Source organism: Bombina bombina, chromosome 2 (assembly GCF_027579735.1).
Source record: "Bombina bombina isolate aBomBom1 chromosome 2, aBomBom1.pri, whole genome shotgun sequence".
In the NCBI taxonomy this organism is placed as follows: Eukaryota; Metazoa; Chordata; class Amphibia; order Anura; family Bombinatoridae; genus Bombina; species Bombina bombina.
In genome coordinates, this window is record NC_069500.1 from 1,261,869,273 (window position 1) to 1,261,941,361 (window position 72,089).

The following is a 72,089-nucleotide window of genomic DNA, read 5'->3' on the forward strand; positions in this document are numbered from 1 at the left end:
AGAGATGGAACTATCATGTTTCACGAATTAACAATTTTTATTTATAGATTTTAAATAATTATATTGATTATACTTTAAATACAATTTAAGAAAATGAAATATTATGAATTTTTATGGATTATTTAATTTAGTTTTTAAAGGGATATGAAACCCCCCAAAAAATTATTTTGTAATTCAGACAATTCTAAAAAAAAGTTTATAATTGAATTCTATTATCAAATTTGCTTAATTCCCATGATATTCTGTGTTGAAGAGATACCTAGGTAGGCATCTGGAGCACTACCTAGAAGGAAATATTGCTGCCATCTAGTGCTCTTTCAAATGTGTAACATTCTTGCAAAACTGCTGCCATATAGAACTTCATAAATGAGCAGGCTCACAGACGTCCCTGCTTTTTAACAAAATATACCAAGAGAATGAAGAAAAATTGATAATAAAAGTAAATTAGATAGTTGTTTAAAATCACATTTAGGCTACATATCCCTTTAAATTCTATTTATGTTTGCTAATAATTGATTTTGAAATGAATTGACAAATGAAATAACTTCCATAGCAGAAAAATACAGTTGGCCCTAGGTTTACAATGGTTCAACTTGCACCGTTTCAGAATAACAACCTTTTTCTCAGTCATGTGACTGCTATTGAAAATCATTGATAAGCAGTGCATAAATTAAAATAGCCAGTAGTTGGAGCTGTCCGCTTTTGTTACAGCAAAGATATGCAAGCCAAGCAAGCTGAAATTAATCAATTTAACCAGACCTGAGCTATCGAGCAGCTTGCAAAGGAACAAGATCTTCCTGTCTATAAATCAGTCCAGATTGGAATGCACAGAAATAACTGCAGAAAAATGCAAGTAAAGTCTGTGTTGTGTGATTATTTTATTAGGTTTATAATGCTGTTTAGCAAATGTTTTTGTTCATTTAACTTAGTTTAATTATATATTCTGTGTTGTGTGATTATTTTATTAGGTTTATAATACTGTTTAGCATTTAAAGTCTTCATTCCAAAACTTTAAAAATAATGTATTAGGTGTTACTTATGCCAATTTTGAGAGGGGCCTGGAACCTAACTCCCTCACTTCCCATTGACTTACGGTTTTGATTTACAACTATTCCTTCTGGAACCTAACCCCAGCGTAAACTGAGAGCTACCTGTATTAATATTTGGAGGGTGAAAGGGTTAACAAACAGAGAGTTCTAACTATATTAGAATCCATGAAAACGGGACTAAATACAGCTTAGCAAAGGCTCATGAACTGAGCTTAAATAAGTAGCACAATTTCTAGTATTTTACAGGAAACTTTATACCCAGCTGAAGATTGTGTGAAATCTGAGGAATGTGCGCCTTAGGCAATGAGCTGGTCGGATGAAATGGATGAAGCTTCAATGGGACCTGTTTTGACTCAACATAAACTATGTGTAAGGGCATATATGGATTTAACACATGTGTGTAAGTAATTTATCTCTGTTTAACAGATCACGTACATGACTATGATATTTAATATGAAACATATTAATATAAGGAATTATAAGATTTAAAATGGAACATATCCATAAAAAAAACTATTGGATTTTTCACAAGAGACATAAATACAATTGTTAACCTTACTCAACCTTACTCAAAAGACAGATACAACATTTTTAATCTTATTGACTCTTTTGGGTACAATGAGTAAAAATTGTGTTCCTAATTAATCTATTTATAAGATTATTTTATGGATTTATAAGACATTTTAATATCAGCTAGTTCTGTTTTTTAATGTTTTTTTTAATGCTTTTCATAAGGAGGCTCCATTTTTATTTAAAGGGACAGTCTACACCAGAAATTTTATTGTTTTAAAAGATAGATAATCCCTTTATTACCCATTTCCCAGTTTTGCATAACCAACACAGTTATAATAATATACTTTTAACCTCTGTGATTATCTTGTATCTAAGCCTCTGCAAACTGCCCCTTTTTTTCAGTTCTTTTGACAGACTTGTAGTCTAGCCAATCAGTGCCTGCTCCCAGATTACTTCACGTGCACGAGCACAGTGTTATCTATATGAAATATGTGAACTAACAACCTCTAGTGGTGAAAAACTGTTAAAATGCAATCTGAAAGAGGTGGGCTTTAAGGTCTAAGAAATTAGCATATGAACCTCCTAGGTTAAGCTTTCAACTAAGAATACCAAGAGAACAAAGCAAAATTGGTGATAAAAGTAAATTTGAAAATTGTTTAAAATTACATGCTCTATCTGAATCATGAAAGTTTATTTTGGCCTAGACTGTCCCTTTAAATAATATTAAAAGACCTCATCTTTTTTTTAGAATTTGACCTTCAGTGTAAATGCATCGCAGAGTTTTATTAATCAATTATATTGTAGGAAAATTTTGGAGATTATCGTCCTTTTAGTTCTGTGGTCTTAATTTTTTTTTTTTTTTGCTCAAGCCCTAATCCACTTTCATAATACATTTGAAATAAATACATTAGTAGTTATCTGGGCAATCTTAGTAAAATTTTAGAGCACTGAAATAAATTCTATTCATGTTTAAAAAGGTTGTAAACACTTTTTTTTCTATAAAATTATAGTTCCTCCCAAACTTTATCAGAAGCTTCTTTTGTGGAGCTGTTGTGCTGTTAATTTTCCAGATCACAGGTAAATCTCATTGAGGACACCTACCAGAGTTAAGTGGCATCTCCAGAAAATAAATATTTGAGTACATTCCATTACATAAATCACTCTTTCTCTTTCCCTGTAGATAAAACAATTTCCACTACATTATAAATGAGTCCAGTTTTGAGGCAAAACAAATTAGACCTGTACAATGCGTTAAGAATTCATTTTGTAGGAATCTTTCATCATTGTCTTTAACAATCTCCATTGTTGCCGGTGGTTGGCGTGGGAGGGAAAGAGGTGGGTGGCCCAATGGTAGAGGTGGGAGGAAGAGAGAAGGAGTGGAATGGGCCCTATGCTACAGAAAATAAATGGAGGGCAGAGGGAGGGATGGGATGTTGTACTATGGAAAAGAGTTGAGGGAGGGGGTCTCAGTGACAATCAGTTGGCGGGGTAGGGGGGACCTCCACACTACAGAAAATGGCAAAAATAGAAAATATTAAAAAACAAAACAAAAGCAAACATACAAACTAGGTACTGGCAGAAAGCTGCCTGGAAGAGGGAATGTTTTGAGAGCTGTTTGGTGGATCAGGAAGGTAGGTGGGTGAGGAGGGTTACCTACAATCCAGACATTTAATATATATGTGTGTATATATATATATATATATATATATATATATATATATATACATACATATATATACTAAATGTCTGGATTGTATATATATATATATATATATATAATCCCTACACTGCATACTGGAAGACTCTCTAAGATGGTGGTAACCAGTAGGGGGTGAGGGAGGGTAAAGCGTTGTTTGGAAAGGAATCAGCTAGGGATCGGGGGTGGGAGGTGTCAGATGGGAGGTAATCTCTACATTACTGCTAAAATTAACCTTACAAGCTATCTTAATATTTATATATAGTTTTGATAGATAAATAAAATAAAACAAGGCTCTATTTCTTTTTAAATTACGTGATAGCAAAAATGCTAAAACATTTCTTTTGGGCAAGTTTTTCTCTGAAATTTCTGGTCCATAAGTGATTAGGTCATTCTGAATTAATTTGTTTAATATCTTTTCACTCACTATATCATATTATATAATTATTCTTGATGACTCTTTTGACCCTGCAAAGAGACTTAGTCATAGTTTCCAATGGAACATATCCATAAAAAAAAAATATTGGATTTTAATGTTTTTTTTTAATGCTTTTCATAAGGAGGCTCCATTTTTATTTAAAGGGACAGTCTACACCAGAAATGTTATTGTTTTAAAAGATAGATACTCCCTTTATTACCCATTTCCCAGTTTTGCATAACAAACACAGTTATAATAATATACTTTTAACCTCTGTGATTATCTTGTATCTAAGCCTCTGTAAACTGCCCCTTTTTTCTGTTCTTTTGACAGACTTGCAGTCTAGCCAATCAGTGCCTGCTCCCAGATTACTTCACGTGCACAAGCACAGTGTTATCTATATGAAATATGTGAACTAACACCCTCTAGTGGTGAAAAACTGTTAAAATGCAATCTGAAAGAGGTTAGCTTCAAGGTCTAAGAAATTAGCATATGAACCTCCTAGGTTAAGCTTTCAACTAAGAATACCAAGAGAACAAAGCAAAATTGGTGATAAAAGTAAATTTGAAAATTGTTTAAAATTACATGCTCTATCTGAATCATGAAAGTTTATTTTGGCCTAGACTGTCCCTTTAAATAATATTAAAAGACCTTATCTTTTTTTTAGAATTTGACTTCCTTCAGTCTAGGTGCATTGCAGAGTTTTATTAATCAATTATATTGTAGGAATATTTTGGAGATTATCGTCCTTTTAGTTCTGTGGTCTTAAAATTTTTTTTTTTTTTGCTCAAGCCCTAATCCACTTTCATAATACATTTGAAATAAATACATTAGTAGTTGTCTGGACAATCTTAGTTAAATTTTAGAGTACTGAAATAAATTCTATTCATGTTTAAAAAGGTTGCAAACACTTTTTTTTTCTATAAAATTATAGTTCCTCCCAAACTTTATCAGAAGCTTCTTTTGTGGAGCTGTTGTGCTGTTAATCTTTCCAGAGCACAGGTAAATCTCATTGAGGACACCTACCAGAGTTAAGTGGCATCTCCAGAAAATAAATATTTGAGTACATTCCATTACATAAATCACTCTTTCTCTTTCCCTGTAGATAAAACAATTTCCACTACATTATAAATGAGTCCAGTTTTGAGGCAAAACAAATTAGACCTGTACAATGCGTTAAGAATTCATTTTGTAGGAATCTTTCATCATTGTCTTTACCAATCTCCATTGTTGCCGGTGGTTGGCGTGGGAGGGAAAGAGGTGGGTGGCCCAATGGTAGAGGTGGGAGGAAGAGAGAAGGAGGGGAATGGGCCCTATGCTACAGAAAATAAATGGAGGGCAGAGGGAGGGATGGGATGTTGTACTATGGAAAAGAGTTGAGGGAGGGGGTCTCAGTGACAATCAGTTGGGGGGGGGGGGTAGGGGGGACCTCCACACTACAGAAAATGGCAAAAATAGAAAATATTAAAAAACAAAACAAAAGCAAACATACAAACTAGGTACTGTCAGAAAGCTGCCTGGAAGAGGGAATGTTTTGAGAGCTGTTTAGTGGATCAGGAAGGTAGGTGGATGAGGAGGGTTACCTACAATCCAGACATTTAATATATATGTGTATATTAAATGTCTGGATTGTATATATATATATATATATATATATATATATATATATATATATATATATATATATAATCCCTACACTGCATACTGGAAGACTCCCTGCCAATACCGAAGATGGTGGTGACTAGTAGGGGGTGAGGGAGGGTAAAGCTTTGTTTGGAAAGGAATCAGCTAGGGATCAGGGGGTAGGAGGTGTCAGATGGGAGGTAATCTCTACATTACTGCTAAAATTAACCTTACAAGTTATCTTAATATTTATATATAGTTTTGATAGATAAATAAAATAAAACAAGGCTCTATTTCTTTTTAAATGACGTGATAGCAAAAATGCTAAAACATTTCTTTTGGGCAAGTTTTTCTCTGAAATTTCTGGTTCATAAGTGATTAGGTCATTCTGAATTAATTTGTTAAATATCTTTTCACTCACTATATCATATTATATAATTATTCTTGATGACTCTTTTGACCCTGCAAAGAGACTTAGTCATAGTTTCCATTGCTGTTGGAGACTATGTAAAGTGGACATAGCATAAAAGATCTTAACAGAGTTTAATGGAGATACTCTTTGTTACAACCAGTTTACACAGTTTACAATAAATTTAAACAAGGCCTTAGTGTGTTTAAATTTGTATTGTTTTTATCAGCTAGTAAAGGCATATGTAGAGGTTAAAATTGTCCAGACACATATATCTATGCATCTTCAAGGAAAACGTGCAAGCTGAAATTACTTATTTTTTTACTATAATCCATCCATATTTTACCTATAAACTGTAGCAACCTTCTCTATATACTAATCAACAAATCTTTTCACCAACTCCTAATTCTCTACCCTGCATATAATATCCCATCCAACATCTTTCAATCAATGGCCACTCCCCCAACTCCCACCTCGTGAAACGAGCACTCTATCCCCTCTGCACCTTAACCCCTTAATGACAGCTGACGTACCATAGTGCAAGATCACACTATGGGGCCCATTTATCAAGCTCCATATGAAGCTTGAGGGCCCGTGTTTCTGGCGAGCCTTCAGATTCGCCAGAAACACAAGTTATGGAGCAGCGGTCTGTTGGACATGATCTGCAATGTCACAAATAGGCCCCAATTGCTGAATGCCAGTGAGGCAAGCAGTAATAGTGCTATTATTGGGACAAACCCTCTCTTAATGATATGCAATGTACAGGATATGTTGTGTCATTAAGGAGTTAAGCAACTGCCTCATGGCACGTCCACAGCACTCAGTAGTCCACTCTGTAACAGCTCTATGTTTTCATGTCCTTTTTAAGATTTCCATAATAAGCTTCATTGCCTTCATATATTCCCTGGTCTCACATTTACTCTGATTGGCTATTATAACATAATATTTCATGTTATGTCCTCAAGCTCCATTTTTAAACAATTAACAGCCCAATAACCAGTTTATAAACAAAGCTTACTGGTTCATTTATAATATCATGCCTAGTTTGCAATACAATTTATTTCTGCATATTTTGGTCATTCCACCAAGGAAATGGAAGTACTTGCAAGTATTCTTTAATAATCTCACCAGCCCTGAGACCTTTAGATCATCGGACCCATAGTCACATAACCAGGTACAATAAATTTCTGCTTCTGAGATATACTTGCCTTGTGAGCCAGTCTGAAACTTATTATGTACATATTAACCAACATAGGCCTAGATTAAAAGTGGCGTGTGCAGGGTGCACTATCAATATTGCGGGACTGCACTAAAATTATCTCTCAATCTGGTATTACAAGTCCATGGTAAAACAGAATTATTAGAAAACGTATGGCACTGTGGACATCCCTTTAGCATACACTATATTTGTAATGGATAGCATGACCACACTAAACATCACTCAAATTATAAGTTGCAAGTTATGTGTTGCGTTTGAGCTTAAAGGGACAGTCTACACCAAAATTTTTCTTATTTAAAAAGATAGATAATCCCTTTATTACCCATTCCCCGTTTTTGCATTACCAACACAGTTATATTTATATACTTTTTACTTCTGTGATTACCTTGTATCTAAGCCTCTCCAGACAGCCTCCTTATCTAAGTGCCTTTGACAGGCATACAGTGTAGTCAATCAGTGAAGACTCCTAAATAACTTCACGGGAGTGAGCACAATGTTATCTATATGACACATGTGAACTAGCACAGTCTAACTGTGAAAAACTTTCAAAATGCTCTGAGCTAGGAGGCGGTTTTCAACTGTTTAGAAATCAGTTTGAGCCTAGCTAGGTTTAGCTTTTCAAAAATACCACCAAGGGAACAAAGCAAATTTGATGATAAAAGTAAATTGGAAAGTTGTTTAAAATTGCATGCCCTATCTGAATCATGAAAGTTTAGTTTTGACTTTACTGTCCCTTTAACACATAACAGCACTAAAAAAAATAGCATGACTTAAGACCGGAAGTAAAGTGTTAGGGCTAGAATAAAAGTATAACATAACACATTAAAATAAAGTGTTACACTCATATAAATGCATATTCAATATAAAATATATGTTTATTATTGAAATAAATGTATAGAAAGTGTTTTTAAGGAATATGGTATATGACAAGGTGTTTGACAGGGAAGGGTTCAAGGGTGTGTATATATTTGTATGTGTCTATGTATATATATGTGTATGTATGTATGTTTACATAGGTATGTGCACACATATGTACAGACATAGAGGCCAATTTAAAAAAGGTCTTGCGGACCTGATCCGACAGTGCGGATCAGGTCAGCAAGACCTCGCTGAATGCGGAGAGCAATACGCTCTCCGTATTCAGTATTGCACCAGCATCTCACAAGAGCTGCTGGTGCAACGCCGCCCCCTGCAGACTTGCGGCCAATGGGCCGCCAGCAAGGAGGTCTCAATCAACCCGATCGTACTCGATCGGGTTGAATTACAGCGATGTCTGTCCACCTGCTCAGAGCAGGTGGACAGGGTTATGGAGCAGCGGTCTTAAGACCACTGCTTCATAACTGCTGTTTCTGGTGAGTCTGAAGACTCGCCAGAAAAATAGCCCTGCAAGCTCCATTCGGAGCTTGATAGATAGGCCTCTATAGGTTGAGATAGTTAGCATGGCCCTGCCTGAGGCTTTTGCTTGAGCAATAACTTTTTACTTTCAACTTGTAATATGAGAGTTAAAAATAGAAGCGCTATAACCACTAAACCTAATCAAGGTTTCTTTTAGAGGGTATGTTCCTGTACTACAAAACAAAAGAAATGTTGCTAAAAAACAAACAAACAAAGTGTTATAAAACATTTATGTTGTATGCATATCTCTCTGCAATCCTGCTTAAATGCTGAAATAAACAATCCAGATATAAAAGAATCTGTACCCATAATTAATTGCAGTTCGAAATTGTTACAATATGACTTAAATTGTCCTTTGAATGCTGTACATTAAATTCCACCTCAATCCTATTAGTATTAATCTAGAGTGGGTGGTTTTTTTTAATGCTGTCTATCTTGGTCAGAATGGTGGTTGCTATGGCAATGGCAAACACACTTTGGTGCCTAGTAGACTCTTTTAGTATCAAAACACAGCAACATGTTTTTTTCTTTCTCAAAATATATTTGTTTATATACTGTATATGTATATATATCTATTTATGTATATCTATATCTATCTATCTATCTATCTATCTATATCTATCTATCTATCTATCTATCTATCTCTCTCTCTCTCTCTCTCTCTATATATATATATATATACATACATATATATATATATATATATATATATATGCAACAAACCTCGGAAAATCTCAAGAGGTTTTTGTTACAGCGATCTTAGTTCTTCTGAGTGCATTGGAAAGAGCAATGTTCTGCACAGTTCACAGTAAGAAAATTGCTCAGAAAAATCATGATATATTGCTATAATTATATAAAGCTTTTAACCCAGTGATATTAACATTTGTTATATGATTTCTTTTAGAGAAAAAAGAACTAAAGCAGCCACAATTAGAAAAAAACAACATATTTTTGTATGCTGTCTATTATAATTACTCAAGCTTAAAAAATATATTTTTGTACAAATAGAAATGACACTGTTAGGTCATCACGACCTTGCATTGGTTTATGACATCATATCTTTATCTGCTGTCCTATTGTAACTTTTATTGAACATAATCAGATGGTCATGGTCAAAATAAATGGAATGGCAAACGACAATAAAATATATGTAACTGCGTGTAGTCTATACCCAGTTCACTTGACATGTATTTAAAAACATTGTAAATGCATTGTCATATTTTGAAATGAGTACTGTGCTTGTATTTATTTTTGCAAAATAAATACAGATAAAGACATTAGGAAAATTAGCACATTTTCCTATTTCAAATTTCAAAAGAGTGATACAAAAATTATGATAATATATATTGATATATATATATATATATATATATATATATATATATATATATACTGTATATACATATATATATATATATATATATATTTATTTATTTTTTCATTTAAAGAATGATCCTTATTATGATTTAGAGTTCTCTCTAGAATCCCATTAGGAATTTATTACAGTATATATGAAAGGTCTATAAACTATTCCTTGGGAATTTACTCATGCTGTTAGGAATTATTCAGATCTATTTTTATATGTACAAAATAAAGCATTCATGTTCCATAGCCATTTATTTTTTAAATAAATATAAATATGGATTAAATTATGAATTTAATAAATTTGCTTTTCTGTGCAACTTTTTTTTATTAAAATATTGACTTGAGACTTATATGATGAAGTAAAATCACCAAATAGTAAATGCCAATTACCTGTTAATTCTATGGCCCCAAGTTATCAAGGTCTGGCGGACCTGATCTGACAGTGCGGATCAGGTCCGCCAGACCTCGCTGAATACGGCGAGCAATACATTCGCCGTATTCATCATTGCACCGGCAGCTCACAAGAGCTGCTGGTGCAACGCTGCCCCCTGCAGACTCATGGCCGATAGGCCGCCAGCAGGGAGGTGTCAATCAACCCGATCGTACTCGTTCGGGTTGATTTCCGGCGATGTCTGTCTGCCTGCTCAGAGCAGGCGGACAGGTTATGGAGCAGCAGTCTTTGTGACCGCTGCTTCATAACTGCTGTTTCTGGTGAGCCTGCAGGCTCGCCAGAAACACGGGGCATCAAGCTCCTTTCGGAGCTTGATAAATATGCCCCTATCAGTTAACAAACCCTTATCAGTCTTATTTCCTTTTATATTTAAGGGGCATTAAACACTAAGGGCTAGATTTCAAGTAAACTGATACTGCTGAGCGCAATCTTAAATTGCAGTCGTCGGGTTAGCGTGACTGAAGGCCTTGTGTAAAGGGTTAGGGCTAAAATAAAAGTTGCACAAAACAGACCATAAATACAATGAAGTAATACAGTAACGTGCTACACTCAAAAATACACTATCTAATAAAATGTATTCATAGAAATATTATTACATTTTTTTTATAATGGTTAAAAAGTATATGGTATATTATAAGGTGTTTGAATAGAAAGGCCTATATGGACAAAAGTATTTGGTACCCTTGCATTTTAAAGTTTAGGTGCTGACAAGCCACAGTCCTTCTGGGAGAATTTGCTTTGGACAGACAAAACAAAAGTAGTGCTTTTCACAATAACTCCATGTTTACAGTAGGAAAAATACAGGTTTTAAAGAAAAGAACACCATCCCTACTGGGAAACATGGAGGAGGCTCAGTTATGTTTTAGGGTTGCTTTTTCTGCCTCTTGCACTGGGTGTCTAGAATCTGTGCAGGGTACAATGAAATCAGAAGACTATCAAGGCATTATGGAATAAAATATACTGCCCAGTGTCAGAAAGCTGTGTCTCAGTTGCAGGTTATGGGTCCTCCAGCAGGATAATGACCAGAAACATACGTCAAAAAGCACCCAAGAATGGATGAGAAGAAAACATTAGACCACTCCAAAATAGCCTTCTGTGAGTCCATATATGAATCCCATCGAAAATCTGCAGAAAGTGCTGAAACTCACAGTTGGGAAACAGTTGGGAAAAGGCACCCATCAAACCTGAGAGAACTGGGGCATTTTGCTCAAGAAGAGTGGGCCAAAATCCCAGTTGAAAAGTATAGAAATCTTATTCAGAGCTATAGAAAGTACTTAAAGGGACATGAAACCCAAAAAATGTATTTTATGATTCAGAGAGCGAATACAATTTTAAAAAACTTTCCAATCTACTTCTATTATTTAATTTTTCTTGTTATCATTTGCTGAAAGGTTTATCTAGGCAAGTTGATGAGCAGCAGAGAAACTAGGTTCTAGCTGTTGATTGGTGGCTGCATATATATATTGAATTTGATTGGCTCACCCATGTGTTAAGTTAGAAACTAGTAGTGCATTGCTGCTCCTTCAACCAATTATACCAAGAGAATGAAACAGAATAGATAATAGAAGTAAATTAGAAAGTTGTTTAAAATTGTATTCTCTACCTGAACCATGAAAGAAAAAAATTTGGGTTTCATGTACCTTGTTGTCTGCAATGGCTGTGATATGAAATATTAAGTTGAGTACCAATATTTTTGTCAATGCATGCCATTTTAATTTATTTTACTGTTTAAAGTAATATGTGAAGTCATAAATTAAAGTAAAATTTCTGCTCTATTACATTTGTAACATTTTACCAAAATACGTTTTTGTAAATTTTAATTTAGTTAAGAGAAAATTGTGCATTATCTTAAAAAAAGTGAAAGGGTACCAATAATTTCGGCCATTTCTGTATATGTCTAACTTTGTGCCATTTCCAACTTCTCTAACTTCCCCTTTCCTCTCTCAGACCAACATCTACTAACTTTCTCTCTTACTCTACAGGTTGCATCCTTGCAAGCCCCCCAAAACTGCGATGTTTCAGGAATTTTAATGACTTGGATCTCTCAGATGTTTCTGCTCTTCTAAATCCTCTACACTCCAACATTTCTTCCCTCTCTTGCTCAGACCTTGTGGCGTTACATTATAATTCAACCCTAAAATCAATTCTTGACAAAGCTGCACCCTCCACTGTTTGCCATACATCATGCACTCAACAACAACAACCATGACACACCATACAGGCCCAATATCTTCAGCAATGTTCATGGACTGCTGAGCGGCGGTAAAAGAAATCACCCACCCTTGCTGATTCTCTGCATTGTAAATTCATCCTTAAGTTGTACAACTCTGCTCTGGTCAAACAAGTCTATTTATCCTCCCTTGTGTTGACTTACTCATCCAACTTAACTTTAAACTCCCTTCTACCCCCCACCTGCACCTCTCCCCACTACCAAACTCACTGCTCAGAATTTTGCTGATCACTTCAAAAAATAAAATCCACACAATTAGAAAAGACATCTACCCCTCACACCCTTTAAACCCAGCCCTGGTACCCACCCCTTCTATTAATAGAACTCTCTGCTACTTTCCTCCTGTAACAGATGAAGAAGTCTCTGTATTCCTATCTTTTGGCTCATCTCACAACCTGCCCATTTGATCCTATTCCTTCACTACTTCTTCCTTCTCTTTCTGCTTCACTAACCCCTGCCCTAGCTCATCTCTTTAACCAGTCTATTACCACTGGCACAGCATGTGTCAATTACACAAATCCTAAAAAAGCCCCCTCTTGACCCCTCCACCACTTCTAACTATCGACCGGTCTCCTTACTTACCTTCCTTCCAAATTATTGAAATGATTTGTCTATAAATGCCCAATTAAATTTCTCTCAACTAACTCCTTACTTGATCAACTGCAATTTGGTTTCCACCCTAAAAACTCAACAGAAACCGCTCTCACTAAAGTAACAAACGATCAGTTATCAGCTAAAGCAAAGGGACACTCCTTGCCAATTCCTCTAGACCTATCTGCTGCTTTCAACACAGTTGACTATCCTCTCTTCCAAAAAATCCTACATTCATTTGGCACACAGCCCTTTATATCACCCAAACCACTCATTTTCAGTTTTCTTTAACAGCATGTCTTCTAATCCTTTGCCTCTCTCAGTTGGAGTCCCGCAATGCTCTGTCTTGGGTTTCTTGCTTTTCTCTCTATATATGCTGTTTGGGTTCTGATGATACCCAAATCAATCTTTCCTCTCCTTAACTGTCTCTCTTCAATTTCCTCTTGGATGTCCTCGCACTACCTACAATGTACCAAAACTGAACTACTTCTTATCCCCCCTCTTCAATACATCTGAAAACTGACATTTCTCTGACAGTTGTAGACTCTCAACACCTCAACCCAGGTCTGCTGTCTTGTAGTGCAGTCCTGATTCACAAAACTGTCAGAATTAACTCTCCCAAGTGAAAAACTGCTGCTGCCAATTTGTAGCTGTGTCTCCAAGCACAAAAGAAAAACACAATAGGTAGATACTGTGATTAACCAATGTTGCAAAACTAAATGGAATTGTGCTCACACTTTTCAGGAGTTATAAGTCAGCTCCTGATATATTTGCAGACCTGATATAGGCTATCAGGGAAGCCAACAGTGGAATGCGATCCGGAACCTCTTTCTTACAAAATGTTTATTAACATTTTTAAAAGTATTAAAAACAATTAATGAATATCAGGACATATAATAACTTAGGGCAACAAAAGATTTGTCCATTAGCCGGAATCGTATCTTAAGTCTCCAAGGAGAATGGTAACGGATTGTAGCAGCAAACAAAGTTATTATTTGTTATTTTTTTTATGTGTGATTATAAGTTATTTATTATTGCGATCACACTTGACTCAGGACTCACATTTACCCCACATATACAAGCGCATAACAAATCCTGCTGTGCACACCTACACTACACTTCCAGAATTCATCCTTTCCTTATTCATAAAACTACAAAAATACTAATTAATTCCCATATTTTGTCATGCATTGACTATTGCAATCTACTTCTAAATGGCCTTCCCAAACCTTCCCAAACACCATACACCTGATGAAACGGTCATCTAAGACCGAGAAACGTTGTGTTATACAAAATAAAGTAGTTTTATAAGACGTTGGATCCACGAACTTTATTTTATTTAGTTGTAGCAGTTTTGCACATACTTTTTGGAGTTTGCTGTTTACGGCACTATTTGGTCCTAACTGCATACAAGAGCCGACCGGGTTTGGCTATCTCTACAGAAAGATTGTATCCTGAGTAAGCAGATTGTTATCGGGAGAGCAAGTTATCCGGCATCCATCTGAACACTCTATAGAACGGGTCAACAAGGACGGTGGTGGGAGTTAGCTGGACGACTCATAAAGTTCCAGAAGTCGTTTGTGACACTTCTCAAGTGTCAAGGAGCTTGTAAGTACCAGTTTTTCATGCGCATCTGTAGCTTGGTTGTATCCATTGATCGTACACTATGGTGGCGCCTTCTTTTCCATTCTATATTTCTACAGATTTTTTTCTTTTGGGACACCAGCAAAAGTATTGAAGAAGCCGCGAGCCATCATCTGACAGAGCCTGAGGGAGTATTCTGACCACCCAGGTCCCACTTAGTAATATTCACTTAGTGTTACTAAGCTAAGACATTTGAACATTCACTTTTATATCATTACCATTGACTTTTATTTGCACCTTTGTACATGTCAGGCTTTTGGGTGTACTGTTTCCTTAATTAGAATTCAACCAATCATATCTTACTTACTCTCATAAAACACCTGTTCACTGAACACACCTTGCTTAGTATTTTGTTATTTTCCTCAGAGTAACACTGAGCCTCTGATACCTCTGGAAGGTTAATATTGTATCTAAACTTATCTGCAACTCAAGTTACCTCATTCAAGATCTACCTACTACGGATTTAATATTTATTTCCAGCCTGTTGCAACATCTTTTGGAAATCTACTTTGGCAAGTACTTTTCATTTATTCAAGACTGTCTTTATTTTTTGGAAGTTACGTTACCTGTTTCAACTTATCAGCTCATATTATTTATCAACCAAGTCTTTGGCTGCCATAAAGAATAACCGGTTATTGAAGCTCTCATCTGTTAATCTTATTTGTTCTGTTATATTATCCTTATGTTGATTTCTGTTGCACCGGAGAATCGTGACGTCACACGCTGACTGTTAGCTGGCTTCAGCGTGTCCCTGCTGCTGCTGCAGCCGCAGCCCACAGAACCCGGAAGTGTTTGTCCTTACTTACCGCACTCACAGTTTTCAAGGTACATTACTACGTTTGCAACTATAATCATATCTGCAGAAGTTCTCCATTATAACAATCTATCTATACTACATTGGATAAGACTTACTTGCTGTGTGTTCAATATCTCATGTTACGCAATATATTATAATTATTCCTTACTTATTCTTAAGAAAGTTTCACCTGTTCCTATATCCTTTTGTATTATTACAAGCCTGCTTATTTCTAAGATTGCATTTGATTTTGATTCCTATAATACAGATAATACTTTAGTGTGTACTTTTTGTAGGGAAACATTAATCTATATTAACTGCACATATATCCATATGGGTTTACTAAGTAATAGTACTCTCAATTGATATTGTGCTACATACCTATACTAGTAATCAAACTAAGCAGGATTGATTATTACATAATACTAAGCCTTAAAAGAAAATGGAACCTGCTGAAATTCCCCAAGTAGTCTATAACCTGAGTCAAAAGGTAGACAAAATGGGACAGGCTATCTTGGACTTACAACTAGAAAATCAGGTTCTCAGAGAGCTTATAAAGGAGGTAAAAGAACAACAAACCCCCAGTTCTGAACCACAGATAAGCTTGCCAGAATTATATAATGGTAATAGGAAAACCTATAGGCAGTTTAAAAATGCTTGCTACCTGCTCTTCAATTTAAAACCAAAAACTTACCCCACTGACAGGGTAAGGGTTTTGTCTACAATATCTTTTCTAAGATCTGAACCCAGAATTTGGGCAGATCATTTGTGTGAAACAAATGACCCTCTACTAGATTCACTAACAAATTTTTTCCAAGCCATGGATGAGCTATATAGAGATACTGATATTCAACTAACGGCTGAACAAAAGATGAGGAGCTTAAAACAAGGAAAAAAGACAGTGGAGGAATATACCACTGAATTTAAGCTGTACGCATCAGACTCAGCATGGAGTTTGGTTTCGCTCAGAAACCAATTTAGATTGGGACTGTCTGATCCTGTCAAGGATGAGCTAGCACGTATAGAGCTTCCAAGTACCCTGGATGCATTAATAAAAGTCTCAACCCAAATTGACCGGAGGCTCAGGGAACGCAAAGCTGAACGTGGTTATTCAGATCCAACATTTAAAGCCACTATGTCCACCTCTGCACACATAAAATCACCTTCAATGGAGCATGTCACCCCCATGGAAATAGGAGTTATTCGTGGACCATTAACCCCTGAAGAAAGGATAAGAAGAAGAACTAATCACCTCTGTATGTATTGTGCAAATCCCAGTCATACAGTTATGAATTGTCCAACATTACAAAAAAATAAAAAGAGTAAGTTTGTTCATATTAACAACACTCAAAGTCTAGATAAACAAATTTCTTATTGCAAACTATCTCTCCTTCTGCAGTGGGACCTTAATAGATTGGCTACTTCTGCCATCGTTGACTCTGGAGCCTTTGGAAACTTTATAGACAAATCTACTGTATTGAAAAATAAAATACCTATTGTATTAAAGAAAACACCAGTTTCAATCAAAGTTATTGATGGCTCTGTAATTGCAAATAGTCCTATAACTCACAACACAGTACCTATATTAGTTATTACAGAAGATGGCCACACCGAATATATAACATTCGATGTAATTCCATCACCTCATTTCCCTATTGTATTAGGGTTATACTGGCTCCAGACACACAATCCCTATATTGATTGGTCTACTTTAACTGTTGCCTTCCAATCAAAATTCTGTGAAAATACATGCTTCCCACATCATAAAATACTACACACAGAATTAGAACAGATTCAAATACCGGAACCATACCAGGACTTCATAGAGGTCTTTAGTAAAGTTGAGGCAGAAACTCTTCCACCTCATCGGGTTTATGATTGCCCAATTGAATTAATTCCAGGTGCAACATTACCGGTTGGTCATTTGTATCCATTGAGTCACCCTGAGTTATTACATCTTAAACAATACTTACAAGATAATCTTAGAAAGGGTTTCATCAGACCCTCTTCTTCACCCACAGCAGCTGGAATGTTCTTTGTAACCAACAAAGACACTTCCCTCAGGCCGATAATAGATTACCGAGAGCTTAATAAACGGACGGTAAAAAACCGATATCCGTTACCTCTCATACCAGAATTAATTGAAAGATTAAGTAATGCTACCATCTTTACTAAGTTGGACTTGCGTGGGGCATACAATCTCATACGTATAAGAGAAGGAGACGAATGGCTCACAGCATTCAGAACTCGCTATGGACTCTATCAGTACCTAGTGATGCCATTCGGTCTCTGTAATGCCCCCGCAACGTTCCAACACTTTATTAATGATATCTTCCGGGATTTATTAGACATATGTCTAGTAGTATACTTAGACGACATCCTAATTTACTCTAACAATTTGCCAGAACATATAAAACATGTACGTTGGGTATTAGCTCGGTTACAAACACATAAACTATATGCCAAATTAGAAAAGTGTTCATTCCACAATACCACTATCTCATTCTTAGGTTACACTATATCTCCTGCTGGTATCCAAATGCAAACCGAGAAGGTTGATTCAGTAAAAAATTGGCCAACTCCTAAAGATAAGAAGTCTCTCCAAAGGTTTTTGGGGTTTGCCAATTATTACAGAAAATTTATAAAGAATTTTTCATCAATAGTGAGACCACTCACACAACTTACTGGTTCAACCCAACAATTTCATTGGAATCAAAGTCATTCCAAAGTATTTGACTTCTTGAAACAAACTTTCACAGAAGCACCCATACTCAAATTTCCTAATGTTGATTTACAATACGTATTGGAAGTTGATTCCTCAGACTATGCGATTGGGGCAGTACTTTCACAACAGAAAACACCTAAAGATCCTCTACATCCAATCTCCTACTTTTCAAAAAGTATGACATCAGCAGAGAGGAATTACGCAATAGGAGACAAAGAATTACTCGCCATCCGTAAATCTTTAGAATTTTGGAGACACCTACTAGAAGGTGCAAAAATGCCCTTCATAATTTACACTGACCACAAAAACCTCCAATACCTGCAAAATAACAAGACTCTATCAGCTAGACAGGTACGGTGGAGTCTCTACTTTGCAAGATTCGACTTTCAAATCCAATACCGCCCAGCAAACAAAAATGGAAAAGCGGATGCACTCTCTCGACAACTATCTGAACCTATTCCTAACGAAAATCCTACTGCTATAATTCCTCCTGAACGCTTCATCGGATTAACTTCAGACTTTCTAACTGATATAAAGAACTCTTCAAAAAATTCACCTACTGACACTAAGGTTCCTTTGGAATTGAAGGACGGATTATACTACTACAAGAATATGATTTATATTCCTAAAGAATTGAGACAACAAATTTTACAACATCACCATGATTCACCCTTAGCGGGACATCCAGGGGAATCACGCACCATCGAACTTATAACAAGGACATATTGGTGGCCTCATTTGAAGGAAACTGTTTCAGATTATATTAAGACTTGTGTTACTTGTCAAGTATGCAAAACTGAGCGGAAATTACCTTATGGACTTTTAATATCAATTCCAACATCTGACAGACCTTGGAAACAAGTAGGAGTTGACTTCATTGTGGATTTACCTCCATCAAAGAATTATACCACCATCATGGTAGTTGTTGATAGTTTCACAAAAATGTCGCATTTTATTCCATTTCATAAGCTTCCCATTTCAGCAGAAACAGCTAACTTATTTATACAACATGTGATTCGGCTTCATGGGGTACCAACAGTTTTGATATCTGACAGGGGTTCCCAGTTCACATCTAAATTCTGGAAAAGTCTCTGTCAATCTCTTAACATAACCCATCAATACACCACTGCATTTCATCCACAAGCAAACGGACAGGTTGAGAGAATCAATCAATGGTTAGACGAGTACCTACGATGTTTTTGTTCCTACCAGCAAGACAATTGGATAACATACTTACCTTTCGCTGAATTTTCCTACAATAATCTAACCAATTCATCCACAAAATTATCTCCATTCTTCGCAAATTATGGGTACCATCCAACCATCACTTCAGTTAGTACTTCTCCTTCCAATTCTCCTCTTGTAGATGAATGGAATAATGCACTTCTAGACAATTTTCGGGTTATCAAGGAAAACATTTCAAAAGCTCAGACTTCCCAAAAGCACTATTATGATTTGAGACACAGACAACCACCTTCATATCAAATTGGAGACCAGGTATGGTTGTCAACTAAAAACCTAAAGCTACATCTTCCTAGTAGGAAAATGACACAAAAATTCTGTGGACCATTCCCTATCACTAGGGTAATAAATCAGAATGCAGTCACTCTGGATTTACCTTCATCTATGAGAATACATCCGACTTTCCATGTTTCCCTCCTCAAACCATACGTTCCTACTAGAAATAACACACCCCAATTACTACCAACCACTTCCATCCAAGACTCAGAAATCTATGAAGTTAAAGAAGTACTTGACTCAAGGTTTTCCAAGGGTATTCTGGAATATTTAATTAGGTGGAAGGGGTACTCGGAGGAAGATGACTCTTGGGAACCGGCATCTAATCTTAATGCTCCTCGACTGGTTTCCCAATTCCACAGGAGATATCCAGATCGCCCCAGACTTCAAGCTGAGGATCAGCTTGTTTGAGGGGGGAGTCATGTCAGGCTTTTGGGTGTACTGTTTCCTTAATTAGAATTCAACCAATCATATCTTACTTACTCTCATAAAACACCTGTTCACTGAACACACCTTGCTTAGTATTTTGTTATTTTCCTCAGAGTAACACTGAGCCTCTGATACCTCTGGAAGGTTAATATTGTATCTAAACTTATCTGCAACTCAAGTTACCTCATTCAAGATCTACCTACTACGGATTTAATATTTATTTCCAGCCTGTTGCAACATCTTTTGGAAATCTACTTTGGCAAGTACTTTTCATTTATTCAAGACTGTCTTTATTTTTTGGAAGTTATGTTACCTGTTTCAACTTATCAGCTCATATTATTTATCAACCAAGTCTTTGGCTGCCATAAAGAATAACCGGTTATTGAAGCTCTCATCTGTTAATCTTATTTGTTCTGTTATATTATCCTTATGTTGATTTCTGTTGCACCGGAGAATCGTGACGTCACACGCTGACTGTTAGCTGGCTTCAGCGTGTCCCTGCTGCTGCTGCAGCCGCAGCCCACAGAACCCGGAAGTGTTTGTCCTTACTTACCGCACTCACAGTTTTCAAGGTACATTACTACGTTTGCAACTATAATCATATCTGCAGAAGTTCTCCATTATAACAATCTATCTATACTACATTGGATAAGACTTACTTGCTGTGTGTTCAATATCTCATGTTACGCAATATATTATAATTATTCCTTACTTATTCTTAAGAAAGTTTCACCTGTTCCTATATCCTTTTGTATTATTACAAGCCTGCTTATTTCTAAGATTGCATTTGATTTTGATTCCTATAATACAGATAATACTTTAGTGTGTACTTTTTGTAGGGAAACATTAATCTATATTAACTGCACATATATCCATATGGGTTTACTAAGTAATAGTACTCTCAATTGATATTGTGCTACATACCTATACTAGTAATCAAACTAAGCAGGATTGATTATTACAGTACAAGAGTACATTCTATATGTACCTCTATGGTTAATAATTCTTAATAATTTTTAGCACTGTATTTTTTGGCGCACTGTTCATTTATAATTATTTTGTTGGCCTTCCCAAACACCGCCTCTCCTCCCTCCAACCTATTATGAATACTTTAGATAGTTGTCAATCTACATCAGCTATCTCTACACTGGCTCCCTATACACTCCAGAACACAATTTAAAGTACTAACAAAGCACTCAACAGCCTCACTGCTAACAAACACCTAGATTACAAGTTTTACGTTAGTGTTTTAACGCTGAAAAAATTGCCATTTCAGCGTTCAAACAGCACCACAGCCATTACAAGTCTTGTCGGTATAGCTGTACTGCAAGCCTTTTAGCCTGTAACGCAACGTCAGTCCCACACACGTAAAAATTTTTCATGGGACTTCCATAGTGCTGCCATTACGAATTTTGCGGTGAGGCTAAAAAACCTGCGTTCCAGCCTATACCGACATGTTTCATTCCGCAATCTAAAAGCAGTAGTTATGAGTTTCACGCTACAAAACTGTAACATAAAACTCATAACTCAACTGCTACAAAGTACACTAACACCCATAAACTACCTATTAACTCCTAAACTGTGGCCCTCCTGCATCGCAAAAACTATATTAAACTTATTAACCCCTAATCTGCCGCTCCCGACATCGCCGCCACTAAAAATAATTATTTACCCATATTCCACCCCTCCCCGACATCACTGCTACTATCCTAAAGTTATTAACCCCTAAACTGCCGCCCTCCCGCATCGCAAACACTATTTAAATATTATTAACCCCTAATCTACCGTCCGCCCACATCGCCCCCACTGTACTAAAGTTATTAAGCCCTACTCCGCCGCCACTATAATAAACCTATTAACCCCTAAACCACAAGCCCCCCACAACGAAATATACTAAAGTAAACTATTAACCCCTAAACTGAAAGCCCCCACATCACAATAAGCTAAATTAAACTAGTAATCCCTTACTCGCAGAACATCATGCTGCCTTTGAATATATGCTTCAGATTGCTCATGAGCCCAGAAACACCAATAATTCCCAAATACCTGCTGCATTCAATCCTGATGTGGTGGAGGACAGACATGGTGTCGCTTTAGGGCCCCAGCGCTCACCGGCTGGCCCAGTTAGCAGCAGAAGAGATCGGCAACTCCCTGAAAAGGAACACCAAGTGCGGGGCAGGAAAGCCGTCGCTCCATACACAATCAATGCTACTGGCAACATTGCTGTGACCAGACCAGCTATCACATCAGTACACAAAGTCAAGCAAAGTCCCCCAAGAAGAAGCCAAGCAGAAATTTCTCCTAAAGATCAAGGCGGGTCAAGATCACGAAAGAATCACTCCTTACCTACCTTGAAGATCTCAAATGCTCCTCGTGGCGAGGAAACCCAGCTCTTGTCCGGGAAAGTCCTAGCAGCACGGTGGCTTAAAAATAAAAGAGAAACACAGCTGCAAACAAAACACCCCTCATTTGCCTCAAACCGTTCAAGTGTTGTCTGCCACGCACAGCATTTACTACAGCTGAATATTCCACATTTGCTGTCTAGCAGACTTATGATGGTGACTGACTGTGTGGACTTGCTTTGGGGATGCAGCGTGTGTGACCAGGTATCAGGGCTTCAAGCCATGCCATACAATTGTGATCTGGAGAGACTTGCCATGCCTGAGGGGATATTTCATAAACTAGGGGTAGGCTAAATGCTTAGTATGTGTAAGTCTGCTAAGGAGACTGTGATCATGACATAACCTAAGCAGAAGGCTGTTCAGAGAACTGTGATTATAAACCCTTTGACAGTCTCTACAGACATGTTGTCTCTATTCATACTCAATGTACATATGCAAATCGTATGCCAATCTTACTTTGTTAGCACTCACTGAGGTTAATATATTTATTTGCATTCTCTAATTGTATAGCACTACATTGTCTTTTATGCCATATCTCCTGTGATAACATAAAAGTTCGATTTTACTGATGTAGTGGAGTTAGAAGACGGGTAGTCCATCTAATTAGAGAGATATCCTATAACATTTACTCTGAGAAGTATATCTATCTGTGTCTTAAGTTGATAAGAAATTGCAGGTCTCTTATGTTCTTTAATACATATTATCTAGATGCTTAGAATCAGTGCCCTCTGTATAGTTTATAGACTATTGGCTGCCTACAAATGTGCCCAGTAGACTCACACATTCTGTTATAATGAGGGTATATTCCTAGTTTATATCATACTAACATGCTACCTATAATCATTGTTCTGTGTTGCTTGGCCATTTTTGTGCTGTCTCCCCATTTTGTCTTGCTGATTGTGGCAATTGCGTTGTTTATCTGAGTTTTATGACAAACACAAAAATCTGGTATCAGGTTTGACGCTTATCCCCATTAGCGTGATTACCTGTGAAAGTTAAATTCAATGCTGTGCTGCCTGCGGCCGGGGCTGGGGGTGGTGTTTCCAGTAACTTCTTGTTAAAAGTCTCCCTCTAATATAACTGGGGCAGGCTAACTCCCAGATGTTCAATTCCCCTTAATTGTTATTGCCAAGTGCATTCACTTCATGTTACATAACTTGGCACTCAATATTAGACCTTATATCTCTAATATTCCTTACTATTCTCCAACAGATATGTTTGGCTTACTATTTCCCACTTAGAGGATAGCAGTATAATCAACAGTAAACCTTGGGGTTTCATAGCCCCCCTCACTAGAGCCTCCTGATAGTTTATATAGCTTTATGCAACTGCTCATTACATCATATAAGAATTATATATTACTTACCCTAGCATATACTGGCACTACTTACGTAACTGCTCTAGATCACAGTTACTCCATGCTTGGCCAGTTTCATTTAAATGCTGATACTTTTGAGTGTGGTACCTATTATGTTAATACTATACAAAACTAAAAAACTGAGGTCCACTATTGGGATCCATGAGTGGTCCCCTATTGATCATGGCAGTCTTCTGTAACTTTGTCTTTTATCTATACTAAGAGGCCCAAAAGCGGCCCCATGTTTCATTTAGAAGACTTAAAGTACTCATAGCAAGCACTATGTTCACTGTTTAACCCTATTCAATGCTCTTCTCTATTTATACTTCCTCACTGGGTAAACTTATTAGTAGCTATGGCTTCAACTATCACCTCTATGCTGATGATACTCAGATCTACCTATCCACCCCTGCACTCTCTCCGTCTGTCCTTTCCCACATCAGCGGTTGCTTATCTGGCATTTCTTCCTGGATGGCCTCTCACCATCTAAAAATCAACATGTCCAAGACTGAGCTTCTTCTAATCCCCCCAACTAATTCTACTCCAGTTTCTAACTTTAATATCACTGTCGGTGACACCACTATCTCCCCATCACCCCAAGTCCGCTGCCTTGGAGTTACACTCGACTCCAATCTGTCCTTCATACCCCACATCCAATCGCTCTCTTCATCCTGTCGCAACCACCTACGCAATATCTCCAAATTTTGTCCTTTTCTGAGTGCTGAAACTACTAAACAGCTAATCCATTCCCTAGTAATTTCCCGGCTTGACTACTGTAACAACCTACTAACTGGCCTTCCTCTCTCCCGCCTCTCCCCCCTTCAATCCATCCTAAATGCCTCTGCTAGGCTAATCCACCTCTCCCGACGCTCTGTATCTGCCGCACCCCTCTGTGAGTCCCTTCACTGACTCCCCATTCAGAGCAGAATTAAATTCAAAATTCTCACTTTGACTTACAAAGCCCTTACCAATGCAGCCCCCCCATACCTGTCCTCACTCATCTACAAATATACTCCAGCCCATCCCCTAAGATCCAACAACGATCTACTCCTTGCCTCTTCTACCATCACCTCCTCTCATGCTAGACTACATGACTTCTCTCGTGCGGCACCAACCCTCTGGAACGCACTTCCTTGTGCTGTCCGACTTTCCCCCAACCTCTCCTCTTTTAAACACTCCCTAAAGACCTTCTTGTTCAGGGAAGCCTATAACCAAATCAGTAACTAATGAATTCCACTTGACTAATAGTTACCCTCATCTAACTTCACACTAACATCATTCCCACCTTTGCAGTCCCCACCTCCTGTTTCTCACCCTCCTACCCATTTAGATTGTTCAGGGCTCCCAATTCCTCCTGTATTTGTTTGTTAAATTTTGTCTGGGTTACCTATGAACAGCGCTGCGGAATCTGTTGGTGCTTTATAAATAAAGAAGAATAATAATGTAGGTGGCGGTGGGCTCCGGGAGTGGTGGTTATGGGGTTAAACAATTTATATAGTTGCGGCAGGGTCCAGGATCGGCAGGATAGGGGTTAATAACTTTATGTAGGTGGTGGCGGTATAGGGGGTGGCAGATTAGGGGTTAATAGGTATAATGTAGCTGGCGGCGGGGTCCGGGAGCGGCGGTTTAGGGGTTAAAATATTTATTATAGTTGTGGCGGGGTCCGGGAGCGGCGGTTTAGGGGTTAATATATTTATTATAGTTGAGGCGGGGTCCGGGAGCGGCGATTTAGGGGTTAATATATTTATTATAGTTGCGGGGGGCTCTGTGAGCGGCGTTATAGGGGGTAAAACAGTATAGTATAGTGTGGGTGCTTAGTGACAGGCTAGCAAGAAAGCTGCGAATCAGCCGATGAGCAGCGAGATCGATGATTGTCAGTTAACAACAGTCCGCTGCTCATCGCACCGTACTTGGTGCGCGGCTTTTTGACAGCTTTCTTGATAAATTTGGCGAACGTATTCAGGTCCGTGGCGGCGATGTAAGGCGAGCTTAGGCGAGTGTATTGGTGCCGGCGAATGCTAGAAAGTAGACAGCTTGATAAATAGAGGCCTATGTGCTATTGCATTGTCTTGTTATCTTGCATTTGTTGATTATGCAAATCTACTGTGTTGACTGGTCCTTTAAGGGCAATGCCTATTCAAGTGCCCTTTTCAGGGCAATGGATAGATTATGTTTTTTAGATAGTTTTTTTTATTTTGTGGGTTTGGGGGTGGAGGTTTGTAAAAAAAATTTCAGCTAAAAAAGCTGTTTAACTTAGGACAATGCCCTACAAAAAGGCCCTTTTAAGAGCTATTGGTAGTTTATTTTAGATTAAGTTTTTTTATTTTGGGGTGTTCTTTTTTTAAATGGGTATTAGGAATAATTTTTATTATTTTTGATAATTTGTTATTTTGTGTAATGTATTTTTTTAGTTTTGGGGTGAGTTTTTATTTTTAGATTAGGGCTTGGGCAGCAAAAGAGCTAAATTCCCTTTTTAAGGGCAATGCCCATACACATGCCCTTTTCAGGGCAATGGGAAGATTAGGTTTTACTTTATTTTTATTTTGTGGGTTTGCGGGATGGGGGTTTGTATACTGTTAGGGGGTATTTGGTTTTTTTTGTAGCAAAAGAGCTGGTAACTTTAGGGCAATGCTCTACAAAAGGCCCTTTTAAGGGCCCTTGGTAGTTTATTATAGATTAGTTTTTTTTATTTTGGGGTGTTTTTTTTTAAAAGGGTATTAGAATAGGAATAATTTTTATTGTTTTGTATAATTTCGTTTATTATTTTTTGAAATGGTAGGTTTTTTTATTTTTTGTAATTTTAGTGTTTTTTATTTTTTGTAATGTTAGGTTTTAGTGTAAGGCAGCTTAGGTTTTATTTGACAGGTAAGTTTGTATTTATTTTAACTAGGTAGTTAGTAAATAGTTAATAACTATTTACTAACTAGTCTACCTAGTTAAAATAAATACAAACTTACCTGTGAAATAAAAATAAAACCTAAGCTAGCTACAATATAACTATTAGCTTAGGTGTTATTTCACAGGTAAGTATTTAGTTTTAAATAGGAATTATTTAGTTAATAATTGTAACTTTAATTTAGCTATATTTTAATTATGTTAAAGCTAGGGTATGTTAGGGTTAGGTTTATGTTAGGGTTACGGTTAGGGTTAGGCTTAGGGTTATGTTAGGGTTAGATTTAGGGGTTAATATAGATAAATTTAGGTTGTTGCGATGTGGGGGCTGGCGATTTAGGGGTTAATAGGTTTATTTAGTGGTAGTGATGTGGGAGGCCAGAGGTTTAGAGGTTAATAGCTTTATTTAGTTGCAGCGATGTCAAAGAGCGGCGGAATAGGGGTTAATAGATTTATTATAGTGTGGTCGATGTTGGGGTGCAGGGGAATAGGGGTTAATAACTGTAGTATATTGGCGGCGATATCGGGAGCGGCAGATCAGGGGTTAAAGGTTTTATTTAGGTGGCAAATTAGGGGTTAATAACTGTAGGTAGGTGGCGGCGATGTCAGTAAGGGAGCAGGAAATGCAGAGACGCCCACCCCTCCCTCCTCTGTAGACATCAGTGTACATATAAAACTTTAAGGCTTTATTAGGATTCTGAAAATCAGCACAAAGTTATTTAAAAATAAGCAAAACAATACATTTTTACAAAAACACCCCCAGTTGGGCTATATAAATGGATCATCTACAAAACATTTATGCAAAGAAAAATCTAGTGTTCAATGTCCCTTTAATATGAATCATTGCATTATTTATCATTTTAAAAGGGTTTTATTTCTGTGTTGTCCTTTACTTCCTGTCCCAGCCCCTCAAGAAGGAGAAGGCCGCAACAGGAAGGCAAAGGTATAGTGTTTATTTTAAAGTGTTGCTAGGAAACACCATAAAATAGCTCCAGGCAGTTTTTTACCCACAAGCAAAATAGGACTTCTGCTGCAAAAACCAGGTGACCTAAAACTGAAGTTTTGCAATATCTGCTTCCTTGTTTAGCTTTTTTTAAATCACATACAGAAATTGTTATATCATTGTTTACAATAATTTGCATCATATCCCTAGTACAGCAGAATGAATGATGAGTTAAATCATGCCCCATTTCTAGTTTAAAAAAGAAGTGATTGCAAAATAACTTGTATAACAGCAAGGAGTTAATCTAATTTGAAAACAAAGCTTTGTATTAGTAACTGAAAATGTATAAATGAAATTATATTTCATTGTATTGGGGCTATGATGCAAATTATTGTAAACAATGATATAACATTTGCTGTATGTAATAGTTTAATCTCTGTTTTGTATTGTTTGCCTTGTAACTAAAAGTATGAGTTTAAAAAGGTTTATAGCCACACGCAATAATTAGCTGAAAGACAGTTGAATATGTTTCTATTTCACCCTAATAAAGAGGGTGGATGAATATTCCTTTAAAAATTGTCAATAGTTGATGATAAATATCTAATTGTGCTGGATGAAGCCCGTGCCGTTAGGGGGGAATATTTGGTCCATTGGAAAGGATACTCAGCTTTGGAGGATTCCTGGGAACCTTCTGTCAACATTAACGCTCCCAGATTAGTATCAATTTTTTCATAGTCGATATCTGGATAGACCACAACCTCAAGCTTCTGGGCAGCTTGCTTGAAGGGGGGGTCATGTAAGGGATAGTTGTACTAACCTTCTACTGTGCCTTTAAACAGTAGCGTTTATAAGCCTGACACACCTCTACACAGGTGCTCAGTAATTGTACTTTTCAGTACACAGGTAATCTCCCTTCCTGAAGAGAAGCTTGCCTGCTTGCTAAGCTACTTTAGTTAACAACCGATTTGAATTCTAGCCTTGAACTTGCAAAATCTCTAATCCGAAATTTTGCCTTCGCTTTATAACAAGAAACATCTCTCCTGAGAAATCTCTAACAGGCTGTTCCTCCGGTCTCTCTCCTGACCATCTGTAAACTCCTTTCTGGGATACAAGTGGCGGACCCCAATCTGTGAACTCCGTACTTACCTACCTCTCATCCAGTACGGGAAGCTAGTACCGCATTTCATTTCTACTTATCCTCAACACTGCAACCTCGTTTACAACTAGTAAATAAACTAAACTGCAGAGAAGGCGACTCACCGTCGATCAGGTAGTCTTCGCCCAGCTACTCCTGATGTCATCCGCTCTCCGTGATTGTCGCTACCTAACAAGTAAGGAAACAGACTTCCAAACTTTGTATCCTGCTAGCATACCACAGCATCTGTATCATGAAGAGGGTCTGTACATCCCACAATCTTACCTCCGCTATCTAAACACTGTACCTACATAAACAGATTACCAGTGGTGGAAATCAACCTCTCAGCAAAACTTTCACTTGTATTACAGTTAGACTGTTTCACTGAATCTTGCCCAGTCAAGGTAAAACTTGGAGAAGTTTGTATTCTTCTCATACATTGTTATTAAAGGGGAATTTACTGCAGTTGCAATCCTCAGTCAGCTCTCTCCAGCTTTTCCTTACAACAAGGCTGCGAACACTCGGAAAGCAATATGCAGCAAGGATATATTTGTATTAAAGAACCGAGGAATTGGGTAAGGAGTAATGATGCAGGCTTTGCAGTGAAGCATCAGAAAGGGCGTGTAATGTCCTGGAGTCAAGAAGCGTCTATCCTTTTAGTACAGAGTGGTACTGTTCACCCATATCAGACTGGCTATTAATACACACAGTGGGGCCTATCTATCAAGGTCTGAAAGGAGCTTGACGGCCCGTGTTTCTAGAAACAGCAGTTATGAAGCAGCGGTCACAAAGACTGCTGCTCCATAACCCTGTCAACCCGATCGAGTATGATCTAGTTGATTGACACCCCCCTGCTGGCGGCCGATTGGCCGTGAGTCTGCAGGGGGCGGCGTTGCACCAGCAGCTCTTGTGAGCTGCTGGAGCAATGTTGAATATGGAGAGTGTATTGCTCTCCACATTCAGCGAGGTCTTGCGGACCTGATCCGCAGTGTCGGATCAGGTCCGCAAGACCTTTCTTAAATAGGGGCCAGTGTGGTGAATGAGTGAAATATGTGCCTTGAACTGTGCATGGAAGTTAATATGGGCATGATATTGCCTTGGACAAGGGTTATAAATATCAATAAGCATACCTTGATTGAGACTTTTTTATTATACCCGGACTGCATGTTCCCGTTTTTGGAAATTACCTGTTGGGCGCTCTCTGGATTGAGTGTTTAACCCTTTCATTCTTTATGGACTTTATGAATTGCTACAACTAATATTTGCTGGATGGCATACTAATGTGATGAATATTAATTAAAGTATAAGTTAGTTTAAAGGCATAGTAAACCCCAAATATTACTTTCATGGTTGAGATAGAACATACAATTTTAAACAACTTTACAATTTACTTCTATTATCAAATTTGCTTCACTCTCTTGTTATCCATTGCTGAAGGAAGAGCATTGCACTACTGACAGGAAGCTGAACACATCTAGTTAGCCAATCACAAGAGACAAATGTGTGCAGGCACCAATTAGCAGCAGCTCCCACTGGTGTATGATATGTGAGTATTCATTTTAGCAAGGGATACTAAGAGAATGAAGCACATTTGAAAATAGAAGTGAATTTAAAAGTGTCTTAAAATTACATGCTCTATCTGAATCATTCAAGTTTAATTTTGACTTTCTTATCCCTTTAATTCACTCATGATAGTCTGTTGATAGTTTTACTGATTTTAAGGTTTTTTGCCAGGATAAGGATATACTGGATTCCAATGGGTAGTGGTATATGTCATTACTCCATTTAGGGATTCTTCTTTTCTTCTCTTTCGGAATTATTTTCATTATACCTCTGTGCACTGCACACTTACTAGTAACTAATTAAGTTAAGTGTACAACAACTGTGATTTGGAAATATTTCTGATGCCAGTTATTTTTTTATGTTATAAATATATATATATATATATATATATATATATATATACTTTATATATAAAAGATGCAATCACAACAGTGCACTCTCACTTCAATTATCCCAGCTGCCAAGGTACTCTATAAATCTCACATACCCAGTATCATATTAAGCCCTCACTGGTCTTCAGTCCTTGAGTTGACATTCAAAATCCTTATTTATTTATATCATGTGATTTTTCAGGACCCCAAATGTTCCTTCTTTAGACAAACATCAAATAGTCCAAAACACCATTTATACATATATCAGAACCCTCCCCCAGTGTCTACTCCCAAATAAACCCTGAATGGGCAAAAATAAGAAGCGTTCAAAAACCAATGTGCATCCATCCTTGTGTCATAACAAATTAAAAACATTTTCCACAATTCCGCCTCATTATTATATCTACAGATCTACTAGTCTGCATATACTGACTCTTCATCATTGATCTATTCACTTTATTCCTCACTATTGTCATGGCAGCTACTGCGATTGCAACTATATTCAAACTTAATGTTGTTAATTCTTCTATAACATGCCCATCTGAACTCACTATAGGATAGTCCATACCTTACAACACTGTCAGCTGTCTGTCATCTTTGCCACACCTATGCGGCGACATCTAATCATAAAAGATATTTTATCCATCACGGAGCAAAATATTTTATACAGTACATCCTGTTGGTTGCCTGCTTCAATCTTCTAACTTCATTATATAACACCCCTTTTTTTGTTATAGCCAATCCACCACAGCATGATTATCACATAAACAAATAAGCCAAAAAGCACATGGCTACTCTTCACGTCACACAGGGATACCAGTGCACTCTGTGTACCCCCCAATATCTGCAATGAGTGCTGCATAGACACTCACGCTACACATTGTAACTGTTACTCCTAGTGTAGTCTATTCAACTACCTCTCTATGCTGTTAAGGATCTGGTAACCGAGTATGTACTATCCCAATAACTCTTCTACTACTTACTACTATTCTCCATATCCCACTAATATTATCTAGTCACTATCCCTATTCTTAAGAAAAACAACTGATTTCCCCTAATTATCACATCTATTCATCAAGTAGCTTCTAGAATCAAACATGGTCATCTGGATGTGGCTGTGGAAACTAAAATTAAAACTCACAACACCAATGCATATTAAATCAATGGCACATAATGTTGTTAGAACCCATCTGTCCAAAATAGATAATCACTACCCCGTATGTAGGACAAATTAGGTATATCTAGCTCTTAGAGTACACACAAAATAAATACTATCTGAAGAGAGTACATGGAAATGTAAACTATCTAATAGGAAACATTGCCAAGTGGTGTGGGTGTTGAGTCCCCTAGGAATGAGGGTTCCAAGTTCAAAGATCCACCATGCCTCTTTTTGTAAAAGGTGTTTTTCTGTCCCCCTCCTCTCCTCAATGGAGGGACATGATCAATGATGATGAATCTGAGATCTTTAGTCATACGACCAGCTTCCATGAAATGCAGTGCAACAAGCTGCTCAGACTTTCTTGATTCTATTGCAGCTCGTATAGATGACCTATTGTTAGTCAGTCTAGTTCTAGCACCATTTGTACTTTTACTTACATAGAACAATCCACATGAACAACTTAGCTGGTAGATGATGAATTGTGTAGTACGTCACAACAAACTCAATGTTATATTTCTTAGTGCAGAAAGGATGCTGAAAAACTGACCCTTTCAACGGGTTATTGAACGTGACACAGCTTGTGCATCTATAACAACCCTTTTTCTTTCTTAGCCACAAATTGGGATCCTTATCTGCTTTTAAATCGGGTTTAACTAATATCCCTAAGATTTTGACCCCTTTTGAAGGCCACCATAGGGACCTCCCATTGGTTAAATGGTAAAGAGGGATCTGTTTTCTCAATGACATTAGTCACAAGTAGTCACATAGTCAATCATTGTGGATCACCAGCTTCCTTCATTTTATTACCCTTGTCCATGTTTATAGACACCACCTCATGTCTCAGTCTGTCCAGATGTTTCTTCTTATAACCTCAGGCCAGGAAGCACATTGTCATGTCTTCCAATTGTTGAGTTCACCTCTTGGAATCTGTGTTATTTCTTATTTCGGTGGAATAAAGTAAACTGTATATACTATTTAATAGCTAACCCATTTAAATTGCAAAAACTACATTGTACGAAAGCTTGATGTTTATTGGCATAATTTTGTAGGCCACACTTAGTCAGCAAATTTGAATAAACTGTATTAGCTGCATACATGATATTTCCAGGTCATTGTTATTTTCTGTTTACAGTTCAATAAAAACACAAATATGTATATCTGTTATGGGTTATGTTGTTATAGGAATTGTTGCATATTTTCATTTAGCTTAATATTGCTTTTGCAGGTATTTACCAGACCTAAATTGAAAAATACTATGACTATTCAAAAGAAAACTCTGCTACATAAAAATTGATTAAAAAACACACATTTCTTCAAATAGAGAAAAAAGTACTGTGCGGTACAAAATGTAGCTAAATTAGCAACTATAGACAGATTGTTACCAATTAAAACAATATATTTAATCACAGCAAATATGCACTTTAAAACATCAATCATAAAACTAGACATGTGCGATTTGTTCCGAATCGAAATTCGGCCGAATTTGTTGAATTTGGAGATTCGGATCGATTTGAATTTCCGAATTGCGGTAGTGCCGAATCTACCGAATAAATCCAAATCAATTCGAATTTATTCGGTAGATTTGGATGGCCGTGTATTACACTAGTATTGTACAGTATATTAGGTTTTATCACTCTGCTATCGGTTAAATCTAATATACAGTACATAATACTAATATAATACACAGCACATCCTACCTAACACTTACCGAAATTCCGAATTTCCGAATCGAACCGAACCAAATCCAGCCAAATTTTTTTAGAATCTGAAAGAATCCGAATTAATCAGAAACAAATTAATTTGATTTTTTCCAAATTCGAATTGATCCGAACCGAAATTCGAATCGATCCAAATCGTTCCGAACCGAAACAAATTTTTCGAAGCTGCACAAGTCTACATAAAACTGATCATCAGACTTCTTAATAGTATAGTATCTAAATACACACATAAAATAAAATAACTGCAACAATTAAAACATTAAAATCCAAATGAGCAAAAGTCCCAAAGGCATCCGAAAATGTGGGAGTTTTTGGAGGTTGTTGGTGTCGGGAGCGCTGGAACATAAAAGAGATTCCAATTAGACAGCAAAGAAGAACCAAGTAATACATTGACAAGTCTTACTTACACCTGCAAAGGTTCAGCAATGTCCATCACAAGCAGTCTCCTTACAAGGCACTCTCTCCATGTCTCCGTTTGTCGTCTTTATAGCATATCGTAATATCCTTAGCGTGTGTTCAAACGCTTTGCGCTTCTGCAGTCCTGGATTGCAGAAGCACAAAGTGTTTGAACACACTTTGGGACTTTTGCTCATCTGGTTCGAGATTACATATGCAGCGTCGACTGCAAAAGCCGGTAACGTATTACCTTGTATCTAAGCCTCCAAGGTTGGGGAGTATAGCACAGTAGTGATGATGGGTGCTCGTGTAGACAGAGGACACTGCCAACTTGCCAAGTCCCCAAAGACATGTATAATAGAAAGTAGTCCACAGCACTCCAAAAATATATTTCAGCAATTTATTAGTGGAAAATAGCAACGTTTCGGGGGTTAAAGCCTCTTATTCATGCTTGATATAATGTATACTACAAATGGTACTTTTAAACCCTTTGCATTGGCACCAATTTGCCCAAAAGAGTAGCTCTTACTCCACCTAGTGGATGCCAATCTAATTACATGTTAAAAACGGAGGATCCATTATTTCCTAAACTTATATTAGAATATAAACAGTCTCCATACCTGTACAAAAATGCTGCAACTTACATATACCTCCCTAATACCATTAAAGTCTATATAATATTACACAAGTTAATTATATTGGATATACATTTATATATATATATATATATATATATATATTATATATATATATATTATATATATGTATATATATGTGTGTGTGTGTGAAAAGTCACAAAATTATAAAATTACTGCTAGCTTAGAGACAGCTCTATCCCCCTAAGTATACAGTATATCTAAAAGTAGCAACTTAGATCATAGTCTCTATTAAGGCCCCTAAGGGTTAGTGTTTCCAATTTATTAATCCAACACATCTCCTTCTGTTTGAGCAACCTCTCCCTATACATACCATTACGTGTAGGTCTAATTTGATCTATGACCTGCCATCTCAATTGGCTAATGCCGTGTCCCTTATCCAAAAAATGTTTTGACAGTGGAGCCTATAAGTTTTTGCATCTGATACTAGACCAGTGCTGGCTCATTCTATCTCTAATTTTTACGTGTCATCTCACCTAAATATACTAGGGAACACGGGCATTTAATTAAATAAACAACAAAGATGGATTCACAGGTAAAAAAGCTTTTCACATTATATTTTTTGCCACTATGTGGGTGATAAAAATTTCCACCTTTTATGATAGAACTGCAACTAGCGCAGTTGCTATTTTCCACTAATAAATTGCTGAAAGATATTTTTGGAGTGATGTGGACTACTTTCTATTATATTGTATCTAAGCCTCTGCAGACTGCCACCTTATTTCAGTTCTTTTGACAGATTGGCACTTTAGCCTATAAGTGCTGACTCCTAGGTAACTCCACGGACATGAGCACAATGTTATCTATATTAAACATACAAACTAATGCCCTCTAGTTGTGAAAAAAAATCAAAATGCTTTGAGATAAGAGACTGCCTTCAAGGACTTAGAAATTAGCATATGAGGTTACCTAGGTTTAGCTTTCAACTACAAATACCAGGAGATGAAAGTAAAATTGATGATAAAAGTATTATTTTTTTGAAGATGTCGCAGTTTGTTATTAAGTATTAGCACAGATTGAGAATATTAGCCTCTTGAAACTTTGACACATTTGATTCGAGACTATATCAGATACATTGTTAGAGAAAAGGATACCAAGAGAATGAAGCAAAATTGATAATAGAAGTACATTGGAAAGTTGTTTACATATGTATGCTCTATCTGAATTATGAAAGAAAAATGTTGGGTTTTGCGTCCCTTTAAATGCAACAGGTGCCCCATCTCTAAATGTAAGAAAATGATGTCCAATTTTTAAAATGTCCATTCCTAGCAAAGGCAAGTATGAGATGGGCCTGTAGTTAGACATGCAGTCTAGATCTAATGATGGTTGTTTAGATGTCATGAAATAATTGTAGCTCTGCAAAGCAGTTCAATAAACAGTTCATTATTTTTGTAAAAACAGAGCCAATTTAACTAGCAGATTTAAGTGTAGATGTCAGATGGTATGTAATAGGACTTCTACATTTTCTTAGATAAAGTTGACTAAAGATCCACAGCGCCATTTATTGTATTGATGTCAAACAACCCAGACATTTGTCTGGGATGACTGACAAGCAATTGCATGAGAGCAAGGGCAGGGCTGCGCAAGGATTTTCTTGTGTAATATCAAATGCCGGCAGCCAATGCTGTGTCAGAGTCCCCAAGGGCATGTAAACAGGTTCCCTGTCTGGGATTATTGTCTGCTTGGACTGTAATAAATGAGGGCCATTGTTAATGTTTATATGCCTAGTTTTGTTTTACTTTCATACAGCATTAACTTTACAATACTAACTTGAATATTGAACAGCTTTTATGTAAACATGTTGGAAAAGTTTATTGTTAATATTTTAAAGTTTAGGCTGCAGGATATGAAAATCAGGTAAAAGAGTTGAAAGTGAGGGTTAGCTGATATAAACCAACTTCTGAGGACAAAGATTGTGGTAGAGATTTTGAAATGGATTAAGGAGATTCCACTTAGGGTTAGTATTATCAAAGGATGTGTTTTATAGAAGTTCTGTAGGTGGTTAGGGTAGAATTTAGGGATGATAGGACATGTAAGCTGGTAATCAAAACAGACTCAAATATTACTTCAAGACAGCACAATTTAGTGCTAATGGTTCCTATTTGTATCACTGTAGATTTGTCTATCCATTAGTATTATCTTTCTCTCCCTTGAGAAATTTGTATTTAAACCATTTTTTTGTGATGCAGCAGCATTTGTGTAGTTTACTAGTATGACTACAGACTGGTCCAGCATCTTTTCCATGGAACCTTAAAGTAATGAGGTATTCATCACACAATATTTTGGATTGGATTATGTATTTTCTGTGATATTTTAACAAACATTTTGTTTAACATTGAAAAGGCCTAAAAAATATTTTATTAAGAAACTTTGAAAGTACCTTTTCAAATGTGCTTCCTGTGACTGCATTTTTGAATTACAGTTTATATTCAGTAAATTATGACTACACGTCCCTTCCTATAGACACGTTATGATGGATTTGTCAGAGAGAAGGGTTACACAAGCAGTAGATTTTTGTTTTATAAATATAATTTTTTTTTTTTATTTAAATGCAAAAATATATGTCAGATAACATGTTATAACTCAAATGTTTGCGTGACCTTAAAACTGAGAATACAGAGAAAAGAATGGAAAGTCAAAATGTTGCAAGAATTACTCTCTAGTAAATTAGTAAAACTGTTGGCTTGGTGCCTTAAAGAAAATAATAATTGTTAATGCACAATCCAAAGCAATATAATTTTAAATATTTATCTTTAAATGATATTAATTATGTATGCAGGTATTTGTGTTTTTTAATTAATTATTGATGGAACTAAATTTGTTTTTAAATCCTCTTAATGACAGCATTTTATTCAATAACATTTTAATTATACTGAATAAACTAGCGGCTTATCATTATGGTTATGATTGCACTACACACACATACAGTGTCTATATGTTCTAATTTGTAAGAGATTTAATTAATAAATGCTTAAATGCTTAATTCTCATTCAGCTAGATTACAAGTCTTGCGTCAGGGTTAAAAAGCAGTGTTGAGAGGTCCCAACGCTGCTTTTTAATGCCCGCTGGTACTACGAGTCTTGAAATGACAGGCTCACCACTCACTTTTTTGGCCAGACTTGGAAATACCACAAATCCACTTACGTCAATTGCATATCCTATATTTTCAATGGGACCGGTATTATGGTCTGACCAAAATGTGAGCGGTAGACCCTCTCCTGTCAAGACTGGTACCGCATTTTAAAGTCAGTAGTTAGGAGTTTTACACTACAACGCCGTAGCATAAAACTCTTAACTAAAATTCTAAAAAGTACACTAACACCCATAAACGACCTATTAATCCCTAAACTGAGGTCCTCCCGCATAGCAGACAATAAAATAAATATTTTAACCCCTAATCTGCCGAACCGGACATCGCCGCCACTATAATAAATATATTAACCCCTAACATCACCGCCACCTACCTACATTTATTAACCTCTAATCTGCCGCCCCCAACGTCGCCGCCACTATATTAAAGTTAATAACCCCTAAATCTAAGTCTAACCCTAACACCCCCTAACTTAAATATAATTAAAATAAATCTAACTAAAAATTCCTATCATTAACTAAATTATTCCTATTTAAAACTAAATAATTACCTGTAAATTAAACCCTAAGATAGCTACAATATAACTAATAGTTACATTGTAGCTATTTTAGGATTTATTTATTTTTTACAGGCAAGTTTGTATTTATTTTAACTAGGTAGAATAGTTATTAAATAGTTATTAACTATTTAATAACTACCTAGCTAAAATAAATACAAAAGTACCTGTAAAATAAAACCTAAGCTAAGTTACACTAACACCTAACACTACTCTATAATTAAATTAAAGGGACAGAAAACCACAAAAATAATGTTATATAATTCTGCACATAGTGCAGAATTATATAACATTATATCAGCCTTATCTGTATAAAATGTAATATTCCCTTTGAATTAAAAAAAACCCCGGCTATTTTACAGACCCGCTCTCTGTACTCTGCTGAGCGGATCTGTTTTATTCACACAGCGCATCGGCCGCGCCATTATACACAGTGCAGCTCGCTCCTGCTGTCAGATAGACCAGGAGCGAGCTGCACTTAGTGTTATGGCGCAGTCGGGCTGGGCTGTGACTATACAGCTGGCCCGATGCGCTGTGTAAATAAAACACACCCGCTCAGAAGAGCACAGAGAGCGGGTCTGTAAAACAGCCGGGGTTTTTTAAAATTCAAATGGAATATTACATTTTATACAGATAAGGCTAATATAATGTTATATAATTCTGCACTATGTGCAGAATTATATAACATTATTTTAAAGGTTTACTGACACTTTAATTACCTAAACTAAATACAATTAATTACAATGAAATAAAATTATCTAAAGTACGAAAAAAAAATAAAAATAAAAGCCCTACCCTACACTAAATTACAAATAGCCCTTAAAAAGGGCCTTTTGCGGGACATTGCCCCAAAGTAATCAGCTCTTTTACCTTAAAAAAAAGTACAAATACCCCCCAACATTAAAACCCACCACCCACACAACCAACCCTACTCTAAAACCCACCCAATCCCCCTTTAAAAAAACCTAACACTAACCCCTTGAAGATCACCCTACCTTGAGAAGTCTTCACCCAACCGGGCAGAAGTCTTCAACGAATCCGGCAGAAGTGGTCCTCCAGATGGGCAGAAGTCATCTTCAATTCTATCAGCCAATCAGAATTAAGGTAGAAAAAATCCTATTGGCTGATGCAATCAGCCAATAGGATTGAAGTTCAGTCCTATTTGCTGATCCAACCAGCCAGATTGAGCTGGCATTCTATTGGCTGTTCCAATCAGATTCTATCAGCCAATCGGAATTGAAGGGATGCCATCTTGGATGACGTCATTTAAAGGAGCCTTCATTCAGTCGTCGGCCATCATTTGAAGAGGATGCTCCACGTCGGATGTCTTGAAGATGGACCCGCTCCGCGCAGGATGGATGAAGATAAAAGATGCCATCTGGATGAAGACTTCTGCCCGTCTGGAGGACCACTTCTGCCCGGTTGGATGAAGACTTCTGCCCATCTGGAGGACCACTTCTGCCGGATTCGTTGAGGACTTCTGCCCGGTTGGGTGAAGACTTCTCAAGGTAGGGTGATCTTCAGGGGGTTAGTGTTAGGTTTTTCAAGGTCGTATTGGGTGGGTTTTAGAGTAGGGTTGGTTGTGTGGGTGGTTTTAATGTTGGGGGGGTATTTGTACCTTTTTTTTTACTGGCTCTACCCCATTGATTCCTATTGGGAAATCGTGCACAAGCACATTTTACCTGCTCACCGCTAACGTAAGCAGCGCTGGTATTGAGGTGAGATGTGGAGCAAAATTTTGCTCTTTGCTCACTTTTTGCGGCTAACGCCGGGTTTGTAAAAACCCGTAATACCAGCATTGTCTGTAAATTAGCTGTGAGCATAAACTGCTCATTAGCACCACACCCCTGTTAACGCAAAAATCGTAATCTAGGTGCATGTTTGTCTAATTCCTGGGGTTTAAAGGGACAGTCTAGTCCAAAATAAACTTTCATGATTCAGATAGGGAATGTAATCTTAAACAACTTTCCAATTTACTTTTATCACCAATATTGCTTTGTTCTCTTGGTATTCTTAGTTCAAAGCTATACCTAGGTAGGCTAAGACCTAGGTAGGTCTAAAACCTTGAAGGCCGCCTTATCTGAATGCATTTTGACAGTTTTTCACCACTAGAGGGAATTAGTTCATGTGTGTCATATCATTAACATTGTTCTCACGCATGTGGAGTTACCTAGGAGTCAGCACTGATTGGCTAAAATCCAAGTCTGTCAAAAGCACTGACATAAGGGAGCAGTTTGCAGAGGCTTAGATACAAGGTAATCACAGAGGTAAAAAGTGTATTAACATAACTGTGTTGATCTAGGGAATGGATATTAAAGAGATTATCTATCTTTTAAAACAATGCAAATTCTGGTGTAGACTGTCCCTTTAACACATAATTAAAGTCACACCCAGGTATATTGCATTTCTCTTCTGAGAAAGCACAGTCAGTGAGCCAGTCAGAAATGGCAATCTTATCTATCTACCAATCACAGTAGTTTGTTTGGTACGTGACTGTGTATGAACACATTTGCAAGGATTGAACAAATAGGGACAGCATGATTTTATGACATATATTTAGCAATATTTTCATCTGGCATAAATCGCAAAGAAAATGAAATGTTACACATTGCAAAGTTGATAGGCAAAATGTTTTCTATTGTAAAGTTGACACACAAAATGTCTTCCATTGTAAAGTAAAGTTTTTTGCAAGCTTAGATACTTTGGGCATACAGTAGTTGCAGTAAATATAAGCACATAGTGAACATTTATATTTCTGTTGTATTTTTCATTAAAATGTAATTAATGTATTTCAAATCTGGAAGGGTTTTATAATTCTCCATATCTAAAATAATATATTGACATTTTTTTGTTTGTCTAGAAAAATCAAGTGTGTGTAAAAATTTATGAGTTTGGTATTCGGTAATCTACTTGTTTTGAGAATATAAGTATTTGTGTAATGACAAGATATTCTAACAATATAGACTAGAATGTGCATTAAAATTCCTGGAATGATCCACTTGGTACTTGACCACTCCTTACAATTAAAATGGTACATTAATGAACATTTATTCTTTATATATGTATAAAAAATGTTTTATGCAATATTGTCAGTTAAATAAAAATAGCAAGAATTGGTTCTTTGTTCTGTATATTGAAATACCTGTTAGAAGAAAAAAATAATCTATTTACAGATACTGCCACAGCTCTCTGTATGGACCCAATTATTGAATTCCCATAACCACAGGACTTTGCAAACCTGATAGTTTTATAGAACATCTACCCTGAGCTAGGCCCTGCAGGACTGAGCTAGTGTTAGCAATCATAATATATAACAGTGAAATCCGCAGAACATGTTTCATATATAACTAATAGTGAGCTCTTGTAGCCTTTGAACTCATAAGCATGTATAACAGTGAGTTTGCTCAAAGTGATATTTTCTACCTATTGTTTTTCTTTCAGAGACAGCATCTAATTGAATTTCATCTCATCTGGAAATAAACAGCAGATGTACTGTTTAAAATACAAAACATAATCATTTAATTTGCTTACTAATAAATCTGATTCTGCAATAATTACTATAAATATGGCATATTTTTGGTAATGAACTATCAAAGATCTTTGGAAAAAGAATCATAAAACCTATATAGGTTCAATGGTGACAGGGTCCTTAGAATCTAGTTATGTTTTATTATTGTTATTAATATTATTATTATTATTACTGCTATTATTTGCTTGTAGTTACTTAAAGGGACATTAAACCCATTTATTTTTTTTCATGATTCAGATAAAGAATACAATTTTTAACAAGTTTCCAATTTACTTATAGTATCAAATTTATTTCATTCTTATGTTATTCTTTGTTGAAGAGATACCTAGGTAGGTAATATGCACATGCCTGAAGCACTACATGCCCAGAATTAGTGCTGCCATCTGATACTCCTGCTAATGTTGCAAAACTGCTGCCATATAGTGCACACTCTTGAGCTTACATTTCGGCTTTTCAAATAAGCATAACAAGAAAACAAAGAAAATATGATAATAGAAGTAAATTATAAAGTTGTTTAAAATATTATGTTCTATCTAAATCATGAAAGAAAAAAAATGTTTTTCTTGTCCCTTTAATAATTTGAATCAGTCATTTGCTGATAGGAGTAGAGGGGACATTTTGGATCTTTCATCTTTGCAGTTGAACATCACTGATGATTAGGTTATAATAGGTAATTGTTTAAAGGGGTATATAAAGAAGATTGGTTGTACTCCTTTTTATTCATACCTGGGGAAACAGTGGGTTAAGTGAGAAATTTATTGCAAATAAAACAAGATACTTTAAGGGGTCCATGTACAAACCAGCAAGAGCTGCTCTGGAGCCCTTGCTGGGCAGGTTCGCATTTGCGGGCGTGCTTCCTGCAATGTAAGAAGCAGCGGTCATTAGACCACTGTTTCTTACACACTACGCCACTTCCGAGGTGGCGAGAGAAAATCACAGAGAGCAAGCTCGCTCTCGGTGATTGACAGCCCCTTTAGTTGCGTGACTGGTCGTGTGAATGAACGGGCGGGCATTACACACTGCAATGAATGTGTAATGATACATATGGTTCAGCGGATCAACAGATCCGCTGCCTGTCTGTAGCAAAGGCGGGCAGACAGCTTTGCATGTTGAACTTAAATCTGTGTCCTAAAATTCATAAAGGTGTGTAGCCACATACTGAGTATCTTTTTATATATATATTAGATTTAAAAGGGAGAGCGCCACTCATTTATTTTTTTTTTTGTTTACTTAGTTGCAATCAACTATACATTTTTACTTACTTAGTTGTAATCAACCATAAATGTCTATTTTTTAAGCCACTTGTATATGCTTAAAATCTTATTACTTAATAAATGCTGGACTGCAGCTGTTTTTTAAAGGCGAAAAAAGTTGTTTGAAAATATATAAACAGTGCTGTACACAGCAGATATAAACTTGAAATACTGGGGGGTGATAATAAAAAGAGTAATCTACAATATCAGATCAAATGATAACTTGGTAGCTTGTATGGATTAAACAATAACTTTGTATCTGTGTAGTATCTTTACAGAAGAACAAATGATAACTTTGTGTCTTATAGTTGCTATGTTGTCGTGCACTTGTTAATGTGATTGTAGCATCAAATATGGTGATGTGTTGAGTGTTTTCTCTGGGTGCATACACTGCCCTATTGAGTCTTTGTGAACAAGTGGTTTGGAGTGTAAAATAAATATCAGTGAGAAGTGACACTTGTTAAAAATAGTGTCCAAGGTGCAAACAAATTCCAAATAAGTCTTTGAAAAACAAAAATGTGAAAATTAAAAAAAAAGTGGAGAATTGTGAAAAAAAAATGTTGTTGAAAAAAGAAGAAAAACAAAATTAACTTGTGTACACAAAGGTTATGAAGATGGTAATTGTAAAAAATAATGTTAATTCGTAATCCAATAAAAAAACGCTTTATTTTACTGACAAATCATGTCCTAAAACATTTAACAAAATATAACTTATATTTATTTGCAAAGCAATTGTATATATTGCTGTTGAGTATAGTTCTACCTTTAATCTTAACACATTTGTTTATAAAACGCTTATTTGCTTATTTGAGGGCAGATTGCCGTTCTTTAAGATAAAACGGAGCACTAATGTCCCCGCAATCACACAGTGTGTGAATTAACATAAACATATGCAGTATTAAAACACAACTTTAAAAAACATTTAAAACCTCAAAATACTCTGGAAAATATAGAGAGAAAGAAACTGCAAACACTTGCTTGGCCAGACTCTGTGTATACGTTACCACTATGCGTTTCAGGGTCACGCACGTTCCTCAGGTGTAACTAACAGAGTCAATCGCTCCTATTTAACAGACACCACTTGCCAAAACAACCAATAGGCTTCTAATTAGTGCGATCATCATTCTCTCCAATCTTTAAGTGCTTGTACGGTCTTAGGTATTAAAGGCATAGCTCTACTTTATACACATTCTCATGATTACAAAACAAAAATCAAATAGAACACAATAAAAAAACGCAAATAATAAAAATATAAAAATATAATAAATAAAAAATTTATAAAAAAGGAAATATACAAGACTTGTGACTAATTCGTAATATTTCATCCAAATTAAGGTGCATATCAAACTGTATATCTGCTTGTCCTTAACATTCTAATTTAAAAAACTTCTTAAATTCATAAGTATAGTTACATTCTTTTCTTGTGTGGTCTCATCTACTACTTTTCAATATCTGACATATTTAATGGCCTGTTCTATTTCGTTTTTATCTTGATTATATGTAGTTAACATCTTTTTACTATACTTGTTTTCTTCTGTTTTAACCGACAAATTATATTCATTGATCTTATTTATACAATATTTCTTTGTTTTCACTTTGGTACTCACTGATTCACTATTTTTTCATAGCATATCTTCCCGATTCATGGCACTTACTTCGATAAGATTTTCTTCCAATGTTGTCAATTTAAAGCCTTTTTCTATAAATCTTTTCTTTAAAATTTCAGCCTGAGAGTGAAAATCGCATTCGTCAGTACAGTTTTTCTTAACTCTAATAAATTGTCCCTTAGGGATATTTTCTAGCCATTTTCTATCATGACAACTATTATTATTCAAATATGTGTTTTGATCTACCGACTTGAAAAAGGTTTTTGTTTTTATTCTATTATTTTGTATTTCTAAACATAGATCCAAAAACTCACATTTCGATTTGTCTATTTTATATTCAAAAATTAGTCCTAAATTATTTTTATTTTGATGTTCTAAAAAAGATATTAGTGATCTATAATCATTCTTCCAAATTAGAAAGACATCATCAATATATCTTTTGTATGTCTTTATACCTTCCATATATTTATCTTGACTCCATATATATTCATTTTCCCAATTAGATAGTACCAAATTAACATAACTTGGGGCAAAACGTGTCCCCATTGCGGTTCCTTGTATTTGCCTGTAGTTTGTTCCATTGAAACAAAAATAATTATTTTCTAGTATAAAATATATAAACCTTTAACAAAAACTCTGTTTGGAAAATCATATTCATTAAATGTATTCTGTATTCTTGTAATGCCTTCTACATTATCAATTACCGTGTAAAGTGACTTGATATCAGCTGTTACTAAATACCAGTTAGGTTCCAAATCATTGTTTCGAGTATATTAATAAGTGCAGTACTATCTTTTAGGTATGATTTCGTTCTAGGATCCAAAATCTATAGAAATAAATCTAAATATAGAGATAAATTAGATGTTAAACTGTCTATTCCGGAACTTATAGGTCTTCCGGGTGGGTTAATGATACTATGGATTTTTGTTATATGATAAAATATAGGAATTCTAGGTTCCTTCACAAATAAAAATTCAAATTCTTGTTTACTTAGTACCTGAGTTCTAACTCCAATGTCTAAAAATTTAGAAAGCTCTCTGGTTAACATTTTTGTTGGATCTTGTCTAATTTTTAAATAATTTATATTGTCTGACAAAAGTCTAAGGGCCTCTTTTTTGTACTCATCTATGTCTTGAATTACCACTCCTCCTCCCTTATCGGCTTGACCAATTACGATATCTATATTGTCTCTTAGTTCTTTCATAGCCTGTAACTCATATTTGTTTAAATTTTTTCTACTTTTATTTCTATTTTTTTCAATCTGTCTTTATTCTTGTGTTGTCAATATATTGAATGATTCTAAATAGCCCCCCCCCCTTGTTTTGCACAGGGTTAAATTTGGAAGGTTTCTTTAAATATATATATATATATATATATATGTGTGTGTGTGTGTGTATATAAGTATCTGAAGCTAAGATTAAATGGACGGTCTAGTCAAAATTAAACTTTAATGATTCAGATTGGACATTTAAATAACTTACTTACTTTTATCATCAAATTTGTTTTGTTCACTTGGTATTCTTTGTTGAAAGCAATACCTAGGTAGGCTCATATGCTAATATCTAAACCCCTGATGGCTGCTTCTTATCTCAGTGCATTTTGACAGTTTTTTTACAGCTATACAGTGCTAGTTCATATATGCCACAAAGATAACTGTGCTCACTCTTATGGAGTTACCTAGGAATCAACACTGATTGGCTAAAATGCATGTCTGTAAAAATAACTGAGATAAGGGGGCAGTTTGCAGAGGCTTAGATACAAGGTAATCACAGAGATAAAAAAGTATATTAATATAACCTATATTGATTATGCAAAACTAGGGAAGGGGTAATAAAGGTATTGTCTATCTTTTAAAAAAATATAAATTCTGGAGTAGACTGTCCCTTTAAGTATATATTTACTGACAAAATGACAGTTTTAAATTAGTATACAACATTTATCTTACATGCATACATTTTATAATTCAGTGAATAGTTTCTGATGCATAAAAAACTCAATAGACTTTTATGTACCTTTAAATACCCACATTTGTGTGATCTTATCTGCGTTTAACCAGAGGAGTGGGAATTATTGCTATTTTTAAACATTGATACAATCCTATAAATAGAATGTGGTATCAGTAAGCTGGGAAGCTGCTAATCGCCCCGACTGCTTATGTTGACACCTGCTGACGTATATGGAAACATGTGAGTGCTATTTATCCCTTGTTCTACTATTAGATCAACAAACTACAATATTGGGGTGCCCCCTCTTGCTTTATAGTTTTATAGCACATTTGCCCTTAGCTTGATCCTGCCCAGGGTATATATACAGTGAGCTTGTGTTAATAATCATAGGTAACAGTGACACAGAACTGTTACTTGCATAACTAATAGTGAGTTATTGTAACCTTTGAACTCATCAAGTATGTTCAGTTATATTTTCTACCTGTTCTTTTTCTTCCAGTAACTGCATACAAATGAATTCTGAAAAAAAAAAGCAGATGTACTGTTTCATATATAGAAAATAAATCTAATTCTACAATAATCAATATAAATATGGTATATTTTAGTAATAAGGTTTCAAAAATCTTTGGATCAAGAATCATAAACCCTGTTAAGAGTCAATGGTGACAGGGTCAATATAATGTAGTTATGATTTATTTTTACTTAAAGGGAAATTAAACACATACAAAAGTACTACATTTGAAATATTTTTTTGTGTGATACAATAAAAAATTTTTTGCAGATGTGTTTGGTATGCGTAGAAAATGTGCTAAATAATTGTGTAGTTCGGTGTTTTCTAGTCAAAAACATGCTGTTTAAAGCTCTATCAGAGATCTTTAAATCCATTTCCCATTTACGCCAAATGTCCTCATGCTGAGATTAGCATTTTACATGTGTTCTCGTGCTCTGACAGTGTCATCGTGTTTGTCATTTATTTAAATACAACACTATTACTTTTAGCTACAATGTAAGTTCATTTTTTATTTTTACTGAGTATTATCAGATAGTGTGTGTCAAATAGCAGATACTGACAATGTGTTTCCAAATTCTATTCACATGTTATTTAACCTTTATACTACAGAGGTACATTGGATGATATAGATATTGCTTCAGTCAATTTTGTATCCCCCTCAAAACTCTCAGATTGAAATGTTACTGTATGCATTTGAATTATTCAGGTGCGAAATATAATCATATTGATCGGTATCTAGGAACTTGTCTTGTCTCATTTGTGCAGTGCAGCTTGTGTGCAATACATTTCCTGTAGAAAGAAGCTTGAGGCAGTTTGTATTCAATTTATTACTGTCTTAAGAAAACTAGATAATTTCTGTATTTGAACTTCTACTTAAAGGGACAGTAAACTCCTTGTAATTACAATATATTTCTGTTGTGTTGCTATAGAATAACATTTTAGCCAAATCTTAATGTTTATTAAAACAAATAATTAACAACCATTTTAGTGCAGTTGTTTTCTAAAAGCCAAACTACACTCACCATTTGTCTTATTTGTAGGAGCCAATCTGGGCTTTAGTCTTCAGACAATAAGGCTAGTCAAGGTTATAAAATTAGTATAATGTTAATTGTTTTGCAGTTGTTATCTGATAAAGATATGTAGCAGAATTTGCCTTGAGAAGTTTTAAAGCTAAATTATATGAAAAGGGGACAAAATAAATAATGGAAATATATTGCAAAGTGGTTTCATTACATATAACTAAAAGTTGTATGTAAAAATCTCAAGATATTTACTGTCGCTTTAAAGGGACAGTAAAAAGGGAAAACATTTTTTTTTATGTTTAAGATTCACCTTACAATTACTAAAACATTTTAAATGTATTTATATTTTGAGATTTTACTTTTTCGTTTACTATAGCTTCTTTTCATGATAGCATATTGAGGTAGGCACAGTAATGCCCACCTCATGTATAACATTGTAATAAACATTATTGTAAACATTGCTCAAATTTATTTTTTTTACTTTCATATCCCTTTAAAGGGACAGTTTAAACCTGATTTTTTTTATTGTTTAAAAAGATAGATATTCCCTAAATTACCCATTACCCAGTTTTGCACAACCAACATGGTTATATTAATACACTTTTTACTTCTGTGATTACCTTATATCTAAGCCTTTGCAGACTGCCCCCTTATTTCAGTTCTTTTGACTTGCATTTTAGCCAATCAGTGCTGACTCCAGGGGCGTGACCACAATGTTTTCTATATGACACACATAAACTAACTCCTCTAGTTGTGAAAAAATGTCAAAATGCATTCAGATAAGAGGAGGCCTTCAAGGTCTAAGATATTAGTATAGGAGCCTACCTAGGTTTAGCTTTTAACTAAGAATACCAAGAGAACAAAGTAAAATTGATGATAAAAGTAAATTGGAAAGTTGTTAAAATGACATACCCTATCTGAATCAGGAAAGTTTATTTTTGACTAGACTGTCCCTTTAATAAAAACATGCTGTTAAAGAGAGCAGAGATGTATAGGGTTAAATAAAAACATGACGAGCATGTTTTTTTTGTTTTGTAAGTTAACAAAACATTGCCTTTACAATGCTCTGTATCAGACAATTAATTCATATTTTATTACAATTACTCTGCTCTATTATGCACTATCTATGAGCTGTGGTGGTAATTTTTTTTTCTTTCCCTGTAATACATTATTCTCTTTCCCACAAGCATTTAACTAAATCACCAGGGAACTGTCTAAATACTTCAGAGTGGTATCGGTGCTTTAATATTCATTTCTCCAGCCCAGTACTTGGGAAATGGCTAGACTGAATAAATGCTAATCACACAATATAATTGTTTTTTAATTAAACCTAGGAAAGATATGTTGACTTAAGGTGAGAATTATGTGTTGGATGATTCAGTAGCTGCAAATTAGAACTCAAAATGTAGTGACTGTTTTTGCAGTAATTTATATGTTTTGTTTGTACTAAAACTGTATTTATTTAAATGTAGACAGATCATCGAGCACCATTAACAAGATTCCGAGAAATATTTTGCAAGGTCTTTACAGAGATGAAAGGTGTAAAGTTGGTTATTCATCTGGGAGTGCTGAAAAAGCCCTAAGAAAAGTAAAACCATAGTTCACTGAGATTTTAAAAGTAGCTATGGTAATGATGCAACTACATATTTCTGTAGGTTTACATCAGTCTTGGCAGACACTGTGTTGAATTGTTCAGTACCCGAAATTGCAGCCAACATCCTGTTTTGTATTTGAAAGTGCTGGAAAAATGCCCTAACACTTAACTATCATACAAAATAATACTTTTCACAATAAAGAAGAGGAGTCATCATAGATATATTATTGCATTCATCTTACTAAATTAATTATAAATTGCTTTAAAGGTAATAATTAATCATTTTATTTGTTCAACAAGCCCCATAACTACAATAACCCAGAGGAATATGTTTATTACATAGTATTGATTTAAACAGGACCAAGTGTGATGAGTTGATTTTCAATATTCATAAATGCATTATATTTATAAGTCGGAAGTTCATTTTTCCTGGCTGACATCCGCTTAGTTTTTCATTTCTGGGACAGATGTTGACCAGCTCAAACTAATTACACTTAATGTCTGTCTATAAAATGGTCTGATTGTCAGCCCTTCCTTTTAGAAATTACGACATTGTATTCCAAGGTTTTATGCACAACCACATGATCATGGCTTCTGTCCTCTCAATCACTCGCATTCTACGTCTGCTTTCAGTTACTTTACTTGTCTTATACTTGTGGTGTTTATCTTCTACACAATGAAAATTGCTTTTCCGATACATGTACATAATTAGTACAGTTAATTATGGTAAATTGTCACTAAATCATTTTAAATTGTTCAGAATGTAACTGACTCATTTTCATTTTAATGTGTTTGTATAAAAAGCTGAAGTTATATTTGCATCTTCACGAATAAGAAATAAGAAAATCTCAGAATTCTTTATAATCGTTGGTAATCCTCTTAGTTATTTTGTAGATTTCAAGAATATGTGTTATTCTTATACATTGTTGTTCCATAATTTTTTAAAAGGACATTAAACACTAAAGGCTAATTAAAAGTGGTGTGATATTTTTTTTTTGTGTAAGTGAAAACTCCGATTTTAATTTTTGCGTTTTTGAGTTGTATTTGTATTTTGTGCTAGCGTTAACCCGAATAGCGTGAAAAAAACAAACTTCGTTACTTTACGAATGTGTGCATGTATTCCCCCATAGAGATCAATGGAGAGAAAAAAACTAGGAAAAAAAAACTCAGATTGCATAAACTCCATCGCCTTTTCGCATTCCCAATAGAAGTCAATGGGAAAAAAAAAATGTTGAAAAAAATCAAACACCCATCACGCAAACAACATAGCATATTCGCATTAGTAAATGTGGAATATTTACAGAAAATACATAGTTAAACTCTTTATTAAATATGAATATTGCATGAATATGTTTTATCATGTTTTTATCTGCTTAATGGCAATGGGATATAATGCACTTTTATATATGTTTATATGTGTGTACATATACCGTATATTCATGTTTTAATATGTGTATATATGACTGCAAATACATATATACACATATAAACACATTAATATATATGTACACATATATAAACATATATATATATATATATATATATATATATATACATATATATATATATATATATATATATATATATATATATATATATATAAACATACAAATACATCTTTAGCTATATATGTGTTTAAATGTTAAAGCCATTTACCTGCCTTTTTATTTCTAACACCAGAGATCTCATATCTTTGAGCCCTTAAAATATTTTTGTGCATTTTTTAAAAAATATTTTTTAATATGAGTGTAACTGTACTTTGTAATGCACTTTTAAAGTGTTTTGTGCAACTTTTTAGTTTAGGAAAACAGTTAACCACAGCTTTAAGATCGCGGTTTTGCTCTTCTTGTAAAATCAGTAAAATGAAAATGGCTCACAAAAACACGATTGCGCTAGCGCAAAACCATTGCGTCTCACTTGTAATCTAGCCCTAAATGAATACTAGATAGAATGATTTAGTCAAAGAAAAGATTAGTCTGAGAATAACATTTAGATGTATTTTTGAAAGCTTCATTAGTTGTTTAAATATTGACAAAATAAGTGTAAACATTTTAGTGTCTATAAAACAATGGGAGCTGCCATGTTGTAACTTAGATTACTTTCTCTGCTGTGTCTAATTAGAAACAGTTATAAATAGGCAACTAGAGTATGCAGCCAATGGCTGTGTGGAATATAACAGTGTTTTGCACTTCTAATTCTAAGAGGAACTAAAAAGCTCACAATTTCAGAATGGATTTACAGGAAAAGGGGGCAAAACAAACAATGAAAGACTAAGTTATCATTTTATATTACCATCTCAATGTGTTTAAATGTCCCTTTAAGGACTTATAAACATTGAATGTAGTAACAAAACCAGATAAAATTATTTCAGTACATAATTATAGTTCCCAATAATACTTAAAATGTGAAGCATGTAAATTCAGTAGTTTATTTATTGAAACTGCAAATTAATCACTTTTATCGTTCAGATGTATAAAATATTTAGAAAGGAAAAAATCTAACATTAGAATAGAACCAAATCAAAAGGCCAGATTTACATAGTTAGTAGCCATTTGCTCGCGGTAATTATGTGCTCCTGGTATTTGTCACATATTTGTGCTTATTTATGCTATTGAAATTAACAACTATTATCGAATTTTCCAGTCCTTGCTCCCACTTATCAAAAGCACCTCTGAAAGTAATTTAAAAAACATAGTTGAATCAAATTCAATATTTAAATTTATCACTTTGTCAAACCAATACCAAGAGAATGCACAACCCTATGTGACTTCAAATTGTGAAAACTTGAAAGGTGTCAGAAACTTCATTCTCATAGTAAGTATGAGGTAGTGCAAGGTGTATAGTTAACAGAAAGGTTAAAATGATTTTTAGAACACGTTTTTGTGTTCTATGTTATTTGGAATTCAAATCTGCTTTTGTTGCTATTTTTAATATGGATTCTGGAAGCTCTGCCCCACAATAAGGCAAGAGTGGGAGAAATGTTCAATTTTCCCACCCCCAGAATAATTTGTTATTTGACTGTTTTCCAGAAAAGCTTTTAGTGTCAGAAAATAAGCAAGAATGTCAGTGTCCAGTGACCATATTAAAAGGGATATGGAACAGTGCAGGAAGCATTTTACAAAAAGAGGATTACTAAGGCAAAACTGGATAAATGTTCTGCCCAGGGTATTGGATGAAGTCAAGTTTATATCATAGAAATCCTTGATTATGTGAAGAAGATGTTGCAATGTTTAGGCAATGAAGTAATTGAGTGGATTACAGAAGACTGTATTAATATTTGTTGGCTCTTTATAATGGTATGGGACAAATCTTCCTTTAATATTCATTATTCAAGATGTCTGTCTGATTTACTTAGTGTCCACCAACTTAAAGACTTTTATCTACATGCCTTATTGGTTTATATTGTGCTAACCACCTATAAGCTGTCAAATGTAAACCACAGATCTAGGTGAGGTTATATTCCCAAATGTATTGATTGAATTAATGAAAACCAGGGTGCTGTATGGTGCACAAGGACTTGTTTGCTATAAAAGATTGTGAGCAATAATGATTGTGTTCATATAAAGTATCACTATTGTCCTAAGGGATCACTGATTATTAACTTTGAATTATATTTTGCAAGCAGATTTAGATGTGAGATGATGTCCAAACATATGTTTGCCAATATAAATACATTTTATTAAAATAAAAATAAATGTAAGTGCCTAAATGTTTTCCATCTTTTGGTGAATGATTTGGCTAATACATAGATAGACTTTAATATTATTTCATGTTTGCAGGCCAATATTACTTGTGTAGGGAATGGAATTATATAAATTTGTCTATTATTGACCTGCACTCTGTTAAACTCGAATTATTTACAGAGAAAAAGGCAAACAGGCAAATTAATGAGAACCTAAAGAAACTATCTGCTAGATTACGAGTCTTGCGTTAGCCTTAAAAAGCAGTGTTGAGAGGTCCCAACGCTGCTTTTTAAAGCCCGCTGGTATTACTAGTATTGCAGGTACAGGTGTACCACTCACTTTTTTTGCCAGACTCGAAAAAACCGCAAATCCACTTACGTCAATTGCGTATCCTATATTTTCAATGGGATTTGCCTAATGCCAGTATTACGAGTCTTCCAAAAAGTGAGCGGTACACCCTCTCCTGTCAAAACTGGTACCGCATTTTAATGTCAGTAGTTAAGAGTTTTAAACTACAACGTCATATCATACAACTCTTAAAGGAAAGTCAAGTCCACAAAAAACTTTCATGATTTAAATAGGGCATGGAATTTTAAACAACTTCCCAATTTACTTTTATCACCAATTTTGCATTGTTCTCTTGGTATTCTTAGTTGAAAGCTAAACCTAGGAGGTTCATATGCTAATTTCTTAGATCTTGAAGACTGCCTCTAATCTGAATACATTTTGACCACTAGAGAGCATTAGTTCACGTGTTTCATATAGATAACATTGAGCTCATGCACGTAAAGTGACCTAGGAGTGAGCACTGATTGGCTAAACTGCATGTCTGTCAAAAGAACTGAAATGAGGGGGTGTTCAGAAGAATCTTAGATAGAAGATAATTACAGAGGTAAAACATGTATTATTATAACTGTGTTGGTTATGCAAAACTGGGAATGGGTAATAAAGAGATTATCTTTCTATTTAAACAACAAAACTTCTGGTGTTGACTGTCCCTTTAACTAAAGTGCTAAAAAGTACACTAACACCCATAAAATCGCCGCCACTATAAAACATATATTAGCCCCTAAATCACTGCACTCCCATATCACAAACACTAGTTACATTTTATTAAACCCTAATCTGCCGTCCCTAACATCGCTGACACCGACCTACATTTATTAACCCCTAATCTGCCGCCCCCAATGTCGCCACAACTATATTAAATGTATTAACCCCTAAATCTAAGTCTAACCCTAACACCCCCTAACTTAAATATAATTTAAATAAATCTAAATAAAATTACTACAATTAACTAAATAATTCCTATTTAAATCTAAATACTTACCTATAAAATAAACCCTAAGCTAGCTACAATATAACTAATAGTTATATTGTATCTATCTTAGGGTTTATTTTCATTTTACAGGCAACTTTGTATTTATTTTAACTAGGTACAATATTTATTAAATAGTTATTAACTATTTAATAGCTACCTAGTTAAAATAAAGACAAATTTACCTGTGAAATAAAACCTAACCTAAGTTACAATTACACTTAACACTACACTATATTTAAAATAATTCCCTAAATTAACTACAATTAAATACAATTATCTAAAGTATGAAAAAAAAACCTAAATTATAGAAAATAATAAAATAATTACAATTTTTTTAAAATAATTACACCTAATCTAATCTCCCTAATAAAATAAAAAAGCCCCCCAAATAATAAAAAGCCCTACCCTATACTAAATTACAAATAGCCCTTAAAAGGGCCTTTTACAGGGCATTTCCCCATAGTAATCAGCTCTTTTACCTGTAAAAAAAGTACAATACCCCCCAACATTAAAACCCACCACCCACACACCCAACCCTACTCTAAAACCCACCCAATCCCCCCTTAATAAAACCTAACACTAACCCCTTGAAGATCACCCTACCTTGAGAAGTCTTCACCCAACCGGGCAGAAGTCTTCATCCAGATGGTGTGGAGCAGGTCCATCTTCAAGACATCCGACGCGGAGCATCCTCTTCATCCGGAGTCTTCTTACTAAATGATGGTACCTTTAAATGACGTCATCCAATATGGCATCCCTTCAATTCCGATTGGCTGATAAAATTCTATCAGCCAATAAGAATTGAAGGGATGCCATCTTGGATGACGTCACTTAAAGGTAACGTCATTTAGTAAGAAGACTCCGGATGAAGAGAATGCTCCGCATCGGATGTCTTGAAGATGGACCCGCTTCGCGCCAGATGAATGAAGATAGAAGATGCCGTCTGGATGAAGACTTCTGCCCATCTGGAGGACCTCTTCTGCCCAGCTTAGATGAAGACTTCTGCCCGTCTGGAGGACCACTTCTGCCTGGTTGGATGAAGACTTCGCCCGGCTTCGTTGAGGACTTCTGCCCGGTTGGGTGAAGACTTCTCAAGGTAGGCTGATCTTCAAGGGGTTAGTGTTAGGTTTTATTAAGGGGGGTTGGGTGGGTATTAGAGTAGGGTTGGGTGTATGGGTGGTGGGTTTTAATGTTGGGGGGGTATTGTACTTTTTTTTACAGGTAAAAGAGCTGATTACTTTGGGGCAATGCCCCGCAAAAGGCCATTTTAAGGGCTATTTGTAATTTAGTATAGGGTAGGGCTTTTTATTATTTTGGGGGGCTTTTTTATTTTATTAAATTATGTGTAATTAGTTAAAAAAAACTTGCAATTATTTTATTATTTTCTGTAATTTAGTGTTTGTTTTTTCTCGTACTTTAGATAATTTTATTTAATTGTATTTAATTGTAGCTAATTTAGGGAATTAATTTAATTATAGTGTAGTATTAGGTGTAATTGTAACTTAGGTTTGGTTTTATTTTACAGGTAAATTTGTCTTTATTTTAGTGAGGTAGCTATTAAATAGTTAATAACTAATTAATAACTAATGTACCTAGTTTACAGTTGCCTGTAAAAGAAAAATAAACCCTAAGCTGGATAAAATGGAACTATTAGTTATATTGTAGTTATCTTACGCCTAGATTTAGAGTTCTGCGTTAGCCGTCAAAACCAGCGTTAGGGGCTCCTAACGCTGGTTTTGGCCGCCCGCTGGTATTTAGAGTCAGTTATGAAAGGGTCTAACGCTCACTTTCCAGCCGCGACTTTTCCATACCGCAGATCCCCCTACGCTATTTGCTTATCCTATCTTTTCAATGGGATCTTTCTAATGCTGGTGTTTAGAGTCTTGGCTGAAGTGAGCGTTAGAAATCTAACGACAAGACTCCAGCCGCAGAGAAAAGCCAGGAGTTAAGAGCTTTCTGGGCTAACGCCGGTTTATAAAGCTCTTAACTACTGTGCTCTAAAATACACTAACACCCATAAACTACCTATGTACCCCTAAACCGAGGTCCCCCCACATCGCCGCCACTCTAATATATTTTTTTAACCCTTAATCTGCCGACCCCACACCGCCGCAACCTACATTATCCCTATGTACCCCTAATCTGCTGCTCCTAACACCGCCGGCCCCTATATTATATTTATTAACCCCTAATCTGCTGCCCCCAACGTCGCCGCCACCTACCTACAATTATTAACCCCTAATCTGCCGTCCGGACCTCACTGCTACAATAATAAAGTTATTAACCCCTAATCCGCCTCAATAACCCTATAAAAAATAATATTAACCCCTAATCTGCCCTCCCTAACATCGCTGACACCTAACTTCAAGTATTAACCCCTAATCTGCCGACCGGACCTAGCCGATACTCTAATAAATTTATTAACCCCTAAAGCTAAGTCTAACCCTAACACTAACACCCCCCTAAGTTAAATATAATTTTTATCTAACAAAATAAATTAACTCTTATTAAATAAATTATTCCTATTTAAAGCTAAATAATTACCTGTAAAATAAACCCTAATATAGGTACAATATAAATTATAATTATATTGTAGCTATTTTAGGATTAATATTTATTTTACAGGTAACTTTGTATTTATTTTAACCAGGTCCAATAAACTACTTAATAGCTACCTAGTTAAAATAATTACAAAATTACCTGTAAAATAAATCCTAACCTAAGTTACAATTAAACCTAACACTACACTATCAATAAATTAATTACATAAAATACCTACAAATAAATACAATTAAATAAACTAACTAAAGTACAAAAAATAAAAAAGAACTAAGTTACAAAAAATAAAAAAATAATTTAAAAACATTATAAAAATATTACAACAATTTTAAGCTAATTACACCTATTCTAAACCCACTAATAAAATAACAAAGCCCCCCAAAATAAAAAAAATGCCCTACCCTATTCTAAAATAAAAATAGAAAAGCTCTTTTACCTTACCAACCCTTAAAAGGGCCTTTTGCGGGGCATGCCCCAAAGAATTCTGCTCTTTTGCCTGTAAAAAAAAACATATAATACCCCCCCAACATTACAACTCACCACCCACATACCCCTAATCTAACCCAACCCCCCCTTAAATAAACCTAACACTAGCCCCTGAAGCTGTTCCTACCTTGTCTTCACCACGCCGGGTATCACCGATCCTTCCAGAAGAGGCTCCGAAATCTTCATCCAAGCCCAAGCGGGGGCTGAAGAGGTCCATCATCGGGCTGAAGTCTTGATCCAAGCGGGCGCTGAAGAGATCCATCATCCGGCTGAAGCCTTCTATCAAGCTGCATCTTCAATCTTCTTTCTTCTGGATCCATCTTCATCCCGCCGACGCAGAACATCCATCCTGGCCGACGACTTCCCGACGAATGACGGTTCCTTTAAGAGACGTCGACCAACATGGTATCCCTCGAATTCCGATTGGTTGATAGGATTCTATCAGCCAATCGGAATTAAGGTAGGAAAATTCTGATTGGCTGATCGAATCAGCCAATCAGATTCAAGTTCAATCCGATTGGCTGATCCAATCAGCCAATCAAATTGAGCTTGCATTCTATTGGCTGTTCTGATCATCCAATAGAATGCGAGCTCAATCTGATTGGCCGATCCAATCAGCCAATCGTATTGAACTTGAATCTGATTGGCTGATTCCATTAGCCAATCAGAATTTTCCTACCTTAATTCCGATTGGCTGATAAAATCCTATCAGCCAATCGGAATTTGAGGGACGCCATCTTGGATGACGTCCCTTAAAGGAACCGTCATTCATCGGGAAGTCGTCGGCCATGATGGATGTTCTGCGTCGGCGGGATGAAGATGGATCCAGAAGAAAGAAGATTGAAGATGCCGCTTGATAGAAGACTTCAGCCGGATGATGGATCTTTTCAGCGCCCGCTTGGATCAAGACTTCAGCCGGATGATGGATCTCTTTAGCGCCCGCTTGGATCAAGACTTCAGCCTGATGATGGACCTCTTCAGCCCCCGCTTGGGCTTGGATGAAGATTTCGGAGCCTCTTCTGGACGGATCGTTGATCCCCGGCGTGGTGAAGACAAGGTAGGAAGATCTTCAGGGGCTTAGTGTTAGGTTTATTTAAGGGGGGTTTGGGTTAGATTAGGGGTATGTGGGTGGTGGGTTGTAATGTTGGGGGGGGTATTGTATGTTTTTTTTTACAGGCAAAAGAGCAGAATTCTTTGGGGCATGCCCCGCAAAAGGCCCTTTTAAGGGCTGGTAAGGTAAAAGAGCTTTTCTATTTTTATTTTAGAATAGGGTAGGGCATTTTTTTATTTGGGGGGGGCTTTGTTATTTTATTAGGGGGCTTAGAGTAGGTGTAATTAGCTTAAAATTGTTGTAATATTTTTATAATGTTTGTAAATAATTTTGTTATTTTTTGTAACTTAGTTCTTTTTTTATTTTTTGTACTTTAGTTAGTTTATTTAATTGTATTTATTTGTAGGTATTTTATGTAATTAATTTATTGATAGTGTAGTGTTAGGTTTAATTGTAGATAATTGTAGGTATTTTATTTAATTAATTTATTGATAGTACATAGGGATAATGTAGGTAGCGGCGGTGTACGGAGCGGCAGATTAGGGGTTAATAATAATATGCAGGGGTCAGCGATAGCGGGTCACCAGATTAGGGGTTAATAAGTGTAAGGTTAGGGGTGTTTAGACTCGGGGTACATGTTAGGGTGTTAGGTGCAGACTTAGGAAGTGTTTCCCCATAGGAAACAATGGGGCTGCGTTAGGAGCTGAACGCTGCTTTTTTGCAGGTGTTAGTTTTTTTTTCAGCTCAAACGGCCCCATTGTTTCCTATGGGGGAATCGTGCACGAGCACATTTTTTAAGCTGGCCGTGTCCGTAAGCACCGCTGGTATTGAGAGTTGCAGTGGCGGTAAATTATGCTCTACGCTCCCTTTTTAGAGCCTAACGCAGCCCTTCTGTGAACTCTAAATACCAGCGGTATTTAAAAGGTGCGGGGGAAAAAAAGCACACGTAGCTAACGCACCGCTTTGGCCGCAGAACTCTAAATCTAGCGGTTAGGGTTTATTTTACAGGTAAGTATTTCATTTTAAACAGGAATAATTTATTTAATTTTAGTAATTTTATTTAGATTTATTTAAATTATATTTAAGTTAGGGGGGTGGTAGGGTTAGACTTAGACTTAGATTTAGGGGTTAATAACTTTATTATAGTGGCGGCGACATTGGGGGCGGCATATTAGGGGTTAATAAATATAATGTAGGGTTCGGCGATGTTGAGGGCAGCAGATTAGGGGTTCATAAGTATAATGTAGGTGGCGGCAGTGTCCGGAGCTGCAGATTAGGGGTTAATAATATAATGCAGGTGTCGTCTATGTCGGGGCTGCAGATTAGGGGTTAATAAGTGTAAGATTAGGGGTGTTTACACTCGGGGGTTCATGTTAGGGTGTTAGGTGTAGATATAAATTTATTTTCCCCATAGGAATCAATGGGGCTGCGTTAGGAGCTTTACGCTGCTTTTTTGCAGGTGTTAGGTTTTTTTTCAGCCAGCTCTGCCCCATTGATTCCTATGGGTAAATCGTGCACCAGCACGTTTAGCCAGCTCACCGCTAACGTAAGCAGCGCTGGTATTGAGGTGAGATGTGGAGCTAAATTTTGCTCTCCGCTCACTTTTCTGCGGCTAACCCTGTGTTTCTAAAAACCCGTAATACCAGCACTGTCTGTAGGTGAGCGGTGAGGGAAAACTGCTCGTTAGCACCGCACAGCCTTACCGACAAAACTCGTAATCTAGCCGTATATTTTTTCCATGTAAGCATTGTCTATGGAGCTAAACATTTAAGAGCTGTGGAATATAAAAGAAAGTTGGAAAATATTCATCATGTAAGGTTTTTAGTGGCACATATTATATAATATTTCCTTTTTATAAACTTTTAAAAACTTCCTACAACCCAACTGTCGGATTCAAAGAGTGTTGTGGTTATTCAGAGCTTTTTTGCATTTCTCTATGAATCATAGCTGATTAATTTTAAAGATCTTTTAGTCAGCGTTAAAATGTAATTAAATATTGGGGGTAAGATTACATATGCGGCATCGCCCGCAAAAGCCAGCGCCGGCGGTTTTTACGCAATTTTGGTATCACATATACAGCACCGCATATAAATGTTGCACGTATATTTCACCCGTCAGCTGCTATTTTTACTCCCATAAGCTAACATAGAAACGCTTCGCAAATTGGAATCACATATTCAGCGCAAGGACTTATGCAACGAAAATGGAGAAATTTTACTCCATTTTCACCTCGCCACACATAGGCAGGCACAGCAAGACTTGCGCTGAGTATGTGAGCACCGTAACTCCTGTACTGCCTGAAAATATTAACTAACACCTAATGCATTTGCAATATCTACCTTGTCAACTGCAATCCCCCACCTCAATAACTAATAAAGTATATTAACCCCTAATCCGCCATTAATCTACACCAGCACTAATAATAAAAGTATTAACCGTTAAACCGACAACCCCACACAACGCACTATGCCTAATTAAAATATTAACCCCTAATCCATTCACACACATCGCAAACTACCTAATAATAGTATTAACCCCTAAATCCGCAAACCCCAACATCACAAACTACCTATTAAAATGATTAACCCCTAATCCACCATTAATTTACAACACAATAAACCTAATAAAACTATTAACCCCTAATCCGCCATTAACCCACAACCCAATAAACCTAATAAAAATATTAACCCCTAATCCACCAAACCCACAACGCAAATAACTAATCACTAATGCCTAGATTTAGAGTTCTGCGTTAGCTGTCAAAAGCAGCGTTAAGGGCTCCTAACGCTGCTATTGGCTGCCCGCTGGTATTTAGAGTCAGCCAGGAAAGGGTCTAACGCTCACTTTCAAACCGCAAATTTTCCATACCGCAGATCCCCTTACGCCAATTGCGTATGCTATCTTTTCAATGGGATCTTCCTAACGCCGGTATTTAGAGTCTTGGCTGAAGTGAGCGGTACACCCTCTACCGACAACACTCCAGCCGCAGAAAAAATTCAGTAGTTAAGAGCTTTCTGGGCTAATGCTGGTTTATAAAGCTCTTAACTACTGTGCTCTAAAGTACACTAACACCCATAAACTACCTATGTACCCCTAAACCGAGGTCCCCCCACATCGCCGCCATTCTAATAATCTTTTTAACCCCTAATCTGCCGACCGCACATCGCCGCCACCTACATTATCCCTATGAACACCTAATCTGCTGCCCCTAACATTGCGAACACCTACATAATATTTATTAACCCCTAATCTGGCCCCCCCCCAACGTCGCCGCTACCTACCTACAATTATTAACCCCTAATCTGCTGACCGGACCTTGCCGCTACTCTAATAAATGTATTAACCCCTAAAGCTAAGTCTAACCCTAACCCTAACACCCCCCTAAGTTAAATATAATTTTAATGTAACGAAATAAATTAACTCTTATTAACTAAAGTATTCATATTTAAAACGAAATACTTACCTGTAAAATAAACCCTAATATAGCTACAATATAACGAATAATTATATTGTAGCTATTTTAGGATTTAGGAACAGCCAATAGAATGCGAGCTCAATCTGACTGGCTGATTGGATCAGCCAATCGGATTGAACTTCAATCTGATTGGCTGATTCAATCAGCCAATCAGATTGTTCCTACCTTAATTCCGATTGGCTGATAGAATCCTATCAGCCAATCAGAATTCGAGGGACGCCATCTTGGATGACGTCACTTAAAGGAACCTTCATTCGTTGGTAGTCGGCGGAAGAAGGAGGATGTTCCGCACCGGAGGTCTTGAAGATGGAGCCGCTCTTCGTTGGATGGATGAAGATAGAAGATGCTGCTTGGATGAAGATGTCTGCCGGTCCGGATGTCCTCTTCTGCCCAGATAGAATGAAGACTTCTGCCACTACGGATGTCCTCTTTTGGTCCATCGGTGCCCGGTTGGGTGAAGACGAATCAAGGTAGAGAGATCTTCAGGGGGGTAGTGTTAGGTTTATTTAAGGGGGGTTTGTGTTAGAGTAGGGGTATGTGGGTGGTGAGTTGTAATGTTGGGGGGTGGTATTGAGTTTTTTTTTACAGGCAAAAGAGCTGATTACTTTGGGGCATGCCCCGCAAAAGCCCTTTTAAGGGCTGGTAATAGAGCTGTTAACTTTTGTAATTTAGAATAGGGTAGGGAAATTTTTTATTTTGGGGGCTTTGTTAGTTTATTAGGGGGCTTAGAGTAGGTGTAATTAGCTTAAAATTTTTGTAATCTTTTTTTAATTTTTTGTAATTTAGTGGGGTTTTTTTGTAATTTAGTTTAGTTTATTTAATTGTATGTAATTGTAGGTAATTTATTTAATTCATGTATTGATAGTGTAGGTTTAATTGTAACAGGTTAGGATTTATTTTACAGGTAATTTTGTAATTATTTTAACTAGGTATCTATTAAATAGTTAATAACTATTTAATAGCTATTGTACCTAGTTAAAATAAATACAAAGTTGCCTGTAAAATAAATATAAATCCTAAAATAGCTACAATATAATTATTCGTTATATTGTAGCTATATTAGGGTTTATTTTACAGGTAAGTATTTAGTTTTAAATAGGAATACTTTAATTAATAAGAGTTAATTTATTTTGTTAGATTAAAATTATATTTAATCTAGGGGGTGTTAGGGTTAGGGTTAGACTTAGCTTTAGGGGTTAATACATTTATTAGAGTAGCGGCGAGGTCCGGTCGGCAGATTAGGGGTTAATACTTGAAGTTAGGTGGCGGCAATGTTAGGGAGGGCAGATTAGGGGTTAATACTATTTATTATAGGGTTTGTGAGGCGGGAGTGCGGTGGTTTCGGGGTTAATAACTTTATTAGAGTAGCGGCGAGGTCCGGTCAGCAGATTAGGGGTTAATAAATGTAGGTAAGGTAGCGGCGATGTGGGGGGGGCAGATTAGGGGTTAATAAATATTATGTAGGTGTCGGCGATGTTGGGGGCAGCAGATTAGGGGTATATAGGGATAATGTAGGTTGCGGCGGTGTCCGGAGCGGAAGATTAGTGTTTAATTGTGTAATGCAGGTGTCAGCGATAGCGGGGGCAGCAGATTAGGGGTTAATAAGTGTAAGGTTAGGGGTTGTTAGACTCGGGGTACATGTTAGGGTGTTAGGTGCAGACTTAGAAACTGTTTCTCCATAGGAAACAATGGGGCTACGTTAGGAGCTTAACGTTGCTTTTTTGCAGGTGTTAGGTTTTTTTTCTGCCCAAACTGCCCCATTGTTTCCTATGGGGGAATCGTGCACGAGCACGTTTTTCCAGCTAGCTGCTACCGTAAGCAACGCTGGTATTGAGGGTTGAAGTGGCGGTAAATATTCCTTTACGCTCCCTTTTTGGAGCCTAACGCAGACCTTCAGAGAACTCTAAATACCAGCGTTGTCTTAAGGGTGCGCTGGAAAAAAAGCAGCTTTAGCTACGCGGGTCTTTACCGACAAAACTCTAAATCTAGGCGATTGCCCCCTAACCTAATACCCCTTAAATTAACCCAATTACATAAATTAAAATAATACTAAATTACAATTAAAATAAGAAACCTAACATAACTTTAAAAATAAAAAAATAAGTTTAAATTAAGCTAAAACTACAGAAAATAAAAAGTCTAACATTACATAAAATAATAAACAAAATTATCAAAAATAAAAAAATTATACCTATCCCTATGAAAATAAAAATCCCCCCCAAAATAAAAACACCCCCTAATCTAATACTAAACTACCAATAGCCTAAGCATTACCCTAAGTTAAACTGCTCTTTTCCTTAAAAAAATATTAAGATCCACATCTAACAGTAAAACCCCCCACCCACCAAACCCCCCAAAATAAAAAACCTAACACTAAAAATCCTAAACTACCTATTGCCCCTAAAGGGACATTTGTATGGGCATTGCCCTTAAAAGGGCATTCAGCTCTTTGTCAATTGCCCAAAATCCCTAATCTAAAAAATAATAAAAATAAAAACTTTAAAAAAAAAATCTAACTCTAACCCCCAGATAGGTACTCATGGTTCCTGAAGTCCGGTGGAGAAGGTCCTGTTCCAGGCGATGAAGTCTTCTTCCAAGTGGCCGCATCTTCTTCCAAGCGGGGACCTCTTCTTTCTTCATCCAGGACCAAGCTGGTGTGGAGCGGAGATGACCGCGAACCAGGCCCGGCGACCACGGAGCCATGTATCGTGGAGGATCCTCTTTGTACGATCGCCGCTGTACACTGACTCAGTCCTTGCTCCCACTTATCAAAAGTACCTCTGAAAGTTATTTAAAAAAATAGCTGAATCCAATTCAATATGTAAATTTATCACATTGTCAAACCAATACCAAGAGTATGCACAATCTTATATGACTTCAAATTGTGAAAACTTGAAAAGTGTCAGAAACGTCATTCTCATAGTAACTATGAGGTAGTGCAAGGTATATAGTTAACAGAAAGGTTAAAATGATTTTTAGAACACTTTTTTGTGTTCTATGTTATTTGGAATTCAAATCTGCTTTTGTTGCTATATTTAATATGGCTTTTGGAAGCTCTGCCCCACAATAAGGCAAGAGTGGGAGAAATGTTCAATTTTCCCACCCCCAGAATAATTTGTTATTTGACTGTTTTCCAGAAAAGCTTTTAGTGTCAGAAAATAAGCAAGAATGTCAGTGTCCAGTGACCATATTAAAAGGGATATGGAACAGTGCAGGAAGCATTTTACAAAAAGAGGATTACTAAGGCAAAACTGGATAAATGTTCTGCCCAGGGTATTGGATGAAGTCAAGTTTATATCATAGAAATCCTTGATTATGTGAAGAAGATGTTGCAATGTTTAGGCAATGAAGTAATTGAGTGGATTACAGAAGACTGTATTAATATTTGTTGGCTCTTTATAATGGTATGGGACAATTCTTCCTTTAATATTCATTATTCAAGATGTCTGTCTGATTTAGTTAGTGTCCAACAACTTAAAAATGTTTATCTTCATGCCTTATTGGTTTATATTGTGTTAACCACCTAATAGCTGTCAAATGTAAACCACAGATCTAGGGGAGGTTATATTCACAAATGTATTGATTGAATTAATGAAAACCAGGGTGCTATATGGTGCACAAGGACTTACTTGCTATAAAAGATTGTGAGCAATAAAGATTGTGTTCATATAAAGTATAACTATTGTCCTAGTTTTTTTTTTTTAACAGGGATCACTGCTTATTAACTTTGAATTATATTTTGCAAGCAGATTTAGATGTGAGATGATGTCCAAACATATGTTTGCCAATATAAATATATTTTATTAAAATAATAATAAATATAAGTGCCTAAATGTTTTCCATCTTTTGATGAATGATTTGGCTAATACATAGATAGACATTACTATTATTTCATGTTTGCAGGCCAATATTACTTGTGTAGGGAATGGAATTATATAAATTTAGTATAGTTCTTAGGGTTGATGTTAGTTGTCTATTGTTGAACTGCACTCTGTTAAAAACTCAAATTATTTACAGAGAAAAAGGCAAACAGGCAAATTAATGAGAACCTAAAGAAACTATCGGCTAGTTTACGAGTTGTGCATTAGGGTAAAAATGCAGCGTTAAGAGGTCCTAACGCTGCTTTTTTAAGCCCGCTGCTATTACGATTCTTGAAGGTTTAGGGTCACCGCACACTTCTTTGGCCTTACCGCAAAATGACTTACATAAACTTTGTAAAGTCTTTTTTCTATGGGACTTTCATAGCGCTGATATTACGAGTCTGTCCTGGGAGGCCAAAAAGTGAGCGGTACACCCTACCCCGTCAAGAGTCCTAACGCATTTAAAAGTAGTTATGAGTTTTATGGTACAACGCCTTAGCATAAAACTCATAACTAAAGTACTAAAAAGTACACTAACACCCATAAACTACCTATTAACCCCTAAACCGAGGCCCTCCCGCATTACAAACACTAAAATAAAATTTTAACCCCTAATCTACCGCCAAATACATTATATGTATTAACCCCTAATCTGCTGCCCCCAACATCGCCGACACCTACATACTATTTATTAACCCCTAATCTGTCGCCCCCAATGTTGCCGCAACCTACCTACATTTAATAACTCCTAATCTGCCTCCCCCAACGTCGCCCCCACTATATTAAAGTTATTAACCCCTAAACCTAAGTCTAACCCTAACACCCCCTAACTTAAATATAATTACAATAAATCTAAATAAATATTACTATCATTAACTAAATTATTCATATTTAAAAGTAAATACTTACCTTTAAAATAAACCCTGAGGTAGCTACAATATAACCAATAGTTAAATTGTATCTAGCTTAGGGTTTATTTTTATTTTACAGGCAAGTTTGTATTTATTTTAACTAGGTAGAATAGTTATTAAATAGTTATTAACTATTTAATATCTACCTAGCTAAAATAAATACAAAAGTACCTGTAAAATAAAACCTAACCTATGTTACACTAACACCTAACACTACACTATAATGAAATAAATTAACTAAATTAAATACAATTACCTAAATTAAATTAAATTAGCTAAAGTACAAAAAGCAAACAAACACTAAATTACAGAAAATAATAAACACATTACAGATATTTAAACTAATTACACCTAATCTTTTTTTATTTTTTTATTTACAAAATACAAAGAACAAACAGTAATGCCAAAAAGACAAAACATAAACACATTACATACAAACAAACCAAAATTTCTCAGATAGTATTTCCAAGAGGAAGAAACCGCGAAGACATCTTTTTTTTTGTCCTCCAATTCAATTAGTGAGCTGGGCTAACCTAATCAATTTTAGCATCTCATTTCTTTATATCACTTATCCACTTTAAATCCAGTATACTGCTTTTGAAAAAAGAACAAAAAAACTCTTCCTTTCTCTGCCCCCACACCCCCCCATCCCTCCCCCCGTCTCTAGTCCAACTTCATATTGATAATTTGTTCTATGTAATGTACTACATCCCTACCCTGGGAGCACACAAAGACCTTCCAAGTCTTACAGAAAGACTTTCCTGGTACCCCCTTTAGTTTTGATTCATAGGCTGCCTTAATTGCTGAATCTAATAGCAATTTCCTTGCTTCCGCAATGGAGGGTATTTTATAAGTAATCCAGTTCTTAAAAATAATTGTCCTAACAATTATTATTGCTGTTAATATAAAGTTAACATTTCTATCCCAAGAGATGTGGGTCCTCAAAAAAAGAACAGATTCTTTCGTTAACTGTATTTTCCTTTTAGCTGTGTTGGAGAGAAAATATTCCATCCTCGCCCAAAACTGGTTCAGTTTGGGGCATTCCCATAACAAATGGCCTAGATCTGGATCCTGAAGACGACATTTAGGGCAGAGATTAGACACACTCTTATTCCATTTGGCCACTCTACGTGGGATTAGATAATCCCTATGTAACACTCTGAATTGAGTTTCTCTATAATAAGATGAAGAAAAAAGTTTTTGGGTAGTATTTAAACTTTTTAAAAGTACTTTATCTAGATCAGCTAACTCTGCCGTTGTTGTCCAACGGGATGTCAAATCTAGCACCAAAGAAGTTTCTTCTAAAGACACAAAAAATTTGTAGACTAAGGACAATGATCCTTTCCCTATTTTTACAGAATCAACAAGAGGATGATATCCCCATATCTGGGGAGCCAAATTTATTAATTTAGAAATATAGCTTTTTACTTGTATGAAATAGAATATATGTTTTCTTTGTACTGCAGGGAAGTTTTCTTGGAATTTATCAAATGTACATAATTTATCCGAGTTGGAGTCATAAAAATCCCTCACTATCAATGGTTTCTCTGGCGACCATCTTTTAAAGATGTCCACCATATTACCCAAAGGGAAATGAGTGTTACCGGTTATCGGTAGCCACTTTGAGATATTTTGCATTAGTCCAATACGTTTAGATAAATTTATCCAAACCCATAATATATCCCTATATAGGGGGTGCTCCAAAATTCTTACCCCCAGAACTTTATTTGAAGCGAACATGACATCATTTAAAGAAAGAGGGGAGCAAACCTGATTCTATAAGACCTCGTCTGAGTATTAAAAAGACCTTGATAACCAGTCCATAGGGAATAGCAGAATAGAAGCATGATTATACCATTCTAACATGGGTAAAGCCAACCCACCTTTACATTATGGTTGGTATAGCTTAGCTAGTTTCAATCTTGGTTTTCTCCCACTCCATAAAAACAATCTTGATAATTGGTTAAAACACCATAAATCGTTTTTATTTATCAAAAAGGGAAGCATCCTCAGAGTATAAAGAATTTTAGTAATGATAAACCTTTTAAAAAGAGCTATCTCTACCCAATAGAGAAACTGGGAATGATGCCCACGATTTTAGTTTATCTCTGCTATCCCCTAGAATTGTTGAAAAATTGTCTTTATACCAATCTGCTGTATCTGCAGAGATTTTTAATCTCAAATAGTCCAAAGTTTTAGTTTCTATAAATTGATAAGACTGTAAATCTTCTGGATTTTCCTTAAGCCAAAGAATTTTAGATTTTGTAAGATTAGTTTTGTAGCCTGAAACCATACTATATTGGTCAAGCAGCCTCACAATCGCATCAATTTGACTCTTTGGTTCCGCAACAAAAAGCAAAAGATCATCCGCAAATAAAGCAGTTTTAAATCTTGCCTGGCCTATATTAATTCCAATCAACAATTTTCTCAATCTAATAGCTAAAGGCTCCATTATCAAATCGAACAACGGGTTCCTCTTGTTAATGAAAAAGAGTCTGACATACAGTTATTGATCAATATAGAAGCTTTAATGTCTGAATAAACATTTATGATAAAGTCTTTAAAAAAACCTACGAACCCGAATCTCTCCAGTACCTGAAACAAGAAGGGCCACTCCACCCTGTCGAAGGCCTTCTCTGCATCCAAGGATAGCAGGAAGGCCTCAGGCAGGGCAGAGTGGTCTCCCCCATATTGACAGACTACTTGTAGAATTTTCCTTATATTCATCTCTGAGGCTCTTCCGGTAATAAACCCTGCTTGGTCCTGATGAACAATCGCTGGTAATAAAGGCTTCAGCCTTTCAGCCAGTAGCTTCATCAGAATTTTATAATCAAGGCCAAGGATAGCAGGAAGGCCACAGGCAGGGCAGAGCGGTCTCCCCCATATCGACAGACTACTTGTAAAATTTTCCTTATATTCATCTCTGAGGCTCTTCCGGTAATAAACCCTGCTTGATCCTGATGAACAATCGCTGGTAATAAAGGCTTCAGCCTTTCAGCCAGTAGCTTCATCAGAATTTTATAATCAAGGCCAAGCAAAGAAATAGAGCTATATGAAGTCATATCTGAAGGATCCTTATTAGCCTTTCGAATTAAGATGATATTAGCCCTTTTAAAGCTTTCAGATATCTTATAGTTTGTTCTAAAATATGCATTGTATAGATCAGTCAATACAGGACCTACTTCTACTCGCATAATTTTATAGAACTCAAGGGGTAAATTGTGCGGGCCTGGAGTTTTCCCTCTAGTCATAGAATTAATCGTTCTTTGAACTTCGTTTTCTGTTATTGGTTGGTTCAGGGCTTCACAGCCTTTTTCTGAAATTTTAGGAAATTGGATCTCATCTAGGAATTTTTTAATGTTTTCTGGGTCTGGGCACTGGGATGCATGTAGATCAGTATGAAAGCTATGAAATAATTGTGAAATTTGATCTTGTTCTGTATATATTGTATGCTTTAGTTTTAACGCTGCCACTGGTTTCCTCCTAGTATGCCTCTTAAACATTGAAGCCATAAATTTGCCTATTTTGTTGCCAAATTTTGAGAATCTGGCAGCATTTTTATATTAAAGTACCTGTGCCTCTCCCAAAAGAAATATCTCTCTTTCCTGTGCTGAAAATAATTGTCTGTATTTGCCTTACACGGATTTTCTAAGAACAGAGTATATGCTTCCCTCACTTTATCTGAGAGAGCTTTATCTTTCCTAAGATTCTCTTTTTTTAATCTTGCCACATAACTATTAATTTCTGCTTTCAGATAAACTTTAGCAGTTTCCAAGAATAACTGAACATTATCTCTACAGTGATTATTAAATACTTTAAATTTTCCCCACACTGTAGTTAAAAAGTTTTTGAATTTGGAGAATCCCGTAAATATGTAGGAAAGAAGAAAGAGTTGAATAAAAATTTCCTTTTCACTGCGATAGTTAAAGTAACTGGGGCATGATCCGACAAACTAAAGTCACCGATGTTACATTTCTCAACTTTAGGAACCAATAAATTGGAGATCAAGAAAAGATGTAGCCTTGAAAGCGTGTTGTGTGTCTTAGAACAACATGTACATTCAAGGCTATTAGGATTTAATCCATATATCAACTAGGTTTAGCGAGTTATGGAGTAGGTTAAATATTTTTTTCTCAAAATTCAGCTGAAAAGATTTATATTTAACTTTAGTATTATTAGCCCCTACTTTCCTTCTATCCAAATATGAGTTAGGGGTAACATTGAAGTCCCCTAGCAATAAAATTTTAGCTTTAGGGAATTTAAACATTCTTCATTTTGAGTAGAAAATCTAATAATTAAATATCTTCCCTCTTTATCCATTAGAGTATTTAGAATTTTATACTCAAGTCTTGTATGAAATAAAACAATCATCCCTCTAGAAGATTTTATATAGGATGAAAAAAAGGATTCTCCCAACCCCTAGCTCTAATCTTTCTATGTTCATTGTCTGATAAGTGAGTTTCTTGTAAGCAAGCTACCTAAATAATTTAGAACTGCCTTTCTTTTTATTGGAGAATGCATCCCCCCTACATTCCATGTTAAAATTTTAACCATTTAGCCAGAAAAAGCAGAAATAGGAGAGAGGGGAAAAGAAATTACACCTATAGCCCTATTAAAATAAAAAGCCCACCCAAAATAAAATAAAAAAAAAATAGCCTAAACTAAACTACCAATAGCCCTTAAAAGGGCCTTTTGCGGGGCATTGCCACAAAATAATCAGCTCTTTTACCTGAAAAAAAAAATACAAACACCCCCCCCAACAGTAAAACCCAACACCCACACAACCAACCCCCCAAATAAAATACTATCTAAAAAAAACCTAAGCTCCCCATTGCCCTGAAAAGGGCATTTGGATGGGCATTGCCCTTAAAAGGGCAGTTAGCTCTATTGCAGCCCAAAGTCCCTAACCTAAAAATAAAACCCACCCAATACACCCTTAAAAAAACCATAACACTAACCCCCTGAAGATCG